Below are 72089 nucleotides of genomic sequence, written 5' to 3' on the forward strand. Positions count from 1 at the left end.
TTCAACATTTAATAAAGAAATTTCATTAATATTACAAAGCAAGAATACATATGATATCGCATTATCGAAAATAAATCTGAAATTATTTAATAAATAGTTGAAATATGCAAAGAAATAATCATAACCACTAATAGAATGACAATGCATTCGGCATTAGCGTGATGGCTTCAATAACGTATAAATTAACATTTCGAAAGTACATGTTCAAAATCGAAGTTTCTAAAAACTTTTGACTATTTACATATGTATCAAGTTTTCTAAGATTTCATGCAGAATGTAAAAGACTATTTCAAATTTCAAGTACGTTACGATCTTTTCGTTGGAGTTCCGGCAAGTCGGGAATTTTCTACGCAACAAACAGCATCCGGAAAAAACATATGTCACTATGTAATATATTATTCTGCGCCTCTCCAAGTGAAATATTATTGACTTTAAAATGTTGTCGCAAAGGCAGTCATGTTAAGAAGTGGCTCCAATCAGTTTCTTGCAAAAGATACGTTGATTGTAAAGAAATCGCGAGGAAAATGAACGGCTATTGTGACACTCGCAAATTTCAACGCTTCCCCGTGAGCGCGCTACGAAAGAGAAACGAGGAACCAAGAAAGTCTCCCCAGCAACAGAATTCGATAAGTTAAACGATGACCGATAGGGGCGCCAACGTCGTAAACGCGGCTAACAACTTTCGGCCAATAGCAGCGCTTGGCAACGAACGGCGGGATGAAACGGGCCAGTCGATTGGTCAGGCAATCGCCAAGGGAGCCACGGTGGGACAACGGATAAACAGATTTCAAAGTTTCGAAGTGCTCGCAGCGGAAGAACACACAGAGAGAGAGAGTTAATGCCCGCGTACGCACGTTTCCTACGAATCCTCGCTTCGGGTCCTTGGATCGCGAATATCAAGAATTTTAGATCAAGCGATTCCGTTTGTCGACAAATATTAAACGTTTTACACGAAATGTCACGCGTTAATAACAGTGACAAGTGAAAGGCGAGAAAATACCGAGCGTTGTTTTTCTTCCCTCCGCCGAACAGTGGCTTTTGTTTACGAAGAGGAGGGGTGACTTCCACGATCGGCGAGGATTCTCGAACAGATGCTGCCCGCGAGGCAGTTTCCCGCGCGACGCACGTGAGCGTGGCGAGTGGGGCGATACGAGAGGCATGGACGAAACTCGTGACTTAAACTCTGAAGACAGATGTGATGCGTAGAAAGTGGTTGAAACGTCAACGCGGGAAAACGTGCACGAACAGTTACGATTTTGTTTTCGTTGGTGAATTGGAAGAGAGGAAACTAATTATGCTGCTTATCAGGACGCGTTTGATCGAGTGTAAGAAGAGGTAGTTCGATTGGTATTTGTCAACAGATTATCCTTCGGTAGAATCATGGAGATAGACGAGATGGAGAGCATAAATATTGGCGAAACGCCTCACAGTACAATAAACGCAAGCAATCGTAGTTCTCACGACAGTGTGGATAGTGGTTACTTCGCCCTTACTCCTCATTCTGGCGCGTACACGCCGGTAATCTCGGGATGCAGGTCCAGGCTGTCTTGCATATCGTCGAAAAGGCATCACCGTGTCAGGTTGGATCCTCTTCAGTCGGAACGAGCCCACCGGCATCGATCGAAATTAAATCATATGTTAAATGCATCCGAATCCGATTACTTCGTATCGGAGAGTTCGGAACTCGAAAGTTTGCTCGAAGACAAGTCGAGTTTCGGCGGCAATCATAAGAGTCTGTCCCTCGAGCATTCGAGCGGCGAATTAATTAATCAGAGCACGGAATGCCGAGAATGTAATGCCGGTTATCGGGGTAGAACACGTCGAAGTTTGAGGACGACGGTCCCCATTACGCCAGCTTCGACGAAGTTGCAACTTCTTTCGCCACCACCATCGCCGGCGGTGCCTTCTTCTTCGTTTGTCGCCTCCGAACCTATCGAAGAGGATGTAGAAATGAAGCTAGTCATCGTGCCACAGAGCACACCCGAGGTAACCAATTCACTTAAACGCAAACCGCCGTTCCAACCGCCTCCACGTATCGTTATTTCACCAGCCTATAGAAAAGCTAGTCCTGCAATCAGTTCAGCAGATAACCGGAAATTAAGCCAGCTCTCTATCACGGATCTTGCTGCCATTGCAGAGATCAAGCCAAAGAGGCTGGACTTCAGTCAAAATGCCTTTCCTTTAGCGTGCCATCGTACCAGAGCTAATCCAGACTACACGGGCAAAGAAACCGTGGACATGTTAGCCCTATTCGGCGACAAGAGCAACAACTGGTGTATAGTTTCCAAAATCCTATCCTACCTCGGACCTCAGGATCTGTGTTCTGTCAGTATGGTGTCCAAAACGTGGAGGAGGATCTGCTTGAACGACTTCAGGGCCAATACTAGAAGACTGACCCACGTAATACTCAGACAGAATGCTAAAGAAAACTTGAAACTAATCAAAAAGTCAAAGATAGAAGGAGATATCCAGTCCAGTCCTAAGAGTAGATATGCCAGAAAGGGCTACTTATTGCAAGTTCAGAACCTTCTCCAAGAACCAAGAAAGCAACGGCCACCGAGCAGCCCGCCTGTTTCCCCCAGTAAAGTAAAATTCCACTCCTTCGTTAAGGTAAGCGACACCAGAAATTTCTATCTTTTAAATTGTATAGAGCATGAACTTTTGTATCACTATTTTAATGTATTTTATTATATCTTATATTGGATGCAAAGATTGAGAGAAAGCAGAAGTCGTCTTGATCCTATTGATTTGTATGGTTAATAATATTAATGTACAGAAATGAGATTGGATTAGTTAGGCATAAAATTCATTGACCTTATTGTCTCTTTGGCGAACGTGAGAAAATGTTCGACGAGTTAATCTGACCGGCGCGAAGGTACGCGTTCAAACGGTACACAAAGTTTCTCGCAGGGGATCGAATTTGATACCAGTGAAGAAAGTAATTTATGTTACACACCACTGGGAATCATGTTCCCCGCTGTTATCGTGCCGCGGCAGACACTCGACCGGTGCAGCCAAATTCCCATGTTCAGTACCAAAGTCATACAGTTACATTTTTATTATCGAAGAATTGTATTTCCTGTTTCCCTTTTGCAATTATAATTTTGTAACATCTCTCTATATTAAAACGTGGTCGTTGCTTCGTAATCTTGAACGTACCGCTCTCGACGATCCAGACGCAACTAACTACATTGTGGTTTGCGGTTTGAAAACGTAGTAGTTAATATTCCTCGCGGTAGTAAGAGAATAGAGCGAAACAAAAATATTTGTACCCTGAACGTGGTTTCTCTTTAATTGACTAATAGTGATCTACGCTTCGGTGATCGTTTCAGAAACGAGGAGATCGTGTAGGTGTGCAAAAAAGATATTCGATATGAAATATAGCAATGCTTCTCAACCATTTTAAATCATAATAACTTGATATTATATCTTCTTTAAAATTTTATATCTGTGTCAGTAAGTTCCTGAAAATTTGTTCTGTTATTCATTACATTTTGAATATGTAAAAAAATAACAGAAAAACTGTTTTTAATTTTTAAGATTCAGGGGTGATGACGATAGTCGTGACCCACAGGTTGAGAGACTCTAGATCCTAGTATGGCATATCCAAACCTATAATTAGGTTGCTGATTTTTTTCTCTCATCAAGTATCGTTGCCTATAGTTTTTATGGGCAGAAACGCGGAGAATAATTAGGCAGCGGTAATCGTCTACGACCCGATATCTCACGAATTCTTTCAACAGTTACGCGTTTGTATATGTTTCGCCCCCCCTTTACCTCTCTGAGGCATAATTTGCACAGGACCGAACTCTCCTCGACGCACGGAAAATAATTGTTTCGTTCTTAATATCGCCTCTTTGACGTTGATTTATCGTGATTTCTTCTTTGAAACGCCGCTAGTCGTCGACCACGCGAAGTAATTCAGATTGAAAAATTGCCCTGGCAATGTTTGCGCTGCTTTAATTGCAACAAATTCTGTGTTCCGTAGTAATTCCTTCTCCGTTGTATAATTACTTTGCACGGTGTGCTTTCGAATATAGAATGCTATTTAATTTGCCTGTCGTCGCAATTAAGATAAATATTAAGAGAAAACAATGTTACAAAAGAGGTTTTCCATTTTGTACGGTAAGTGATTCGATTATTGATCAGAATTGGACGACCGTTATTTTACACAATAATAGAAATATATTATTTTTCGCATACATAAATACAGGGTGTTCGGTCACTCCGAAAAATTTTAATGGGAGATTCTAGAGAGCAAAATAAGACGAAAATCAAGAATATCAATTTCTTCACTGAGGCTTCGTTAAAAAGTTATTAAAAAATTAAATTAACAAATTTCAAATCGTTTTGGAAAAATTATTTTCAGTTGCGGGGGTCAATTACAATCATTTTTGGTGAATATACATACCCTCGAAATCCTACCCACTTTTGAGAAAAAAATTCGGGTATGTGTCTAAATTTTTCGGCGAAAAAAAAATTTTCAAATCGTTCCAAAAAAATTATTGTCGGTTGCAAAGGCGGATTACAATCATTTTTGGTGGTTACAGATACCCCTGAAATCCTACGCATTTTCGAGAAAAAAATTCAGGAATGAGGACAAATTTTTTGGCGAAAAAGAAAAATTTCAAATCGTTTTGAAAAAATTATTTTCGGTTGCGGAGATCAATTACAATCATTTTTGGTGAATATACATACCTCCGAAATCCTACCCATTTTTGAGAAAAAATTTCCGGTATGCGCTGAAATTTTTCGGCGAAAAAAAAATTTTCAAATCGTTCCAAAAAAATTATTGTCGGTTGCAAGGGCGGATTACAATCATTTTTGGTGGTTACAGATACCCCTGAAATCCTACGCATTTTCGAGAAAAAAATTCAGGAATGAGGACAAATTTTTTGGCGAAAAAGAAAAATTTCAAATCGTTTTGGAAAAATTATTTTCGGTTGCGGGGGTCAATTACAATAATTTTTGGTGAACAGACGTACATGGGAAATGCTGCGCATTTTCGAGAAAAAAATTCAGTAAGGGCGGAACTTTAAACGTTAATAATTTCTTAACGAAGCCTCCATCAACAAATTGATATTCTTGATTTTCGTCTTATTTTGGCTTCTCTGTATGAGAAGACATACTATTTCATACATCGTTTTATAATAATAGTAATGTTTTATGCAAATACATAACATCGATGTTTGAATGCTCGATAGTGTTTGAAGTTACACTTGGTAAATAATAATGATGACCAAATTGTAGCTTATAAGCCACACGTGACTCTTCTAAACCGTTATCCTAGCTCCTGAATACCATAGTAATTAATATGGAACACAATTGCCGAATACGATCTGAATCTGAAACAGTCAGTGACCCACAAATAATAAAATAACAAAATTTGTATACATATATATACCAAAAAGAAAGAAATTAATTTGTAATGTACTTATTTTCTCAAAAAGATATTTTTTCAATTAGTTATTTTTTACATACTGATTTAAACGTACATTCTTAATTTAACATAACAGTAATGTATAATATCTTTGTAACTGTACACATAAAATATCGTTCCAATAGAGGATGTGGATCACAGGAATATTCGCGATAAGTGAATTATGTCTATCGTGATAAGATTTGGCCACCACTGGTGTATACCTTCTGTTGATCGACACAGTTAGGTGTATTTCTTTCTCTTGTAAGAATATCCTCCTATAGCGGTTACAGTTAATTCCGTTCACAATAATATTGGCGTCAGAACGGAAAAGTGTCGCGCACAAGTGGTGGTCAAACTTCTTCGCGATAGGATTTACAATTCTGATGGTATAACAAAATACCAGAGTCAAAGATATTTCGATTAAAACCAAGTTTAATTTAAAATCAAAAATAGGTGTAGGCTAGCTCTTTGAGTCAGAGGCCCTCTTCAGCCCACGCTTTATGTTTTTTAAAATTAGATAAGCATTTATATCTAATCTAATTCTCAGAGTGTATGAAAGGAAATAAGGAAAAATTAAAAAGTTCGAACGCTTTCTTACCAAAATAATGAACAGTTCTTCGACCATCCCTGATCGATATCTTCCTCTATTGAAAAAAATAGAATTTTTTGAAAAAACTGGAGCCACGATTGAAATTGAAAAACGTTACTAAGTTCCAAAATTTGAGGGATTCGTGTTCGAATAAGAGTTGCACCCCTTTCGTCGCTCGAGGAATGCTGCACGCGACGGTAAATCAAGGATCGAAGCAAAAAGGGTAGATTCCTGAAGCAATGTCGCCTACTGTAGTTAGAAGCGGACTCGAGTTGGCTACTTTTATCGCGGAATCGCTGTATTTGGAATGATGGCTACGAGACACTCGCTTTCATTCATCCGTGGAAGGTAACGAGGCGAAACAACGGTTACACGCGGGGGTATGCCGACTACCTGCCATTTGCACCTTGAGCTTTCACCGGTATGCATTTCTACTCGCGCTGAATTGCGATAGCGATAGATTACAGAGTAGACGTTTGCTTTGTTATCGCCGTGTGCGCAACAAAGCTTTTCTCGAGGTATGGTACTTCAAGGTCTCTCTTTGTTTGCGCCGCGATAACACCCCGGGTACAGTCGTCGATATCTTAGCGAAATGAACGCTGCTTTAATTCAGGCATGCATAAAATGTGCCATGCAAAATGAAGTTGGAAACTAATTTCGAAAATTTAAATTATTTAACGCATTACATGTGCTGGTCACCTGTGATGGGTTCTTACAATTTCCTACAATTTTAAAATTATAACATTCCCTGATATTTGTCAAATTTTAGATCACTCTCGTCGGAGCTAATAATTCTGTGATCCACTGTGTGTTATTTAGTTTTATTATAATATACGTTATGGATATGAATTATTTACACTTTTCGAAAATAATTATTTTTATACAGCTTATTTTATTTTATATTAAAAAAAAAAAAAATGTTTTTGTATTTATAGAGGTTTATAAATTATAGCTTTCTTCGACCCCTCTTAGCTTGAGGATAAAAACTAGCTAAGACAAACCTAAGATAGAACTATGATCGGTTTAAAAATTTGTTCGAGGGACAATTTTATAATTTTACATGGTGAAATTATATTAAACCTAACGTTTCGGCCTCTTTTGTAGGACTTTTTAAAATAATTATAAAATCGTTTATAGGTGGTATTAAAGAATAATCAGAGCTACCATGCAAAATACAAAAATTTAAATTTAACAAAATATTATTTAAAATATGCCAATAAGGCAGGTTTAAAATACACTTTTATTAGTCGTATATTTTATTCTGTTTTTGCGTACAGGCATTTTGAATGAAAACATATACAAAAATAAGAGCTATAAAGAATTTTTTTGATGGTTATAAATGTCCGTATTCGAAATGGCGTACTGTTGCTATACCTATGGTCAACACTGTACGCATATACCTTTTGGTACCCCGAAGCGTTTTGGACGATTATGTGCGCTCATGCATTGGAAGTGCTATGGACGTCATTACGCGCTCTTCGTATTTATAATACAAAGTAACATTTTACGAACAATTTTATCTGCAACTTTCAAACAGCCGCTCAGAAACTATTCCTGAAGATATTTTTCGAATTACAAAGCTCTGAAATTCCATAAAAACAATTTTCTTTCAATAAATATACACGGTATCCGAGAAAGGTATTCGTCAAAATAGAAAATTAACGCGGTCCTGAAACGATGTAAATTTAATTCAGTTATTAAAAACTTAAATTGAAAAATTTCAAATCGTTCATAGAAAAATTATCTTCGATTGCGGGAGTCAATTACAATCATTTTTGGTGAACAGACATACCCCGGAAATCCTACTCATTTTCGAGAAAAAAATTCGAGTAGTTGCTGAAATTTTTCGGCGAAAAAAAATGTTCAAATCGTTCTAAAAAAATTATTGTCGGTTGCAAGGGCGGATTACAATCATTTTTTGTGGTTACAGATACCATCGAAATCCTACGCATTTTCGAGAAAAAAATTCGGGAATGTGGACAAATTGTTCGGCGAAAAAAACAATTTTCAAATCGTTTTGAAAAAATTATTGTCGGTTGCAAGGGTGGATTACAATCATTTTTGGTCGTTACACATACCCTCGAAATCCTACGCATTTTCGAGACAAAAAATTTTTTACTGAAAATATACTCTGTGGTCGGAAATGTTTCTATAACTTTTTAACGAAGCTTCAATCAACAATTTAGTATTCTTGATTTTCGTCTAATTGTGGCCACTAAAATCTCCTATTAAAATTTTTCCCAGGGTTGGTCGAACACCTTTTATATTGAACTGTTGAAACACTTCCGCTGATTACTTTGGCATTGTCTCTAAAAGATATCTTCGTATTCTATATAATAAGTTTCATTTTTAAACGACAAAAGATCGCGAAATTTTTCATGAAATTCTATACTGGAAACGTTGCCCTGAATTCTGGTAGGCAATTCGGCAGGAATTCGTGGGACGACCTAGTATCGGGGCACACGGTCCTTCGTATGGTCGGAGATAAATGCGTACAGACTCCCTGGAACGACCAGAATGAGACGTTATATTAATCGATGGACGTCTAATCGGTTTTGCATAATTGACAAGAAACTGGCGCTACCGCGGCCCCTTCTAAACGATCGCGATCTCACCGCGAGGACTGGCGTATAAATATATTTTGCGCCCCCGCGATGGGGTAGTAGTGCTTGTTAACATTTTCATGGGAATATACAACGGCCGTCGTTTAACGTTCCCGAAAATAAAGCAAACCGAGTGGGCCCGATACGTCCACGGCGAAGGGACCTCCTTTCCTTCTGCATCTGCGACGCAACGAATCTTCTCCTTTGGAGGGCACAGGCCGCCGCTAGCCCTCGGGCAAAAACCGGCCGCTGAGAACAATGCGAATATATTACAGTATTCCATGCTACAGCCAAGAACCGCGCCGTTCTTTTCTTTGTCTTTTACGATGGGGTTGCGTGGGGATGAGACGCGCCAAAACTACCCGTGGTTAACCGAACTCGGTTCCACGAAAATCGACCCGCAAAAAATTCGATTCCTTCTCGACGAAACGCATTTCTAACTCGAAGCCATGGCCTAAATCGTGCACCGGATTTAACGCTCCACGCACGATGGTATATGGTATATTTTTGTAGGGGGCAAACGTCAGGAGATATAGAAACTTGCAAATATTAAATTCAGTCGAACAAAAATAAAATTGATGCGTTGGATAAAGTAATTTCTAGCTACAAGTTAGTTTCCTTCTTACAGAATTAATAATCCAAGCAGGTAAATATTGAAGCTTGAAAATTAATCAAAATTTTAATTTCGTATTTGATTTTTTTTTATTATTTAGTAATTTAATGTCTGGTAAAAATTTCATCTTGCAAAGTGTAATTTCTGCATCTTAGATCTCAGATAAAATGGTGGCTAACAATGAGGCCCTGCAAGTGGTTCTAATTGTACCTTAACGTGGCTAACAAGTTATACATTGGCGGTAAAATATAGAAAATAATGTATTTATTGCGAAATTAATTCGATCAATTTTCATTATCGAAATGTAGAAGACTTATTATATTTGATCCGATAATTTCTTAAAATATTGAAACGTTTTGTTTATGGTTAGTGTTTGCTTCGTAACAGGAAGTGTGAAACTGCTTGAATCGAAGGTGACACAACAAGAGATCGTTTTATTGCAATATTCGTTTGTGCATTCCTCGGATCGCCCCCGATTGCTTCAACCTCGTACAATCTTGCAGGATACCGTAGAAAGTTTTTATTCGTGGTGAGAAATCAAGACACCAATCCCTGCGAAAAAAAGGCTCGGATACTTTTCACTTTTCTTTTTAAGGTTTCGTTACCCTAGAACTGGAACATCGTGAGAATTTTGTCCGGTGTAAGCTTATACTTTAGAATCTTGTTCTCGTTCCCACGTCCTCTTTTTTTCTTTTTACACGGTCAAAAATTTGCAATTAAATAATCAAAGACCTCGTTGAATTTTTGGTATATTTATATATTTAAACAAATAATAAGTGCAGCAGAAATATAATTACTCCTTTATTCGAAATAAAGTAAAAGGTGCTAACATGAATTTTGAAACCAGCATTCGATAATAGTTACTATTTACTATCTAGTTCAATAACCAGTTGAAATGATTACAAATTTGAATTTGGAAAATTACTTTTTCTAGAATTTGTTTTCCACCGAGTATTCGATTGTGAAATTATTTTCGAGGTCATATACCATCAGAGAATCTAGTCTCTTCCACTCTAGTATGTTTCCTTAAATAAAAAATTTATTTCGATCATTTTGGTACCTTCGATCTAAAATATTTGTTAAAAGTCTTAGTTCGTAAGCGATCCAGCGGTTTGAGATAATGCGTTGGAACTCCTACGAGAACGAAAGACGATTTTAACGAAAAGAGGAACGTTTGAAAGGAAGGGAGGAAGTAGTTTCATAATTAGCAACGGACAGGGAGAGCCGTTGAGTAGCCGTGTAACAGTTGGTGCGGGTAATTTCCTGTCTCCGTAAGGAAGTCTCCTTCCAAAGTTCGTTTTCCGGTGGATGCATCGAAATTTCAGGTGACATGGTCACGTCCTCTTCTACCGGATTTCTCCTTTCCATTTGATCGTTTGATCGGTGCAGAAATTAACTACGTCGAAAAAGTACACGAAGAAGTTGGCTAGACTTAAATGTTTCGAAGCATCATTAAGTCATACTTCAAAGTATAAAGAGCAATACAAACTAACAAAAAAAAAAAAAAACTGTTAAATCGTAGCTTAAATTTGATTTTTATTGATTCGAATGGTTTTAAATTTAATTCTTTTGCATCCAGAAACAAACTGTATTTTCTCTTGAATTCTCTTTAAAATTGATTCGCGACAATAATCGATAAATGCCTCGATTTTTCTATATCCGTACAGTTGCTTTGTTCTATTTAATGGTTTACTCGATAAGTTGTAGATAAACACACTATAGCGATTCTTATGCAATACTCGCGATTAAAATTGTTTTGGAGCTCCGAAATTAATAATATTAGACAGCACGTTTATTAAGACGTTTTTTTATCGTTTCGACTAGTATTTAGAAATTAGTACCGCCTTTCTGAAACTGTTGCTTTGTTCTATTTAATGGTTTATTCGATAAATTGCAGATAAACACACTATAGCGATTCTTATGCAATACTAGCGATTAAAATTGTTTTGGAGCTCCGAAATTAATAATATTAGACAGCACGTTTATTAAGACGTTTTTTGATCGTTTCGACTAGTGTTTAGAGATTGGTACCGCCTTTCTGAAACGCCCTGTACATGTCGTGAAACGGTTTATTTCCTTGGGGTTTTCTTTTGCCGTGTGCAACGGCGGTGCAGCATTATCACGTGCGCGTATTGACCCAGTGGTACGACGAACCACCTGGCCAGGTGTACTCCTCGTTTCTCGGTGTTTCATGAAGCGTAAAGTGGTTCTGGTAACGGTCGAGATCTTCTTATATATAGAGAAACGAGCAAAATAAACGCGGTGAATGAGCTAGCTTTGCACAAGAAATAATTTCACTACGATTACGGGTATATCCGCTACCACGGATGATTCATGAAAATCCTCGAGGTGCTCGTTTTCACTCCATACGCGTTCAATCTCAATTAGAAACGCTATTGCGCCACCGTTTGTACGATATTTACCGCGCTAATTAATGCGCGCCGATCTCGCGAATCAATTCAATTAACCGTTCGCGATCCGCGTATAAAACGATACGCTCCGTTTAATCGTTCGACTATAACTGTTTCTCTCCCACGGTATAATTCGCTATAATATACTTCTTTGGAATCCTTTTAAAAATAAGAAATTCTACGACCAAAGTACATAGACAATATTCAAATTTTTTCGAACACTCGAATTACAATATCGTTAAGAATTTTAATATTATACAAACCTTGAGGAATCTTTTTCTGCACTCGAGATACACAAATAATTTGAGTAGCATTTATTTTAATTCGTTTGAAAATAAATTCTCTACTCATTCCTATCGATCTAATTGTTTAATACAGGGTGTTGGACCATCCCTGGGGAAAATTCGAATGGGAGATTCTAGAGGCTAAAATGAGACGAAAATCAAGAACACCAATTTTTTATGTAGTAAAAAAAAGAATTTCGAATCGTCTTGGAAAAATTATTTTTAGTTGCAGGGGTCAATTACAAGCATTTTTGGTAAATAGACATACTCTCGAAATCCTATGCATTTTCGAGAAAAAAATTCGAGTAGATGGACAAATTTTTCGACAAAATTAAAAAAATTTCAAATCACGCTGAAAAAAATATTTTTAATTGCAGGGGTAAAGTACAATCATTTTTGGTCAAAACACATACCCTCGAAATCCTACGCATTTTCGAGAAAAAAATTCGTGCAGGTGGACAAATTTTTCGACAAAATTAAAAAATTTCAAATCGCGCTGAAAAAAATATTTTTAATTGCAGGTATAAAGCACAATCATTTTTTATCAAAACACATACCCTCGAAATCCTACGCATTTTCGAGAAAAAAATTCGTGCAGGTGGACAAATTTTTCGACAAAATTAAAAAATTTCAAACCGCTCTGAAAAAAATATTTTTAATTGCAGGGGTAAAGTACAATCATTTTTGGTCAATACACATACCCTCGAAATCCTACGCACTTTCGAGAAAAAAATTCTTTACCGAAAATATACTGTGTGGCCGGAAATGTTTCTATAACTTTTTAACGAAGCCTCAATCAACAAATTGGTATTCCTGATTTTCGTGTTATTTTGACCTCCAAAATTGCTCATTGAATTTTTTTGGTCGAACACTATAAAAAGTTGCTTCTCCGGAAAAAATCGACACTTTGAATGTTTTTTTTTAATATGCACACGACGTTGGTTTCTGAAAATTAAACGATGTTCGTTTTCCAAGCGATCAAGGAATATTTATTTGCCAAGCGATCGTGGCTGTTAAATTGACGAAACTGTTAGGAACGCGGGACGTCCGGTCGTGGAAAATCAAATAAATTTGTATGCAACGGGGAGGGAAAAACTATGGAATCCGGCTACACGCGGGGAATGGGAAACTAATTTGTAAAAGAATTCGCGCGTCTCCTTGGCCGCAAATAACGAAGAAGGCGATACAAAGAAATAATTATGCATTCATGAAATTCAAGAAGGATGCACATTTGTAAGCGAGACGTAAGCACCATCCGACACGCAGCGCCGTTCCTGCAACCCAATGAAACTTCTATCGTTTACAAAAAGGATAAGCAACGTTAAACGGTTAGAAGGATTTCGCGGAATTCACGAGGTGTCCCTTAAGGGCATATCGGAGGAAGTGTACAATGTATATTCCGCGAGTTGATAACGCGAGCCTCTCGAGTAGCGATAGCAAGAAGTTACAAATGTTTGCAGTTACGTGCGCCAACGTATTTTGTACGTTAGAATATTATTACGACGTTCGTTCCGGGAATTATTTCGCTTCTAACGCTTTAACTGCCACTTCATCCATATATGGGTGACAGAACTTTTAATCACGAAACTAAAACAATTAATTCTCAAGTTGAAATGTTAAAAAAAATTAATTTCAATAAGCTTCGTAAATTTTAGCGAAGTTACGAAAGTAAGTACGACAGGTTTTAAGTTATATAGTGTACAATTGTACAAAATCGAAGTTTAGGTCTCGTAAACAATTTTAGGATTTTAGGGACGCAAAATTGGAAAATTAACATTCAAAAGTTTAGTGCATGAAAAATCTAGCTTAACAGTAATAAAAAGAATCCATGTTTGCCTCAACAAAATGAGAAAATTATTAATTTCGTAGAATATTCTGTATCTGACTCAAAAATTGAAAATCTGACTTTTAATGCTCCAAAATAAACAACGAAACGATAAAGGTACGAGTACAATGGTTTCATAAGATCGTCTTCGCTGGAAAACTGTTTTTTGTCGAAAAGAAAAATTAGCAGAATTTAATTCTGTAAAGCAAAGAATTTTTTAAATCGAATAAACGCAAATAAATCGCTATCCAGAGTGTTAGTTTTGTTTTGAAATAGCATTTGAGTTCCCTATCACCCTGAATAATACTCGAAATGAAATAAAACGAAATACATTTTAAATAACAAGAATTTCAAATAACGGAACCATTTAACTATTTTTCTCTTTCGAAGCAAAAATAACGATTTTAAAGTTATTGTGTGTTCGTCCTGGTTCAACCATGCACGAAAGTGAAATAAAGTACACACTCTCGTACCTTTGTATGGAGCGAAAATTAATTATGTATTAACGATACATTATTCGCCGTAACGCCTCAAGGTCACACTGGAACTGACTAACAATTACGCGTAACGGCCCGAAGGGTTAACGAGGAATGAAATTATAATTGCACAGTAGTTGTACCTTCAAGTTCGGCGTACGTAATAATAATAATATCAAGAAACCGTAGAAAATATTCGAGAAGCTTTTTTCGCCCATTAACTACCAAATTATTGTCTTTACAATATTAATTATCAACTTCAGCGAGTTGTGTCGACAAATAAAATTCTCGATCGAAATAAATTATTCTCAAAGATCACTCAAGAATTAACCATAATCTCATTTATTCTGAATTACAAAGTTTAATATATTTTTTTTTTTGGTAAATTTACAATCAATTCCATTGGGGGAATTTTAGTAAATATGTTGACTAAGACAACGACGAATAATATATTGATGAGTACACAGCTTGAGATATTAAATAATAAGGGTGAAAAAGTCGACACAAAACAATTCTTTTTAAACAGAATAAATTTGAACGTTGAACGTATTCGATTGTCGACACGGGGGGAGGGGGTTGAAGAAAAGCAGGGAAGAAAAATGTATCGCGAAATTTTCGTAAGTGGATCGCAGACGGGAGCGCCTTTAACGGAAATTCGTGTTGAAAAAGGGGTAAAAAGGACGGGGGGTGGGTTCGAAACGAGCGTGCAACGATGGCTCCCCACGCGATTTAATGCGTTTACCGAGGTATCGAGGCATTCCTGATCTTTTTGCGCGCGGCTGTTGCTCCGAGAATCGTGGGACCAGAGCTCGCTCGTTACACGCATACCAGCAGCCCTCCCTGCTCCAGCCCTCCCTGCATCAGCAGCCCTTAGGTACCACCGTTCGATCCTCCGCGTCCCGTGTACGTGTGCACCACGCGAAGAAACGAGGAGCAAGTGGAGAGAACAAAGACCGCGATTACAATCCCGATACCGATCGATCTTTCGACCCTACGAGTAGCGACAACAGTGCGTTCAGCCGATGCCTTTGTTTTTATTAATGTTTAATTGGAAGACTCGATATCGAATCCACCGTCACATCTTGGACGCTTCCACGATTTATCGTCCACGCTAATATTTCGAAAATAACAACGATTTATTGAAATCACACAACCTTTCTTCGTCAAGCTCGAAAGTCTTTCACTTACGTTTCACGAGAGAACAAATAAAGAAATGGAAAGTATGCTTAAATATACGTGAGAGAATATCAGAGACGTAGGTAGCCATAAATAGCGATCCTAAATGGAGGGTAGTTCTCCTTTTAAATCATACCATTTGCGTGGGAAACGACGAATTATATTAAAGTTTTAGTGTCTCGAAAATTCATCAGTTATTAATTACATTTATCAGTTAATGTGAGACACATGTCTTAGAAAGAATAATATTATACTTTTTAGTAATAAAATATCAACGAATAGGAAACAGAATATTGTAAAAATGTACGTATAGCGGGCAGAATTGTTTTTACGATTATAGGCGTTAATATTTGGTTGTAAACGTAACTCGGAGCAACGTGCATCCTCACTTTGGAGTTTCATATCACATTTGATGGGTGTATGTAGATTTATATGACCGACTGTAGGTCGTAACGCGCTTAATTTGTGTATGAAACGTACTCGAAACGCTCCTGGAAATACATTCAGGTGGGGATAGTTTATCTGTGCCTATAAACCGAGAAATATAAACGTATACATATTGATTGAAGTATCTCGAGAAACGTGCATAGAGATAACTTCTTATTGGGAACACCGGCTAGATTTCATTCGATTCGGATACGTTAGTACGAAACGGTTAGAGTTATGCAACGACTTTCCGTTTCGTAATCATTTAATAATTCTTTAGTTTTACTAACAAAAGTTAATATTAGGTTTTTAATATTATGATTGTAAAAGGGGAATTCCAAGGATTTATTTGTCAATTTTATTTTTTTGAATTTGGAAATTTTATTTGTGTCTTAAAAAATCAAAAATTGACTAAATGTTACGATTTGTTACAATTAAACAGCTGCTCCAGAATTTGTCGCATTACATTTTCTGTTCTTTTGTGTAAAAAATAAGTAAATGGCGCTTTTGGCTTATGATGAATATAAATCTTCTTTAAATATAAATATAACACCAGCAACAAAATAAATGAAATGGTCGAGAGTAAAATTACTTAAAATATTTAAAAATATATTTTCTATTTCGTTATGGAGACCGGTACAGTTTGAACGATAATTTTTTTAATTCGTGTACTTCTTAAAATAATAAATAAAGTAGATGTATGTTGTTTATAATTTAATGGGAAGTTGGTTGAATGATGCTCGAACGAAAAATGTAGTTTCATCAGTTTCGCGTCCGGAGACTCTTGAGTTGCAATTCGGTGCAACCTGCAATTACAGTGCATCGACCCCGCCTGTGGTTTCGGCGTTCTAAGAACAAATTTCGGGGAGAAAAAGAACACGTCTGGGGCCTCGATAAACCCACTAAATTGCACGAGGGGGCACCTGTGGATGATTGCTTCGGGCTTCTTCGTCATAAAATCACATGGCGGGGAATTGATAAAAATGCTGTTCGTCGCAGGAGTTTAAAAAAGTATTCGAATAAAAGAGAAATTCGTAAATTTATATAAAAATCCTAGTCGAAATATTGAAATACTAGTTTAACGAGAATTAATAATAAAGTTAACGTACATGCACTATAAAACTAGATTCCTATTTAATTTTTTAGTTTCAATCTTATGTTAGCTTTAAACAAAATTTTCAAAAAAATACAAGTCTCAGTTTAATACATATTCTTGTTCAATCATTTAATATATTTTACTTTCAATCTCGTTACTGTCCCCTTAATTAAAAATCAAATTTATTAATTATGCTTTTTTTTACCCTGTGGCCTGAAAATATTTTAGTATGGTATAAATAACTAAAAATTAATGTAATTACACTATACTAGAACGTTTGATGAAGATTCCATCATTCAGAAATTCATTGCTAATTTTACTTCCATAATAAATTGAATGTAAATGATCGATAGATTAATATTGTTTCTATAGGTTTGAGGATCGTGCGAATATTGTTGTTTCTTGCTTTCAAGTTGCTCTCACGATTGAAATGGGCACGATTTACGAACCATTTGAAATCAATTCAGCATATAAGTAGTGAAAACAAGGTACTGACAACGCGAAACGAGATCATTAACGAATGATGGAAAGCGTAGACGGTTCATAAATGTAGTTGCCGCAATCTTGACAACGAGGGGACAGATGTCCCGATGTTTGCAACAGAGCATAATCAAGTCGGAGAAAATGTTACAGGCTGCACCTGCCCGTGATAAATTGTAATTCCATAGACGTCAGGAAGCAATTCACGTTAACCAGTCAAGTTCAGTAACATAAAAGTAATGAGCTTTTCAATCTCAGAGGCAGCGCAATTTGTAAAACGTGTCGTTCTCTAAGTGGAGCAAAACCTTCATTGCTTTTCGAATTTTTATATTTCATATTTTATGAGAAATAACATGATAATAACGATACGTCGTTATTGTATCGAATCAGAGTTGGGGAAATTAACACGTGGCTTCCATGGTGGTTCACTTTTTTTTAGAACATTTACAACGTATGAATCTTTGTATTATTAAACTTTTAATTAACGCTACTATCACTGGGAATGTCCTAAAAGATCAAGCATTTGATTGAATTACTGAATATTTGGATTTTTCATTCAAGAATTTTTAAAAATATTCAGGAGAGCTTTAGACATGGAAAACTTAACTTTCATTTGAGAAACGAAAGTAGAAAATTATTTTGTAGAAGTGGAGATAAGTGTAAGTGTAATATGAAGACGAGATTCGACTGTATGTTATTATTAATTTAATTTTCTATACAAATACCAACAGCAAACGAAAAATAATTGTCTTAGTAATGAGATACAATTTTTAATATAAATTCAAACCAAATATCATATGGAATTTTTGCAAAATTTGAACAAAAATAACGAATTCTGTTTTTACATAAAATAAAAATGGTTAATAAAATAAACGATAATATTATTTATATATATATTATCGATTCCGTAGAATGTGCAGGTGTTCGCCGGGTGTTCGTTTGTGCGAAAGGAACGTTCATCCCTAATTTGCAAGAATATTCAGGTAGGGACTTTCCAAAGGTTTTACACGTAGCCACTGTAGAATTGAATGCGCAGGTGTTTCCCCGTAAATGTCCAGAAACGAATGAAAAGCTTCCTCCGTGGTAAACCGCCTTGTGTCTTGAAATAAATCTCACCCGAACAATATTTATCTTCCTCCATTCAGAAATTCGAATAGAATTCTGGTTAATAAATATCATACAATGTATGCATACAAAGTTTGCCAAATTTTCATTACGCGATACAGTTGTGCAATTAGGGTCGACGCAAGTAGGGACCACCTGCTGTTAATATTCATTTCGTTATATTCAACAAAACGAAAAAAAATATTTCGCTGTATTTTTATTCATGGCACTTCGTGACACGTTCATTTAAATGAGAGATTTTTATTTGCGTCTGAGAAAATTGCCTAATTCCACTACACTGTTTTTTTTAACAAAATGTAAAATCATATCTGGGGCAGTATTTCAAGTACTTTGGTTGGAGAATTAGTTTCAAGATAATTTTTGTTATTGTATTTAATAGTGGAATTAAAGTATATTATTGTCCACGGTTTATTTGACGTATTAACATTATGTCGATGCAATATTCCGTTTATTAATATTAAATTATTTTGTCTGATGAAGAGCACCCCGTCGTTAAATCTCTGGGAGCACCACTGATGGAGTAGTATAATTTTTGTAGAAATTTGAAAGATCTGTCTTGCAAAGAAATAAAATATTCAAACTGGAAGATCGTCGGAGGGCAGAAAATATTGTGAGGTGCCCAGAGGGCTGAAAAGTTGACCTGGATCGGGAAAGAGAGGGGGTGTTCATCGTCCCGTGGCGTCTCGAAGGAACCAAACTGACCGCAAGGGAGGAAATGAAAAAAAATTGAACCCTCGAGTCTCACGGTTCAGGAAGAAAACCATTCCCCTTCATTATAACATTTAGTTATTATCCCTTTGTCTGTTTAAGGTTTGTTAGTGGTCAGAATGAACGAAAGTAACTGCATAAAGTAAACGAATATTATTAAATGGCAATAATAACATCTTCTTTATAAAATTATGAGTGGAATAAGCCTCTTCAAATATTATACGATATTTGGAAATATTTGACAACAAGTTTTCGATTAAATACTGCCATTTTGGCTTCATATTCAACTAATTTAAATACTAATATTGGCCTCTAAAATATATCTGTTTTAAAACAACAAATTCGTTATTCGTAGGGGTATAAATCAATGATAGAAAACAAAAAACAGTTAAAATTAATTTACTTGTCCCTTATTTAAATGAGGGACAAATTGTAGATTGCGAAGATTACACTTAGTTGCAATTACTTTTATAGAAAATTTATTTAATTAAAAGTGTGATTGGTATAAGAATTACTGTCAATTGCGAATTTTCGAACTGTTTACTCTACTGAAAATGATTTTTTCTGAAACTTTTCGAGGATGGGTAGATAGCTACTCGAGAAAGGTTGGGTGAACACTGTGGCGAAGATACGATTTCAAAACGACAGGTTTCCCACTTAAAAGTACCGAACAAATTAATTACACAGACTCATGGAGTAACTTCAATAAGGTTATCGGTAATTCACCGCGATATTTTAGCGTAGAATTCTTCCCTTCGTCGCCGTCCAGCCGCCCTCTGTTCCTACGTTTCCTACAGTGAAAATTCAACGAACGTGTTTAGCAAGGTGTGTGTTCGGTAGACCCTTGAAATGGGGAAAACCTGAAACGCAGGATGCAGCAATGGTGAAGTGGTTAGGAACAGGGAGCTGTTACCATGCTGGAATATTTCAAACGACAGAAAATGCAGTAAATAAACGATTCCAAGATGGGTAACTAAAACAGTGATATTAAAAATGCAATTAAACCAATAACAAATTTTTTATTTTAACACGCTTAACAAATTTTATTTTACTCAATACAGGCCTAGACATTATTATTATTACGATATTAAATTTATCGTTTCTGAACAGAACTCATTTTAATGATAAATAATTTTTGTTACATATCCTCAAATAATTTCTATTTAACTCAAGAGCAGGGGTAAACGCATGCAAAATATAGTTCCTATACTTGTATAATAATATTAATATATCATTTTATGAAGCATCCTGCCACACGCGCGCCATCTGTTTTCCATGTTTGCGTACGTTGTAAATGCGTCGAATTTGCAGTTTATTTATCATAATTTTTGTACGATTTGCATAAGCCTTCTCGATCGTTTCTGATGCATTCAATGGACTGCGTGGTTGCGTTTCGTTCGTGTCGAATTTCATTGCCGTACGCGGCCGTTATTCGCTTGCCCTAATACAAACGAATTTCTTCCATTGTGCTTCGTTTGGTCGCGTTGCAACGGCTGCTATTCAGGATGTGCATCGTTTTGTTCTCATTAGAATTTCTCACCGCGATTTCATACATTTTATTACACTTACTTCTCGTTTCTCAACCCTCCTCCGTTACACGTTTCCTCTTTCGAGCGTTACGCGTCTCTTTCTCGCTTCGTTTTCCAATTGCTCTTTCGAAACGGTCCTCTTAGAAGTCGATTTGGTCGCCGGTGGATCAAAATCGTTAAATCTAATTATGCAAGTTTCCTCGAGAGCGGCTCGTTTCGAATCCGTTTATCGTTAAAATATAAACGCGTAATAATTAACACGTACGACATTTTTATGTACCACACTTCCACGAATCAGTAAATATTGGGTATCAATTATGCAACCGAGACGGTCCCCGAGTCTGGGAGTATGTGTTTCGAACGGGAGACGCAGCCGTGGCCCAAGGGTCGACTACTTCCGGCGGAGATACGAATTGAGTCCCCGTTCTAATCTCCAAGGATTTTATCTCGCGTGGTAACGGACGGAGATCGCGTATATTACTGCTGAAACCCTTTAACCCTTCCGAGAACAGATAGCAACGACTGCACCGTCGATGAAAATCTGTAAAGTAACGCGCATAAACGCGTTGCACGATTCTGCCAACACGGTGACTCGCCAGACATTTTCTAAAATCGGTAAAAATGAAATGATAGTCTGAAACTTGGAAATATTCGATAATTTAATGGAATACCCCATTATTCATAAAACAATAGATCAAAGTGACCGCGTGTTAAAAATCAAAACTTCACAACTCTGAAATGAACACAGCGTTTTAAATTGACCCAGATGACCAGATTAATTTAATTATCATAGGTCAGCCAAATAGCGAATATTTCTTGAATTTGCATTTGAAATTTTTTTTTTTTTAAGTAACTTGGTAATAAAATATTTAGGCGTCATATTTGACCTCTTAAAACAGGTCAAACCGCGTCTAGAATATTTCTCCATATTCTCCATAGAATTGAGGAAGTTACTCAGGTGTTCTTGTTTTGTTAGATCATCCTTAAAAAGGTGATTTCAAATTCCTATTATACGGTGTCTGTTCCTTGCATTAATCTATCATCGTCAAACGACAATTTATCTTCACGGATTCGCCATTTTCCACTTTATTTTTCCTTTCGTTCCGTGCAGTTTTATTCGTTGTAAAATGGAATCGTCGAGTAGAGATTTTAATGCTCGAAACGTAGAGCTTCCGTTGATTATGCTTGACGTGGCAAGCAGAGAATTCAAGAGACTCTGCGAGTGGTTAACAAGAAATGAAGTATTAGGAGGGGTCTCTCATCAAGATAAATCTACGTTGTAACGTCTGCCTAGAATTTGAACTAAGTGGCTTGCAGCAATGTTGTAGGAGACACTCTGCCTGGAATCTAAATGAAATTTGTGCAACGAGGTGCTTTCTTTTCCGTGTAGACAAAAAAAAGTCACATTCGGGCTTAAAATTACTTTTCTCAAATCGGTGTAAACGTAAAAATAACTTCTGCTTGCGATTTAAATCGAATTAAATATTTAAAAATTTATTTCTGTTAAACGTTTTTTTACATCTATTTTGAAGTCATTATTTTTTCAATTTAATGTATTCAGATCAAATTTTACAGCAGTACAATTTCAGAGTAATTTTACTAAATTTTAATTAAAGTTATTTACAATTTCACAACTATCAAGTAGGACCAATACGATTGAAAGTGTATCGGAGAGGCTTGTGTCGGAGGGTTGATGTATGGTCGTGCCCGAAACGGGTCCAACTTCTTCCATAGATTTTCTGTCCGCGATCCCCGGCCATTGATTATTTCTGACAGCGTGCAAGAGAATCCAAGAGAATAAAAGAACGGGCAATAATGGTGTAGAAGAAAAGTTTAGGGTTGCTGTGTGTAGTTAGGGAGAGAATGGAGGGGCGAGAAAAAGATACGGACGCAGGAATGCGCACCATCTGCCCCTATCCCCATGAGTTTGCTTTTAAAACCCCGACGATGGCGTCTAACGAAAGATAGCGACTCTTATACGCCACTGCGGAACGAGAGAAAGAGAGGGAAGAGGGCAGCTGGTGCTTAAATAAATTTTACGCGAATAATTATGTAACAACAATTTTTATCTTGCATCTGCTTGAATTTGTACGCGGCGTCGGGGGCCAGTTTGATGAATCATGCACTTTATGGGCTCGCTCGTTTCTCGAGCATTTCTTTATGCACGGATAAAATACTATTTCATTTAGTAAATATTATATTTAAATATATACATATATATATATATGTGTTAAATATTTTATTTAAAAGTTACAGATGTTAAAATTTCCAATATCGATAGAATATTTTCAAAAAGAGAATACGAACTACGTAGATAGCGAAAGAATAATTCTGTGTTTATTTATACAGGGTGTTTGACCACCCCTGGGGAAAATTTTAGTGAGGGATGATAGAGGTCAAAATAAAAATTTCAAATCGTTCACAGAAAAATTATTTTCGGTTGCAGGGGTCAATTACAATCATTTTTGGTCAATACACATATCCTCGAAATCCTACCCACTTTCGAGAAAAAAATTCGAGTAGATGGACAAATTTTTCAACAAAATTAAAAAATTGAAAATAGCTCTGAAAAAAATATTTTTAATTGCAGGGGTCAATTACAATCATTTTTGGTGAATAGACATACCCTCGAAATCCTACGCACTTTCGAGAAAAAAATTCGAGTAGGTGGACAAATTTTTCGACAAAATTAAAAAATTTCAAATCGTTCTAGAAAAATTATTTTCAGTTGAGGGGGTCAATTATAATCATTTTTGGTGAATAGACACACCCTCGAAATCCTACGCACTTTCGAGAAAAAAATTCAGGAATGTGGACTAATTTTTCGACAAAATTAAAAAATTTCAAATCGCTGTAAAAAAAATATTTTTAATTGCAGGGATAAAGTACAATCATTTTTGGTGAATAGACATACCTTCGAAATCCTACGTACTTTCGAGAAAAAAATTCTTTACCGAAAATATACCGTGTGGCCGGAAATGTTTCTATAACTCTTTAACGAAGCCTCAATCAACAAATTAGTATTCTTGATTTTCGTCTTATTTTGGCCTCTAGAGTCTCCCACTAAAATTTTTTCCAGGGATGGCCAAATACCCTGTGTATGAAGACCAACTTTGAGTTCGAAAATAATTCCTTAGTTTGATATTCGATGTTATTCGCAATGCTCGATATAAATGGGTCCAGATGCAGAGGAAAGTGGTGGTAAGAGAAACACAATTGGAGGAAAGAGAAACGGTAGAGGCGAGCGTACGAGAGAAGGGAACAAGTAGAGGGAGAAACCTCCCCTGCTTAGAATGATAAACCTCGCTAGAGGAGCGGCAGCTGTGCCCAGAAAACGTTTTTGTCCACGTTTTCTTTCTCCTTTTCTTTTTCTTTTTTCATTTGCATAGCCACCGCCCCCGTTCTTTTTTCATATATCACGGTCTTATCTAAAAACCGGCTCATCCGTTTTTAATCTATTCGAAGTCGAATACTCTTTACAGTGATCCTTCGCAGACGTCGATTATTTCCTCCGAATTTCGAGAATTTTATTGGGAACAATTATTTCAATAATTTACGATTCTTTTCGTGGAACAAAATTTCCGATATGCTTCAGCACTTTTATCACTGTATAAAAATAAATAATTTCACTGTCTAGATAAAGTTAATATCCATAAGAATTACATTTCTTATTTATCAGAAAATATCAAGTCACACCGATGGTCTATGTACATAAAAATACTACAAAAATGGTAACAATTATAGTTCGAACAGGGGTAGTTTATATGAAAGTTTGAACCCCTAATTTCCTCTTTAGTACCAACGTTATCGACGAAATATGCAAGTATATAGCGTCAAATTAATGATAAATGACTTAAAAATAATTAGCATAAAATAATTAGCGTATAAATGACAAATGTATAAAATAAATCAAGCTTCTCGAGTCTATGATTATTACGTTTGTTTCGAAACGGATCTCGTTTAACGAGCTAGACGGTGGCGTGTAGTCTCCGTGGCTTTGTTTGCCATAACACGCGCTCACACACGCATATTTGCATACTAAATAACGCGAGAGCAGACCGGACGACGAATCATAATTTAAAACGAAATTCTAATGCGATCGTTGGGTAAGTTTATCCAGAAAAATCGGAATACCGCGCCAGACACCCAAACATTATAATCGTTCGTCTCGTTTTCTAGCGTACGGTTACGGTTTCCATATTAAATTCTGATAACACGCTGTTATGTGTTTGCCCGGCGCACACGAACTTTTGAAACGGAGTCGACGGATTATCTGGCGGCTTTTATCTCTGATAATTTGTAAAAAAGAGTTCATTCACATTCCATTCATACGCGCTGCATCTTCGGAACGACCAAACATATTCGAAACCGATGTTACGTGTACCTTTGGCAAATAGTGAAATACGAGCGCCCATGGTACACCTACGAACACTAGATTGATAAAGATGACAATAGAGAGAGCGATAGCGTCGATAATGATAGTGATTATGCGTGTCGTGCGCGGGACAAAAGGATCCCGTTGAAAGGTATAACGAGGGCCATTTAAACCAGGAGACTCTTTATTGTAACAAATGTTAATGAAAATAGGACATAATATAAGCTATTCCATATTTTAACTTAGTTTAAAACAGTCGATGTAGAAAAATTTTGTGGTCGTGAGATATTTAAAAAAAAAATATTCTGTTCCACGATGATTCTGATTCTCGCTTGTGATATTGGAGAGAAACGTAAGAAATTGTCGTTAGAAACTGAATTGATAATCGACGATTAACGGCCACCGGTTTCTGCGATTTCACTCGTGTCAATGCGGGGAGCTGTTTCGTTGCTAAATCGTGTGAAATACCACGTTTCTCTTCCGAGAAGACGAAAGATCCCACGAAAATTTCTATTCGATTTAGCAGGTAGAAAAGACTGGTGCTAAATGGAGGCGCACACGCGAAGATCTACATCCGAATAACCGACTACACGTACGAATTGTTCGGTTGGCCGGTCGTTACTTCTCTCTGTTCAAAATATTTTGCCAGCCCCCGACGTTGCTTGCATCCGTAGCAGCCTCAGAAACCTGAATCAACCTTTCTTTTTTATGAAAAACAAAATAACTTGGGCTTTTGAAACTAAAGCTTCTTAAATTAGGTATTTTTTAAGCTAGATATGTACTTGAGAACATTGTCAAGCACGCGAAAACGTGAGACAGAACTGCGCTAAATTGGGGGTAGACAGTTCGGGGAATGGTCTTTCCTAATTTGCACAGCTTCGGCCACATCAAACGGGTCTATAAATTATGCGATTATTAATTGCGGCAAAGGGTACAGATTCTTCGAACTTTGTCCCAATTTAATCAAAGGATAGCGACATCGGGGAACGTATTCAAATTCGTCTATACCTGCGGCATCAGAAAGTCTGAAATATTAGGTGAGATGTTACAATTTATTTCCTTTTCCAGACGAAAGTATCCTTTTAAAATAATAAATTCATAGCGTGTTATTGTTTGCAATGGAGGAACCCTTTTTTTTTTTGCATTTATTTGTTTAAAGTCGCATCAACCGCTAAGGGTTATTAGCGACTCGGAGAATACATTGTTAGAGCTTGTTGTACAATTTAGTCATTTTGAGGTACTGTAGTAGATTTTGGATCGATGTGTTGTCCTTCAGATTGTCCTTTAGGGTTGGTTTTATGTTGTGCCGTTGCCTGATTGGAATATATTTTCTGCAGTGGATGATGATGTGTAGGAACCCTGATGTTTATAAAATTGCAAATAAAACTACTTTGATTAGAAATGCTGTAAAGTAACAAGTATCGAACATTAAAATTTAAATTTTCGAGGACATCTCTAGTCACGAAAAACAAACGTAGTGGCCAATGTGTTAAGTTAAAAAATGTCCGAAGGAAAGGAGTTAATAGAATTCGAAAAAGATCGCATAAATGTGAAACGGGAAGCCGGTTATAGTAATTGATAAATTGCGAGAGAAGTCAACCGTTAGATAATGTATTCATCGAATTCCACAAAATCTAGCAACGAGATGAAAGGACAGAGTCGAATTTAATAAATCCCAAACATTTAGGAGAATTTTAATTAAAAGTCCAATAACAAAACGATTAGAAATGAGAAAAGTAGTACATTTAGAAAATGTCTGTTTTACTTTTTTCTTTAATTTTAATTTGCAAAAAGAAAAATTCAATTTAGATTTATAGATTTATTTTTCGACGTGTATAATGGACAACTTTTAAGCTGCCAATTACTTTTATCACCGCCAGGATGAATAGCGAGGAATATGAAAGAGTCTTAGAAACACATTTGCTTCCATACATTAAAGAACAACATTTTTCCGGCAAGCTCTAATGCTCCTATCCGTCGTATTGCGAATACTTAAGCGTGGTTTAGAGACCACTATATTCCAAGTTTAATATGGCCGGTAGATTCCCCGGATATGTGTGAATCCCATTGAAGATGTACAAAGAATTCTCGTTAAACGAATATATCGAGACAATTAAAAATATTCTGGAGAAATTAATATCAAATCACTCTAAAAAAAATATTTTCAGTTGAGGGGGTCAATTACAAGCATTTTTGGTCAACAGAAATACCCGCGAAATCCTACTCAGTTTCGAGAAAAAAATTCCTTACCGAGAATATAATTTCTGGCTCGAAATGTCTGCCCGAATTTTCATGTGAATCTTTAAAACGTCATAACTTCTGAACGGATTGAAAGATTTTAATGTTTCAAAAGGCAAACGACGCGTATTTTGGTGGAGAATATGTAGAAATTCTAACAATATTGAAAAAGTTGTTCCTTGACCCCGTAAAGTGAGAAAAACCCCATAAAAATGGTCCAATTTTCAAACAGCCATAACTCCTACAATAGTGAATATATTTCAATGAAACTTTTTTCCGAAGTAGAACTCGTGGGTACCTACAAAAAAGTATTAAACAAAATTTCCGTACATCGCCAAACAAAATTACTAAAAATCGACAGGGGGTAGGTGTATAAATTTTTCGACGACAAAAAAAAATTTCTAAATATTCTGGAAAAATTATTTTCGGATGCGGGGGTCAGTTACAATCATTTTTGGTGACTAGACATACCTTCAAAATTCTACGCACTTGTGAGAAAAAAATTCGTGTAGGTGGACAAATTTTATGAATAATTTTGTTAATAACATTTTAACGAGGCCTCAATCAACAAATTGGTATTCTTAATTTTCGTCTTATTTTAGCCTCTAGAATCGCTCATTATAATTTTTCCCAGGGGTGGTCCGATACCCTGTACAATAAATAACATATACTCAGTGGAATATGAAGTGTAAAAGAAACGATAAAGGATTTTTGGACGCCTTTAGATTTGAAAAATATTCATACCACGAACTTACAACACCATGAAAATTCCATTTACTTTACCATCGAAATATTTCTGAAAATTAATTATTACCGCCACGTTTCCCTTTTTGTCCCTCGATTTTCATTCGCCTCGCATATTTCACAATATATCGGCAACATATAAGAAACACAATACACCGCGTACCTCACTTTTGCAATTCCGTTAGCTTGCATTTACGGGTTTTTTCGTCGTTTTGCAACGGTAGAATAATCATCGTGTATCCCCGCGTGTCTTTCATGGCTATATTCAGTTAACATCCTTTCGCGTTGTTTTGTTTTCCCTCGGTCCATTGTCATCTTTATTCTTTCGGCTAGGTTTTTCCAGTTTCCTCCGAAGTCCTTTGTACTTTTATTCTTCTGTTCCCTCCTATCGTCGTCCCCTTTCCCTGTGCCCTCCTCTTCGGCGGAGATTCTGTCAGCCGCTCTTTCTGCGTCCGTTTATGCTCCTCTCTTCTTTCCTCCCCCGTTCCTCGTGCTCTTTCTCTCGATTCAGAGTGTTTAGTCCTTTGCCTCCTCTCTCTTGTTGCTGGGAGATGCCGTCTGTCCTCTCCAGCCTCGTGTGGCCGGGCCTCCGGCCGTACGCGGGAGGGAAAGAGAAAACGGTCGTTGTTGCTATGCAGCGGTCGACAAGGAGGCCCTCGGCGAGAGGGAACGAGAGGATCAACGAAACTGAAAGAGCAGGAGGGCGACCCCTATGATTATTATTCGCAGGCCGAATAACCAGTGCGCCGCGGCCCTCTGGAGAAGAGGCCGCGTGCTTCGCCGTTCTCGTTGCTGCTCGGCCACTTTTTTACTCCCTCTCGTTTCATTCCCAAGGCTCTCCCGTCGCTCTCTTTCCTCCTCGATATCACTCTGTTATCGGTTGCCTCTGTATACTTTTAGGGGCACGCGAAATTCCCAGCGACGATTTTATTCAGCCCGTCCAGCAACCACGCTATAAACTTTTACCTTATTTACCGTATTTCCTTTCAATATTCTCATTTTCTCTATGTGTCCTATTCAAAAATATTTTATCGACAATTTCAGACCTGGGTAAATGGAACATTTCACTGGAGTTTTTTGTTAAACGATCATTGCCTTTTGATGAACTTTTTTAAAATAAATTTCGAGATGTAACAAAGGGAATGAAATAATTATTCACGCTGGGTAAAGGTTAACACGTATCCAGAATTCAAACGTATCGAAACGGTCGCGCCAGTTAGTATATCTGAGAGCAAGCCTTCGATCCTGGCGATAGAGAGATAAAGATAGGAGGAACAGGCACGAGCTTTCAGAGTTGGCACACCACCAACCAGGCTAGACACCATCCAGGGGCCCCCGATGACGTAACATTATTTACTTTCGAGCCTTCCGTTAGCAACAGGTCGTTTTCCGCAGTTCTAAGATGAGATGATTATAAAATGGAGGTAAGAGAGAGACCGACCGATATATCCGTTGATCGATGTACCTTCGATACTTGGAATACTTTTCTAACTAACGAGAATCGATAAAACGCAATGAGTCTTCTAAATACTATGAAAATTAATGCTTGCAGTAATAATTCTTGGTAGAGATTTGCTTCCAAAAAGCTGTTCCTTCGTCAACTGCGTTTAAAAAGTAATTCGTGTGCATTAAAATTGTAATTTTCGATTTTCTTAAAAGTTGCATGTGGCGGTGCATGCTTTTGTGCCGACGGAATGTGTTTTCACAAGTGAAAGTCTCTTATGCAAACGTACATCGTGAAGAAATTTCAATATCGGTACTCGCGAAACGAATTTTCGATTTTTCATAACGACAGTATGTTAATTCGCTTTTCAGAAAGATCCAAGGCGTGTTTCCTTCGTTTCGAAATAGGTTCTTGTCTCTTCGAGTCGATTAAAAAATATTTTATCATTAAATAAAATCAAATTTCTATTATTTTAAGGATTTTACAGTATCCTTGGAATGTCTCCTCAAATCGATTAAAAAATCATTAAATGAAATCAAATTTCTATTATTTTAGGGGTTTTAAAGTATCCTCGGGATGAAAATACTTGTTCAAATGTCGTGTGATTGGAACAAGTAACAAATATGGCGACTGTAGCGTTTATAAGTTCCGACGCTCCGATTCGAAAAGTTCGTATAAATGCAGTTGAATTTCGAGTAGCTTATTTCGAAAAGGGAATATCGTTTCTGTAGAGCCGATTAACGTCGCGACAGGCTCCCCTGTGTCTTTAAAGTATCCTTGGGATGAAAATACTTGTTCAAATGTCGTGTGATTGGAACAAGTAACAAATATGGCGACTGTAGCGTTTATAAGTTCCGACGCTCCGATTCGAAAAGTTCGTATAAATGCAGTTGAATTTCGAGTAGCTTATTCCGAAAAGGGAATATCGTTTCTGTGGAGCCGATTAACGTCGCGGCAGGCGCCCCTGTGTCTATAAACTGATTTCTCACGGCCCTCGGACGCGGCTATTCGCGTCTCTCCGGATTCCTAACGCCTCCTCTACGCCTTCGGTCTTGCACGACCTAGACAACACGCGGTAACCGACTCCATGTAGGATAAAATGTGCTTTGAACGTCCTTGACTTCTCCGGTTCGCTAAGCCGATGTGCTGCAGCGGGGATGCACCGTTGGAACCGTTGTTGCCTCCTTTTCCGTTACAATTTTTGATTAATTCAGTCCCACGAGGTATTTAAATCTTTTTGCCCGGGTACTCACGCGGAAAGGTAGCTCCTACCATTTACTCAGAATTCCTTCGTCATATTCCCCTCGGCCACAAATGGCGAAATAACGAGGAAAACACTCGACGAAGAAACCAAACGTTTCAATACAAATTAAATGCTCGTGATTTTCTTAATAGGATATAGAATAGATTCAGAGAATAGGGGGATAAGATATAAATTTATACAAATATAAATATGAATAAAAAAAAATAAAAATTGACGTATATGTTTTGTAATTATAACAAAGAAAGTAACAGAGTGTGATGCTAATTTTAATTTTTAAATTTGTATAAAATTCTATATTTTTTACAATTAAATCAATTGTTTGTACATTTTAAAACAGTCACCCTAAAAAGTGTTTAATCTTTTTTTACTGTTTTTATTTAATCGCCTAGCTAATGTTTTCATGCTATTTGATTCGGATTTGAAGAATTTTTTTGTTTTTCGGTATTTTCAGCGTTCCGTCGCGTTTTGTACGCTCGTAGCTCGCCACGACGAAAAAATTAACCGTAATGTCTTACATGCGTTTAACGCGATTACTGAACGTGAATGAACTGCGATACACTGGGTCGCCTATTACAGTAGTTAAGTTATTCGCTTCACGAATCGAGGCCCCATAAAAGTGTTACGGCGCATTTTACTGCTGGACAATTATAAGACGACGGGACACCGTTCGAAGATAATAGTCGTATACGAGTTCATGCTTGTATTACACGTATTGTTTCCTCTTGTCTTTGCAAATCAAGTCTGCCTACTAATGAGAGGCGAAACCAAACGAGCGTCTGCGTAAATATAATTACAGAACCGTTTACGTAGTATCAAATTCCATAAATTGTTTCCAATTCGAAGCAACTAAAATTTCGTTCCTATCGATAAAATTCACTTAGATTTTTTTTTTTTTTCAATTTTATATTCCTGATGATCGTAATATACAGAGCCTTTGGCCATCCTTGGGGAAAAATTGTAATGGGAGATTCTGGAGGCCAAAATAAGACGAAAATCAAGAATACTAATTTGTTGATTGAAGCTTCGTTCAAAAATTATTAATCTTTAAAGTTTCACCCATACTGAATTTTTTTCTAGAAAGTGGGTAGGATTTCGGGGGTAGGCCTATTCACCAAAAATTATTGTAATTGACCCTAGCAATCAAAAATAATTTTTTTACAACGATTTGAAATTTTTTAATTTTGTCGAAAAATTTCGCACCTTCTCGAATTTTTTTCGAGAAACTGGGTAGGATATTCGGGGTATGTCTATTCACCAAAAATTATTGTAATTGACCCCCGCAACCGAAAATAATTTTTCCAAAACGATTTGAAATTTTTTTTTCGTTGAAAAATTTGTCCAGATTCCTGAATTTTTTTCTCGAAAATTCGTAGGATTTCGATGGTATGTGTAATGACCAACAATGATTGTAATTGAGCCCCGCAACCAAAAATAATTTTTTTAGAATGATTCGAAATTTTTTAATAACTTTTAACTTTTTAACGAAGCCTCAATCAACAAATCGATATTCTTGATTTTCGTCTTATTTTGGCCTCTAGAATTTCCCATTAAAATTTTTCCCAGGGGTGACTGAACATCCTGTATAAATATATTCGCAACTGGAATGGTGAAACCTGTGTTTTTCCAAAAATAATAAAGACGTTTGTTTATTTTCGAACAAGGAGTTCGATAATTGTGGAATGTGATGGTAATTTTAATAAATATACTCTGGCAATTTTAATGAGACGTTCGTATGAGAAATGCGAGGGTATAGCAACGAGATGAGAAACGGAGAGGCTCTTCGTGGTTTTATCGATCAATGAACGTCCTTGCACAGCACGAAGACACTCAAGGTCGAAGCTCGACTCGATGCGTGTTAGAAATTCCCAAACGTACAGTCGTTTGGAATGTACATTCGTGTTTCGCCTTTTGGTATACCTGGCATATTACGTATTTTGGGAATATCAATATCCCTGCTGTTTGTCTTGCAAACTTCGAGTTTCGTCATTAACATATCTGGTAGCGGTCTTAAAAACGAGTGTAATTTGTGTACCGAGATTGCCTCGAATCACTAATTGATAATATTTTATTAGATTCGAGCCAAAAAATGATGTAACTATATTTCATACCTTCAAAAATAAAGGACATCTTCGACAAAATCAAAATTTTAAAAAACTTAGAATTCTACTCTATCATTCACTTGAAGTTTTAATAATTAGCACATAATTATTTTCCAATTATAAAATGATTCAGGTAAATCAATTTTATGAAATCAAAATATCAAAAACTTGATCTCAATATTAATATTCCTTTCTCTAATTCGTGTTTCTAAGATAAAATTTTTCGACAAAATTAAAAAATTTCAAATCGTTCTAGAAAAATTATTTTCAGTTGAGGGGGTCAATTATAATCATTTTTGGTGAATAGACACACCCTCGAAATCCTACGCACTTTCGAGAAAAAAATTCAGGAATGTGGACTAATTTTTCGACAAAATTAAAAAATTTCAAATCGCTCTGAAAAAAATATTTTTAGTTGCAGGGGTCAATTACAATCATTTTTGGTGAATACATATACCCCCGAAATCCTACACACTTTCGAGACAAAAATTCTTTACCGAAAATATACCGTGTGGCCGGAAATGTTTCTATAACTCTTTAACGAAGCCTCAATCAACAAATTAGTAAATATCAAAAACTTGATCTCAATATTAATATTCCTTTCTCTAATTCGTGTTTCTAAGATAAAATTTACTGCTTCTTGGCGCATGTCATTCTTTAAATCATAGTTTCGAAAATGATATTGAGGTCCTGAAAACCAGAAAATAAATTTTTTGAAAACAGTACAGTCGAATTTATATAAAATAGAAACAAACAGTTTCTTGGTGTATGTCATTGTTTAGATACGTCGTAGTTTTGAAAATGATGTTGAGGTCCTGAAAACCAGAAAATAAATTTTTTTAAAACAGTACAGTCGAATTTATATAAAATAGAAACACACGTGCTTTTCGACCAAATATATACAAGAGTTTGGTGCCAGATTTCTACAACTATTATTCAAATTAGTAAAATAATTATAGTGTTGTTTGGATTGATGCAACTGTGAGTGAAACGTTTAAGGTTTCTCGTGCGCTAGAGTGCGAAAATGGTAATTGTTGATGGTATCGGTCTCCCGCTGTGAAGTCGAGTAATTTCATTAAGAAAACCAGAACTCCAGTTAATAGGCGTAATTGAAAGTTATCAAAGAGGCGATAGCGATACTTGTAGTGCATAACTACCGTGTAATGTTAGTGCTGGCGCTAGTGGCAGATAAAACCGGCCGAGCTTAATCGCGTCCAGTGCTCGATAACTTTTACCTGACCGGCTCCTCTTGCATCCGGTTTGTTCGTTCATTCATCGCTTGTTCTTTCAATGAAACGTCTAGCTCTGGGCGTACGTAGGTAAGTCGGTCAACGGATTCCTCCCTCCCTCCATTGATTACATTAGATTATCAAAGTAATTGCATACTGTTACGCGCAAGATTTATTACTCGTTCAAGGAAGATATAACGCGGCACGTGCGCGGAATATAAACGTTCCCCATCGGAATACCCGTAAACTATTCAACCATAAAATAATTACACTTTACACAAATTTCTTAACACTAAATCCCCTAAAACATAACTTTCAGATTTAATTTTTAAAATCACAGGAATCCTAAATATTATTTTAAGCATAAAATAATTGTAGCTTACACAAATTTCTTAACACTAAATTCCCTAAAACTTAACTTTCAAATTTCATTTCTAAAATCACAGGAATCTCAAATATTATTTTAGGCATAAAATAATTGCACCTTACAGAAATTTCTTAACACTAAATTCCCCAAAACTTAACTTTCAAATTTCATTTCTAAAATCACAGGAATCCCAAATATTATTTTAGGCATTAAATAATTGCACCTTACAGAAATTTCTTAACACTAAATTCCCCAAAACTTAACTTTCAAATTTCATTTCTAAAATCACAGGAATCGTAAATATTATTTTAGGCATAAAATAATTGCACCTTACAGAAATTTCTTAACACTAAATTCCCTAAAACTTAACCTTCAAATTTCATTTTTAAAATCACAGGAATCCCAAATATTATTTTAGGCATAAAATAATTGCACCTTACAGAAATTTCTTAACACTAAATTCCCCAAAACTTAACTTTCAAATTTCATTTCTAAAATCATAGGAATCCCAAATATTATTTTAGGCATAAAATAATTGCACCTTACAGAAATTTCTTAACACTAAATTCCCCAAAACTTAACTTTCAAATTTCATTTCTAAAATCACAGGAATCCCAAATATTATTTTAGGCATAAAATAATTGCACCTTACAGAAATTTCTTAACACTAAATTCCCCAAAACTTAACTTTCAAATTTCATTTCTAAAATCACAGGAATCCCAAATATTATTTTAGGCATAAAATAATTGCACCTTACAGAAATTTCTTAACACTAAATTCCCCAAAACTTAACTTTCAAATTTCATTTCTAAAATCATAGGAATCCCAAATATTATTTTAGGCATAAAATAATTGCACCTTACAGAAATTTCTTAACACTAAATTCCCTAAAACTTAACTTTCAAATTTCATTTCTAAAATCACAGGAATCTCAAATATTATTTTAGGCATAAAATAATTGCACCTTACAGAAATTTCTTAACACTAAATTCCCCAAAACTTAACTTTCAAATTTCATTTCTAAAATCACAGGAATCCCAAATATTATTTTAGGCATTAAATAATTGCACCTTACAGAAATTTCTTAACACTAAATTCCCCAAAACTTAACTTTCAAATTTCATTTCTAAAATCACAGGAATCGTAAATATTATTTTAGGCATAAAATAATTGCACCTTACAGAAATTTCTTAACACTAAATTCCCTAAAACTTAACCTTCAAATTTCATTTTTAAAATCACAGGAATCCCAAATATTATTTTAGGCATAAAATAATTGCACCTTACAGAAATTTCTTAACACTAAATTCCCCAAAACTTAACTTTCAAATTTCATTTCTAAAATCATAGGAATCCCAAATATTATTTTAGGCATAAAATAATTGCACCTTACAGAAATTTCTTAACACTAAATTCCCCAAAACTTAACTTTCAAATTTCATTTCTAAAATCACAGGAATCCCAAATATTATTTTAGGCATAAAATAATTGCACCTTACAGAAATTTCTTAACACTAAATTCCCCAAAACTTAACTTTCAAATTTCATTTCTAAAATCACAGGAATCCCAAATATTATTTTAGGCATAAAATAATTGCACCTTACAGAAATTTCTTAACACTAAATTCCCTAAAACTTAGCCTTCAAATTTCATTTTTAAAATCACAGGAATCGTAAATATTATTTTTCCTAATTTATGCGTCGATCATATTTTTGGCAAGCAAAATATAATATATTCTTAATTTGAACATTTACAGAGCATACAAATTCAAATATTGATTTATTTAGTACCTTTTTAAAGTGTGGTAATGTTCAAAACAAATAAGCTCATGCAATAGTAGACCACACAATTTGCAAACATATTTAGTATACTCATTTACTCTGCATACATTCTGACTGGATCTACTTATTATCACTGATGGAATCTTCTTAGTCGCTATGACAATAATTTTTATTATTTCTAGATATTTTTATGGGGACTGTTTATACTGATTCCGATATTGCTTATTTTTAAATACTAAAAATTCTATTTTCTAAAGGCTCGAAATACGCTTAACAAACTCCAAGTGATTTCAGATTAGTGGTAATTGAAAACAAAAAAAATAAAATAGGAGATTTCAAATAAATTAAAATATCAAATGTAGTCTCAATTAACATAATAACCGCTGACGAACGAAACGTTTTACACAAATTAGGAATTAAACTCGTGGTATCGAAGTCGATTGGAGTCGTAACAAGCCATTTATTATTCGCGTCAAACGTTTGTAGTGACCCTGAGGACTATCAAGACAAGGTAATCTACATTAATACCTTGACTGTCATGTTTAAGAATCTATTCAGCATTCGTTAAAATTTCCTGTGAAAAGCAGAAATATTCAATAATTTAACAGTATACTTATCACTTTTTATTGTTTCTAACATTATTCAAAAGTATCAGAATTTATTCGTTATAAATGTTAAGAAGAAAATGCAAACCATTACAATTGTGAGTAATACTCCAAAATAGGAAGTATACAGGGAAAAGTTTTAATGGAAGATTCTAGAGACCAAAATAAGACAAAAATCAAGAATATCAATCTGTTGATCGAGGCTCCATTAAAAAGTTAAAAGCTAATAAAAAATTAAATTGAAAACTTTCAAATCGTTCTGAAGAAATTATTGTCGGTTGCAGGGGTCAATTACAATCATTTTTAATGAATACACATACCCCCGAATTCCTACTCATTTTCGAGAAAAAAATTCGAGTAGGTGGACAAATTTTTCGACAAAATTGAAAAATTTCAAATCGCTCTGAAAAAAAATAGTTTTAATTGCAGGGGTCTATTACAATCATTTTTGGTCAATACGCATACCCCCGAAATCCTACGTACTTCCGAGAAAAAAATTCTTTACCGAAAATATACCGTGTGGCTGGAAATGTTTCTCTAACTTTTTAACGAAGCCTCAATCAACAAACCAGTATCCTTGATTTTCGTCTTATTTTGGCTTCTAGAATCTCCCATTAAAATTTTCTCCATGGTTGGCCGACCACCCCGTATACGTTGAATCGAATATTTCTATTTTGGAAGCCACGTTAATATATTGTCAAAGAGACGGAGAACTCGCTGGAAGAGGCAGACGAAAGCCAGTTTGTCTCAGGGCGCGTTAATCAATGTTCCCGCAGATGACTATAGCACCAACTGGTTACTTGAGTCGCGCGCGAACTTCAAGGAAAGGCTGGGCATTCCGTGTGTCATGAGAGATGCGAGCGTTTTGCGCTCGTCGAAGGAAAGACGCAATTAGTGGTTCCTCGGAGAGCGGGCCCGGATCCTCCACTTCGTTGTAGGTAATGAAAGCGAAGGTGGCCCGATCTGCTAACAGGTACGAGGTCAGAGGTCACGGCTAACGACGATCCGATAATGAGGTAGAGATAAGGTTAAGGTGGGTGTTCCTACGGTGTCAGGTTCGGAAGGCCATATCTTGCGCCAAGGTCTAAAGATTACCCCCTGAAACGGGGGGCGAAAGGGCACATTGTTCGGGAATATATGCTGGGCCCAAGTATGAGCTCCGAGCTAGGCGAACTTGACGTTGTGTCTCCCATTCTGCAAATAATTGACTGTGAAAAAGAACATTCCACTTTGCTTTTGAAGACTAGTCTACCTGTTGTATACAAAAAATCAATTGGAATAACATCAATTTTCTGCATGGTAATTATAACATACTACCTTGGAAGCCAGTTATCACTTGTGAGTTTCGTTTAGCAACGTACACAACTTTTCAATATAATATTTTACCTATAATGGAGGATTATCTTTCTTTGAAAATACTAATGGAAAGCTCGTTGTGCAGATGTAGCTTAGGAGCTTGGTATGTTACAAAATCAGTTACGATTGGGGAATTGTAAGAAGTGTATGTGTGTTTGCAACCATCATTGTTGGCGTCGATGGTGTTTAGGCTAAGATCGAGTACGTATGGAGTGAAGTGTTTAGGTTTAGGCTGGAATGCGTTCGAGGGTCTACGCCTCGAACGTGCGTTTGTTTAGAATATTATGAAGATAGGAATGGAGAAGGTTCGACTTTGACTGCAGAAAGTCACTTATGGTTTTTTGGAGGACCATCCTTGACAATCCTTAAAAAATATGCCAGATTCTACTGTCTACATAATAATTGTTTCCCTTACGCGTGGAAGGGTTGACGGACATGTCGTATTTGGAACAGGAAGCTGGTAACGCGTGGAAATAAAATGGTGCCTGGACGGTTGAAGCAATTCGAGGAACGTTTCAACCTGTTGGTTATCTTTTGTCCCTCCTCGGAGTTTCCACGTTAATTTAGATAAGCCATATTGCAGGGGTAAGAAGGAACGTGTGGCAGACGTTGTAAATTCTTCGTGCACGCGGCCCTTTTGCTTGCCGAGATTTTCTGTAAGTGCCGTTCAGGGTCCGTGGATTAGCAATTTACCGTCGTAAAACGTAGCTTGTGTTCGGGACGGATTTACTGGTCATCTCGAAGATACGTTTCCTTGCACTAATGCCATCTTCTATTCGTATTTCTCGGTTGGGTCAGGCAACCGTCGACCCCGACGTGCAACGAGAATCAAAGTTAGGGACCCATTGTCGGAACGCTTTGCCTCCTCTTTTCACGCGTCTCGACAATTTCTGCAACTTCATATTTCGAAGTTCAACGGTGCACCATCGATAAATAAGAATAAGATTAATCTATTTGATTCAATCTCTCGAAAAACTATTCCCTCGTGTACGTTGAACGATCCAGCTGCTTTCCATACGAAAGGAACGGGCATCGGTAATACGAAGGCCAACGCGAAGTGGCACGGTCGTGTCTTCAAATGTTACTAATTACTATTGAATATTAAATTACCGGAAGTGAAAGATTACCAACGGACGTGTGAACATTAGACCCGAGTACACGCCGTTCGCAAACGTTTCTGGGAAAAGATGTTACACCTCAAACATCCACCACACTGTCGCATGCCTCTTATTTTTGTGTTTAGGCTCGTGCGTGTCTAATTGTACAACCGTGAAAGCGTTTAAGACAGTCGCGTTTGAAGGATACCGACCCAACGTGCGACTCGACTCGAAAGGAAAGGGTGGAGTTTAGTGCAAATAAGTGTGGCGAATTTTAAAATTAATATTCCTTGAAGCCTCAGGGAAATTCGTTGCAAACACAACTGGACACTTAGTTTGCTTTTCTTTCATAGCTAGCGACTTGTCATTTCCGGTTAACCCTTCGCTGGGCTCGTTATTATACTTTGTTCATAAAAAACATTAATTTGCACAGTTCTGATGATTTCAAATATTATTGATGCAATTATTTTTTTAAAACACCATGCAAAAGTAATGGATCCAAAAAATCACAAGACATCGTTGCATAATAATTATATATTGTTCCTTTTTCTTTTTATTGTTGAATACTAAATTCTTACCATGAATTTTCGAACTAAAAAGAAATACTTTCTCATCCTTCACTGATCACTGGAATAGCAAGTCAGGAATATTTTCTGAAATATTTGTACTTAGATTTAATTTCAGAATATTTTACGATTAGGGCATATTTTAAGATACAAAAATGGATATAACTTTTGAACTACTAAGTTTGGGGCATGAGTACTTTAATAGTTTTTTGTAGGGATTGAAAAACTGCGTCGAATGGTGCAATAAAATTATACAGTTCCATTTAGAAAAAAACTGCATTGTGATAAGGAGTTAAATATAAAGCAAAATTTTAAGAAACTTTACAGCAAGTGTTATTTAAAGATTGATAGATATTGTTTAGCGCAGTTGGTGGGAAATATGCGATTGGGAGCGTCGACGAGATTCTAGTCGCGTGTTTAGAAACTTTGTGTGACCCAAGTGTGTTGTCGCGGTGAGCGCATTGGGGCGCGTCGCGCGAAATTGGATGCAATTTGGTCGTCTGCACCATTTTCGCGGGCAAGTTCGTTGACCATAGCAAAACACATTCCGTTAGGCACACGGCCGATGTTCGGTGGTCCGAGTTGCCGAAAAGGCACCGAAAAGAACTGTCGGTTTGTGCCACCGACTTCTCCCCGTCGCGTTGTTAACGAGCAACGAGAAAGCGACGGACGTGCTCGCCCAGGAACCGTAGAAAACAGAAACAGCCAGGATCAAACAGAGAGGACGACAATGATATTAGCGAAAGTCGAAGCGAAACAGACGAACGGCCGAAAGAGAGAGGCTGAAACAGGTCCTGTTGCCGGGTCCCTGTTGCTACGCGGTTACGGTGCATCGTGCTGAATTCGCAACGAGACTTTTTGGTGATTGCGTTGAATAATGTATGTATAATAGACGCGTGGCTCTGGTTGGCAATGATTTTTTACACTAGCAGACACCTTTCTACCGTACGGCCTTCGTGGTACACAGGACGAATAATGGCCTCGAACGGGTCACACGTCATCGGACAGATATCCTGCATCCTGAACCTTGGTCACTCGATCGATCGTAACTGCGTAGATTCTCCGATCCTGACGGGGACACCGCCGCCTCCAACGACCTTTCGACGTTTCTGTACCATCGCCGTTCGCCATCTTTTCGAAACCGGGACGATCCTGCGTGTGCAAACATTTTCTTTTGCAAAGAGGGTGTCGATGAAAAATAACAATTTTAATCTCTACTTCGAATTCAAAAATTTTTCAATATTCACTTTTCTTGTTTTAGAAATATACAAGTGCCAATTTTGGAGAAGACATTAGCAATGACGAAGACGATATATACCAATCAATTTAAATTTTATCTTTGCCACGTTATTCTGTTTCCAATATTGATCCCAGAAATGTCGAGATATACTATATTCACTTCTTTTCTTCTTCTTTTTTTTTTAGAAATATAGTGCCATTTTTAAAACTATACAAAATTTCAAGTTACAAGTCCCAATTTTGGAGAAGACAAAAGTATTAACAAAGACAATATATACCAATCAATTTAAATTTTATCTTGACCACGTTATTCTGTTTCCAATATCAATCCCAGAAATGTCGAGACATTTGAGAAATACTAAAAAAAATTGGCTATCAAATCAAACACGGAAGAAATTGTGGTAAAGCTGTCGTTTAAAGTGATTCGTGCAAGGAAAGGTATTTAATAAACGGTCGTGTTACAACAAACGTGAAACAGCAATGACGAGTTGCTAAACATGGGCATGTTTGTAGAAGGTATTTTTATAATTAGCAAGTGATCCTTGGAACGCCTTTTTAAGACAATCTTTGTGAAAATAGACCGCAGAGGTGAACAACTTTTTTACAATCCGCGAAAATTCTGTATACGCTCGTGTGAATTCACTATTTATCACTTCGTCTCCGTTAATTGCATCCTGGTGATAATGACGAGTTTCCTGAGGATCTCTCGACATTTGCTGCACGAATGCGCGTACAAACTCGTTTAACGAGGTTTAGTTCTTTTTTCGGAAATGACGCGAGAATTGATCGCCATAGTCGCATGAAAAAGATGATAATGCATACCAGTTGTTGGTGGCGGGATCCCGGGGATTCCGAGAACGATGACTGGCGCGCATGGCAACACGTCATTTCGTTAATAGTTTGAAACAGCAACTAATAAATTGATTAGGTGCAGTCAAATGGCAAGCTTGGTCCCACTTGATGACTTAATGGTCACTTTTTGGGAAGATATTCGTGAATCACTTGAAAGTGATACTCTCACTCTGCTCTTTTTTAATATTAATAATAAAAGTATTTCTCAGCATGTTGAGTATCATGGTGGTTACTGGTGATATTTGTAAAATAATCAAACATATCTGTACTTCACACTATATAATTTAAACAAATTTCAAGGATGTTTTTAGACATAGAAAATAATCGAAATTAATAGGTAAACAATGAGAGAAAACATTAAGACGGAACAATTTATTAAATAAAATGTGTTGAAAAGGAACATTCGTAATCCCGAATTTTCAAACAAATTCATAGTTTCTAAATAACGTAAATTGTAATTTTTCGGTCGTTCACCCCCAAAATATTTTTTACTCTGAAAAACTGCTGTTTGGTAGGAAGAACGTGCGATACCACGTGGTTCCACCGTTTTCCCGCGCGATTGGCCGCGCACCTTTCATGAAAAGTGCCTCCAAGGTCAGGAGGCTCTTAATGGACGCTTAAAGAAGCGTCTCGTTGGCAGTCTGCCTGGCCTTTGTACAACGAAGGACACCTTAAATCATCGAACGCGACCGCGTACACGAAAATTGAACGAAAACGAGCAACAACGGTTGAAAATAATCGTGAACCTTTCGTTGAATAAAATGTCGAAATCGCGGAGAGGAACGGGTTACGGTCGGTTACGGTTCGCGAATTTCGTCGGTGATACGATTGGTTTTTTGCGTGGCAAAATTTCTCCACGGTCCAGCGGGCAGAAAAAAAGTACGGTGAACATCCATCCGGGAAAAGAAAACTGCAAAATGTTTCACGGTCGGCGGGGAGGAATGAAATTCGTTGAAGTCTCGGCCGTCTCACGTCCACGTGCTGTTGGTTGTTATTGTTGTTGTTGCCGTCCTCGTCTCCGGCCTGGCTCGCGGTTCTTATCCCTTTCTATGTCTGACCTGGTCTCTTTCTTCCTTGTAGACGTTTTTCTGTCCTCTTTCCACGGACGTTTCCTTTTCCGTTCTACCGTCTCCTTCCCGCGTTCTCGTCTGTCCTTCTCCCCGCCCCACGGCTGGCGTCACGAAAGGCGCGTTGGCGTCACGTGGTGGGGATCCCGATTAACGGACTCTAATTGCATAGCAACAGTGAGGCTGAGATAATGATACATCTGACGTGCGTTGCCGGCGGGCATCTGGCCCACTTCGAAGCCAACCGATCCTGGACCCTGCACATACACGCTCAAATCGCGCGTGTAACTGTGCGCAAAGCCCTCTTGGCTCGCACGCAACTCGCGTCTGGAAACTCGAGCCGCAAACTTTTGGCGCGAACCTCTCCCGGCCAGATATTTCCTAAACTCAACCGCCCCGGATGCTCGCGAAACGTTCCCATGACTCGTACAACGCATATTCCAGGTTTACAATACGCTCGTTACGCCAATAACTTATCCCAATAATGTTAAAAATTATGGATATACTTTACGAATGATTTTTATTTAATTCAAGAACTGAAAATAATTGTTTCAATTCTCGTTCCATGTCTTGGGTTTCGTGCATATTTGGAGAAAAACTTTTACCAAATAGCGTGGAGAGTCGATGATCGAAGATTTCCGCCCAAATAGCTTATCGCAATAATATTAAATACCTCGAAAAATTATGGATTTTTATCTAATTTAATGGCTGAAAATAATTGTTTCAATTCACGTTCTATGTTTCGGGTTTCGTGAGCAAGGCTTTTACTAAGTAGCTTGGAGAGTCCATGGTCGAAGATTTCCGCCCAAATAACTTATTGCAATAATATTAAATACCTCGAAAAATTATGGATTTTTTTCTAATTTTATGGCTGAAAATAATTGTTTCAATTCACGTTCTATGTTTTGGGTTTCGTGCATATCTGGAGAAAACTTTTACCAAATGGCTTGTAGAGCCAATGATCGAAGATTGCCGTCCAAATAACTTATCACAATAATATTAAATACCTCGAAAAATTGTGGATTTTTATTTAATTTAATGGTTGAAAATAATTGTTTAAATTCACGTTCTATGTTTTGGATTTCGTGCATATTTGGAGAAAAACTTTTACCAAATGGCTTGTAGAGCCAATGATCGAAGATTTCCGCCAAAATAACTTATCGCAATAATATTAAATACCTCGAAAAATTATGGATTTTTATCTAATTTAATGGCTGAAAATAATTGTTTCAATTCACGTTCTATGTTTTGGGTTTCGTGCATATTTGGAGAAAAACTTTTACCAAATGGCGTGTAGAGCCAATGATCGAAGATTGCCGCCCAAATAACTTATCACAATAATATTAAATACCTCGAAAAATTGTGGATTTTTATTTAATTTAATGGTTGAAAATAATTGTTTAAATTCACGTTCTATGTTTTGGGTTTCGTGCATATTTGGTGAAAGGTTTTTACTAAATGACTCGGAGAGTGGAGGATCGAAGACTTGCCGCCCAAATTTCTCTGTTTTGAATATTCTAACGTGAAAAGATCTTCGAAGGTTAGAAACGATACACAATTCTCTGTGCCCATTCCTTGATCAAAGTGAAACGATATTGATAAATAGACTGCGGATGTTTATGCATTTATGGGAAATTTTAATCCTCACTAAACTACAGAATGCATTTAATATGCAAAAATATACGAAATACTTAAAGTAAGATACGAATTATTATATTTAGGGGTTGAGACAGCCCTCTGCGAAGCTTTCGTTTCATTAATTCGATTAATAAAAATGTGAATTTGCATAAAGATCCGCAGTCTATTGATAAAGCTACCAATACTAAGATCATAATAATAAAGCACTCCTAGTATACAATTTCACATGCAAATTTCTTCGTATTTAATATGACCTCAAAGAAGCATTAGCACATTGACTGTCACGTCACCTACATATGGATGACATTGTTTATCCCCAAGGAGCTAAAAATATTAATTCTCAAGAATAAATCTTATAGAAAATAAATCTAAATACGGCTCTTGAATTTTAACAAGACTGTGACAAATTATGGCTATGCTAGTTTCCAAATTGTCTAAAAACAAAGTTTCGTTTTCGTGGACAATTGGAGGGGTTTGGTCTGGCAATGAACGTGTTAAGTGATAACGATGTGGAGATTCTTAAAAGATTTCTTAAATTTCTTTAACTGTGTTACCCTTATAATAATTATAAGTAAATATTGTCACTGGCAAATAATTCAAATTTAATTACAGCTGTTTTCGTTGCACTATTTCTTCCCTTTTTGCAAGGTGGGGCTATGTCTTCCTGACTTCGGTCGATTCTTCGAAATGTCACTATTCTTCGATTTTCAAAGGAGCTATTTCGGGAGTCCCTTTTGAGCCCTTACTTGTACAAGTTCTACCTGGGTACAAACTCGTCGACGGGGGTGTATACCTGTGTCCACAGTAGTGTACTTTGGGTCTTACGGGTCCCGTAACCCGAGACCTGTCTCATGGTTGAACACAGCTCCGATTGGACCGAAAATATTCGTCTTTTGGCCGACGGAAATCGTGCATTCGGCGGAGAACAAACGTGGATTGCGTTACCCGACTGCGTATCGGCTTCTTTCTTTTTCAATGACCCTCTTAACATTTCGTTAACCCAATCGTCTGCAATGCCATTCACTCTTCCGACCATTTCGTAATGCCATCTAATTTTGGTATTCCCGTAGAATAATACAAATATCAAATTAACAAATCGCTGCATACGAACACTAGATAATACAATTAGAGTAGATAGCTAACAACCACGTGACATTACTAATACCAGTTAAATTATTTATTTAATTTTCCTCATATTTTATATTTTCTCTCATATCTGCAGCCATACATTCTGTTCTTTATCTTCGATCATTTAAAAAGGCAAACACCGATATTTGACTTTGTAGAGTTTGCGAAGAAGTAAAATATTCCCGTCCGTTAATCGTAACACAACGAGATTATTGAAAGTGTTCGTGATATGTGTTTAGAATATTTAATACACACGAGCGTTTGATTGGTTATCGCATAGAAAGAAATAAACGGCAATTGTATATGAGAACTAAAGTGAATGAGACGCTGGACGCGACCTTGAGCGAGTCAATCTCCTCAAGTTTCATCTATCACTTTAGGCGGGAATCGGAATGTATAATTCATTAGGTTCCGATAAACAATTTCTGTCAATCCCCTTTTCATTATAGTAATGGGGTTTTAATCGTGGCACGTCATTTTCAATTTTTGATTTAAGGAATTTCGAACCCGAGTATTCTGCGTTCAACGATTAAAAGAAATTTATTCATGTTATGGAACAGTCGGTGAAACTTGCGTCTCTGACGTTTAAAGGAATTTCAATGACAGCACGTGGCTACGCCGGCACGAGATTTGCTTTCAACGAGGATTACAATTGTTAATGTTTCCTTGAAGCAAATGACTGACATCTTTTTCTTTTTAGAGGGGAAAAATAAAGGAACGTTCTTGGATCTTTTCTTTGATTAAAAATCAAAGGAACCGTCGATGTTGCAAATTTATTCGGACGGTCGAAGGTTCACAGACCTTTCAAGGCTGTTTCGTACCTATTGGCATTCGTAAGATTCATATTTTACAAGGCTCGTTTAACAGTCGTCGCTTAATGACATTGAACGACCTTCGAACGACCTTGGGCGTCCTGGGGTATCTAGGTGAATCGATTAACCGATTGTAGTAGATAAAAGCAATGTCTTGCCAAGGGCGAGGTCAAGGGTACCTGCATTGTATGCCTATTACCGATCATTTTCATGGGTAACGAGACATAACGAGGTGCCGTTTCTGTTGGCAAATCACCGCCAAGTGCAAAAGAAATATTTACCATAGTCTTTACTGATACACGTTTTATTAAATGAGCCAGACGAAGGGATCAATTTAATTCTTTTATATAAAATTTCTCTTTAAAATTTATTTAATGTTTTTGCAAAATTTTTACACATACTAAATTCGTATTAAAACAGAGAATTAACCATTTAGATAGAATCGTGATAAAAAAAAAGTATATTCTAGGTCTCTATATCGACAACTCTATATAGTTTCTTAAACTAAAATTTCTCTTTAAAATTTACTTAATATGTTTTTCAAAATTTTTACACATACTAAGTTCGTGTTAAAACTGAGAATTAATCATCACTATCTTCGTAAATTTATTTTTTTAAATTCTAAAATGGAAGAATAAAATTTCATTAAAGTCCATTTAGGTAGAATCGTGATAAAAAAAAACTAGGTCTCTATATCGACAGCTCTATTTAGTTTCTTAAACTAAAATTTCTCTTTAAAATTTACTTAATATGCTTTTCAAAATTTTTACCCATACTAAGTTTGTATTAAAACTGAGAATTAATCATCACTATCCTTGCAAACCAATTTTTTAAAAATCCTAAAATGGAACAATAAAATTTCGTTAGTCCATTTAGGTAGAATCGTGATAAAAAAAAATATATTCTAGGTCTCTATATCGACAGCTCTATTTAGTTTCATAAACTAAAATTTCTCTTTAAAATTTACTTAATATGTTTTTCAAAATTTTTACACATACTAAGTTCGTGTTAAAACTGAGAATTAATCATCACTATCTTCGTAAATTAATTTTTTTTAAATTCTAAAATGGAAGAATAAAATTTCATTAGTCCATTTAGGTAGAATCGTGATAAAAAAAAATATATTCTAGGTCTCTATATCGACAGCTCTATTTAGTTTCTTAAACTAAAATTTCTCTTTAAAATTTACTTAATATGCTTTTCAAAATTTTTACACATACTAAGTTCGTGTTAAAACTGAGAATTAATCATCACTATCTTCGTAAATTAATTTTTTTAAAATTCTAAAATGGAAGAATAAAATTTCATTAAAGTCCATTTAGGTAGAATCGTGATAAAAAAAAACTAGGTCTCTATATCGACAACTCTATTTAGTTTCTTAAATTACACCGTCATTTAATTCTTTAGCGGTCGGTAGAAATTTGCTTCCCCTTGACTAATGGCCGAGATGCGCAACTGAAATATAGTCGAAGCTGTAGTCTTGGTATTTTTTTCGTTGGAAGTATTCTGTTCGTAACAGGAACATCTGGTAGGCGTGGCCCGTATCCAAAAGGATCATTACTTATTGCAGATTTAATGCTCCTGTAATCCTTTGTGTTCTTGATTAAGAAGGGTATTTTAATTTAACGGGAACGGTTTCTCTCGGGCACACCACCGGTAATTACGAAACTCAATTTTGACAAAAATATTGCCAATTTCTCGAGGCACTGGCAAAACGTTTTCATTATCGAGAGGTCTCGAATATCTTTGGTAACGTATTACAGTGGATATTACAATTGCAGAATTTCCATTTGCAAATTAGGAGAACGTTCCAACCTGATCCAATTTCGGAAAAAAAAAATTAAAGCAGAGATCGAACCACGAAACCTGATATTTAATTTTATACCCACTATTAGGGCCATCTTGTTTTCCTCCGCTAAATCTCAGATTAGAAAGGTAAACGGATTGTAAAGAAAAAAAATTGCAACCATAATAAAAATTTATTTTTGTAATATAATAAATTTTTACTCGTTATTGAATATTAACGCTAGATTTACAGACTGAGTCAATTTGACTTAAATGTTACTTTTTAAAAACATATGTTGGTTTTTAGTTATTAATATAATTTTATAAAATCAATTTTTTATTAAATAATTTGGTCCAAGGATATAGGAATTTTTTTACAAGAAAAATATAAATTTCTTTATTTTGACAATTTTCATATTTATTTATTTATGTTTCATGAATGTTCACAGTTTTTTCAAGTAAAAATAATCGAAACTAAACGAATTATACAAGATGTTCGGCCACTCCTGGGAAAAATTTTAATGGGGGATTCTAGTGGCCAAAATAAGACAAAAATCGAGAATACCAATTTGTTGATGGAGGCGGTTGTTGTTGGAGAATATGTAGAAATTCTAAAAATATTCGAAAAGTTGATCCTTGACCCCATAAAATAAGAAAAATCCCATAAAAATGGTCCAATTTTCAAGCAGCCATAACTCTTACAATAATGAATATATTTCGATGAAACTTTTTTCTGAAGTTGAGCTCATGGGTACCTACAGAAAAGTATGAGACAACTTTTCCGTAACTCATCAAACCAAACTATTAAAAATGAAAGACGAATTTTTAAGAAAAATCAACAAGGGGTAGGTGCCTAAATTTTTCGATGAAAACAAATTTTTTCAAATCGTACTAAAAAAATTATTTTCGGTTGTGGGGGTCAATTATAATAATTTTTGGTCGTTAGACATACCCTCGAAATCCTATACACTTTCGAGAAAAAAATTCGAGAAGGTGTGAAGTTTTTCGACGGAAAAAAAAATTTCAAATCGTTTGGAAAAAATTATTTTCGGTTGTGGGGGTCAATTATAATAATTTTTGGTCATTAGACATACCCTCGAAATCCTATACACTTTCGAGAAAAAAATTCGAGAAGGCGTGAAATTTTTCGTGAGGGGAAAAAATTTCAAATCGTTTTGGAAAAATTATTTTCGGTTGCAGGGGTCAATTACAATCATTTTTGGTGAATATCCATACCTCCAAAATCTTGCGCATTTTCGAGAAAAAAATTCAATACAGGCGGAACTTTAAACGTTAATAACTTTTTAACGGAGCCTCCATCAACAAATTGGTATTCTTGATTTTCGTCTTATTTTGGTCTCTAGAATCCCCCATTAAAGTTTTTCCCAGGGTTGGCCGAACACCCTGTATATGTTTGATATACAGAATTTGACTGTAAAAAATCGAAAATAGTTTCCTTAAAATCTAAAGAAACGTTATGTCCACGGTTCCGGGACCAAGATAAAAATCAGAGTTTCGTCGCCGCGAGAAATTAAACGGCAATGACGGGTGGTACCATAACGTATTGGTACCATAATTCTTGTAGGCTGACCGATCGACCGTCTTTTAGCGAGAAGTTAACGAAAACTTTCTCGGACATCGGTACGAAACTCGAGACAGTGGCACAAAGCGAGAGATAAAAATCGTTGATCCATCCGAACTACGATTTGTCACGAACCGAGGGAAAGAAGGGAAGTCAGAGTTTCGGGGCAACCGTGAACGGGGAAAACGTTCGTGCACGTTGGGCAGAATTAATCGAGCCGTGGTTTAATTTGACAGAATCAAAGTCCGAAATTCGACACCGAGCTAGCGCGTTTAATGGAGATATTGGATTACTGCTACACCTTAATTCGACGCGATAGGCGAAAAGACCGGGACAAATGGTCCGAATTTCTCGAAGCCCCCGGTCACGCCAACAATAGGGCCTCCAAAACCAAAATAATCAAATAAAAATAATAAAAATAAGGGTCAAGCCAAAAATAAAAAATTATTTTCATATTTTTGGTTTTCGATCGGTAAGCGATCGGAAATAATATTATGCTGTCACCCGCGTTTTATTAACTTATTTGTACATCCATGGACCAATTTTTTAACAGAATTATTAGCATAAGAATTGGCATCGTTTATCAAAGCCTGCAACTTGTTTGCGCACCGGGAACATTAATTCTTTTCATACATTTTTCACTCGCCCTCTTCTATTAACACCACGATCTCCCAGATTTTATCTTGACGTCTTTATTAATAATTGATTTTGCAATGGAAGTCGTATACATAAATGTAGAAGTCAAACACATCCTGCAAAAAAATTACATAATATAATATTCAATTTCATTCACTTTGTAATTAATTTGAAGTTTTAACAAATAATACAATGATTACAGCGAGTAGGAAAATTCGTACTAATTTGATTTTCAAACACATTCATTTCCAAGCTGATTTAATTAAATACAATTGAACAGAGATTAAAAAGTTAAATTTACTTCGCTGAAATTGCTAATTAATTGTAATCGCACTTAAACATGTATTTCCTGCAGAATTTATTTGTAGCGCATAGAAGGCTATCAAGAATATACTGCTTCCGGTTTAAAATGATCCGAGCTGCTTCCTGAAGTTATCGCACTTGTATCGCACAAACGTAGTTTTAAATAGGAATAAAAATATTTTTACACTTTCGTTACAGATTGATTATGCTCGTAATTTAATCAACTCTTAAGACTAGCATATAAAACATAAAATATTAAAACGTGTTTTTCTCTAAAAAAAAAATTTTCCTTTTCGTAGATCGGGAAATAAAAAATAAGATTTTTCGTGGGAACAGTGTGAAAAATTTGAAGTTTGAGGGAAATCGTGAAAACTTCTCCCCTCTATCTTGCATTTTATCTATTTTCCACGTTATAACGTTTGGTGGAAATCGTGAAAAGTTTTTCCTGTATCTACCATTTTGTTTGCTTTTTACTTTCTGACGTTCGCCCGTAGCGAACCTTTATCGACTCTACTTCGTCGATCCCTGTATCGCAAACCTAAATACATACGTGCAGTATCGTAAAAAGGCACGTGTCGCTAGAACGAAAAACTAACAGGAACTATACAATGACACTTTTGATCCTCCATTCAACATTGTGGCAGACCGATGCCGAGAAGAACGTTTTATCTTCGTTCCACGAAGTTCTAGGGGCGGTACTCTGTAACATTGTGTGGGTCTGTTCCCATGTGACCTTACTCTGTGACTGCCACAGCCCACAAGACCCCTACATGGTTGAGCGAAAGTTTCCAACCACAATATGTCTTTGTCCAAAAAATTTCCGTCGACATTTCGAACATTGTATTTCTTAGCACAGTCTCTATAAAAACAATGAAATTTTTTAAATTACCAATTTCCAATTTTATTTTCTATTTAAATAATACGTATCAATATTATATTCTTTGCCATTTGAATTTGGTAAATGTTTTATTTTTCAAATTTGGTGTGTGAATTAAAGTCACATCTCGGTTGATGTACTCCCAAAACAATTACAGACTGAAGCTATAAATTTCATGATAGAAATAATCGTGTATTTAATAATATTCTTTATTCCAATACTCTAAATACTCAATTTACATATTACATATCTTTTGTATCATATATCATATATCTTTTGCCATTTGAATTTGGTAAATATTTTATTTTTCAAATTTGGTTTGTGAATCAGTCACATCTTGTTGCTTTAACACTCCCAAAACAATTAAAGACTGAAACTATAAATTTCATGATAGAAATAATTATATACTTAATAACATTCTTTATTCTAACACTCTCAATATTCAATTTACTTATCACGATGAACTTTTGAAGTTTGAATTTGAACTTTTTGAAGTATTTAGTGATAAACTCGGTTGAATAAATAATCGTTTTGTGATTAGAACTGCTGTGCATTTGTGTAATGGAGGATCGTATAACGAAGAGTTCTAGCCTTAAAATAAATTTTTCTTTCATGCTATCTACCGAAGAGAATCTTCATCTTCGTTGCAGGAAGTGTGTAAAGACCGTACCCCGAGATATTTAGGGACCCGTTACGACATCGAGTTTTTTTTTTTTGTAGATGTGTACGTGCGTGTAACACAATGTTGCTTTAGCCGCTTGCTACATTGTAAGGAAAGGGCATTCGTTAGACCCAACCATAATTTTCTACATTTCTGAAGTCTGTTCCCATGGAGGCGATATTTCTTTAAACGACCGTTACGTTACGAAATATCGCTGTTATGTTTTCAACCTTTTTCTTTTCCGTTAGCCCATTAAGTGACGAAGTTTGAATTACTGCCTTTTCGAAATTCGTGCCCATTTACGTTATTTAAGCATTTTTATTTAACAGGAAAAATAATCCTTTCGTGAAATATTTAATTATTAGATACTTCAAATTTCTTCATGGAAACTTTCTTCACGGCAAATATTGTTTTGTATATTTTTTTTTTTTAGTGATGAATTGTAATAAAATAAGATATATAGGTAGTTTCGTTAAAAAAAACTTGGGGTACATATTTTTGTAATTCATAATTATTATAGACAAGGTTAAAGCAATATTACAGGATTTTATTTAACAGGAAAAATAACCCTTTCGTGAAATATTTAATTATTACTTACTTAAAATTTCTTCGCGACAAATATTGTTTCTTACATTTTTACTTTTTTTTTAGTGTTGAATCGAAATAAAATAACCCGGGAAAAATTTTAATGAGAGATTATAGAGACTAAAATAAGACGAAATTCAAGAATATCAATTTGTTGATGGAGGCTTCGTTAAAAAATTATTAACGTTTAAAGTTCCGCCAGTATTGAATTTTTTTCTCGAAAATGCGCAAGATTTCGGGGTTATGTCTATTCACCAAAAATGATTGCAATTGACCCCCGCAACTGAAAATAATTTTTTCCAAAATGATCTGAAATTTTTTTCCCCGTCGAAAAACTTCACATCTTCACGAATTTTTTTCTCGAAAGTGGGTAGGATTTCGTGGGTATGTGTATTCACCAAAAATTATTATAATTGACTCCCGCAACCGGAAATAATTTTTCCAAAACGATTTAAAATTTTTTCCCCCCTTCGAAAAACTTCACATCTTCACGAATTTTTTTCTCGAAAGTGGGTAGGATTTCGGGGGTATGTGTATTCACCAAAAATTATTATAATTGACTCCCGCAACCGGAAATAATTTTTCCAAAACGATTTGAAATTTTTTCCCCCCGTCGAAAAATTTCACACCTTCTCCAATTTTTTTCTCGAAAGTGGATAGGATTTCGAAGATATATGTATTCACCAAAAATGATTGTAATTGACCCCCGAAACCAAAAATAATTTTTCCAGAACGATTTGAACCCCCCCACTGAACTCTAAAATCCCCCCATTAAAATTTTTCCCAGGGTTGGCCGAACACCCTGTATATTTGTATGAAACTTTTTTCTGAACTAGAGCTCATGTTTACCTACAAAAAAGTATCAGACAACTTTTCTACAGCGCGTCAAACAAAATTACTAAAAATGAAAAACGAATTTTTAAGAAAAATCGACAGTAATTTTTATACTTTATAACTTTCTTAATTTATTATCTTACGCGATAAGAGTTGTTCGTTGCAATAAAGGTGTTCAAAATTCGTGGGTGTGATCGAGTCGAAAGAATGGCGTCGGTCCCGTAACGAAGTAAGACGAAGATAACATCAGATATTCGTCCATGTGTGCCTCGACCAGTATGGGCCACCTTTCCCGCCAGAAATTCTGGCGCCAACGTTTCGTTCGGATTCGTTAACTGGAATCCGTTCGGTTGCTAGGGACCGGACATTCGAGCGACACATAGCCGTAAATTAAACGAGGCTCGAAAGCGCGCGATTTTTCAGCGCGCGTCGGCCACGGGGAAAAGGATCGTTCGTTCCGATGATTTTTCGATCCGGCCTCGCATATTCGATCGTTGAAATTTTCTCACGCATTTTCTGCCGCGCTAATTACCAATGCACGACAGATGCTCGATAACTCGCCTCGACAACGTTGTTCGTTGTTCGTGACGCTATGTCGAATTGTGAATACGTACGATAAGTATACGTACGCTTATCTTGTATAGGTTATTCACCCATAAATCGTCCTTTGCGTACTTTATACACTCCTAGCTCTACACAGTGATTTTTTTAACACGCAAGCAACAGAATTCTGAACAATCCTGGAACGTAAGCGTGTTAAGATTAGATGATAAATAACTCTCGTCACAGAAATTTATTCGATCGAGTTATTCATCATATTTTTTACTTATTCGATGTTTTTTGCTTACAAACGTTCTACATTAAAAATGTAAATATTCGTTAAATTTTGTTTTGTCTTTTCTCACTAATGTTGCGAAAAATTGAAAATTTGAAATAGATGATAAATAAGTCTCGTCACAGAAATTTATTCGATCAAGTTATTCATCAGAAATTTATTCTACGATTAAAACAGTAATTTCAAAACTAGTTTACCTTTTACTTATTCCATGTCTTTACGTAGGTATAAATTTCGTTTATCTTTGCTTACGAGCGTTCTACATTAAAACTGTGAATATTCGTTAAATTTTGTTCGCCTTTTCTGACGAATGTTGTGCATTGAAAATATGAAATAGATGATAAATAAGTCTCGCCATAGAAATTTAGTTATTCATCATAAATTTATTCTACGATTTAAACAGTATTTCCAAAATTAGTTTACCTTTTACTTATTTCTATTTCACGTAGGTATAAATTTCGTTCATCTTTGCTTACGAGCGTTCTACATTAAAACTGTGAATATTCGTTAAATTTTGTTCGCCTTTTCTGACGAATGTTGTGCATCGAAAATTTGAAATTCCGTCGGTTGCATCGCGACACTTGTGGAAATGTATGCAGGCAGGTGAATCCTCGTGTAATCCTCGGTGTTAGTGTACAGCTCAACGCTCCTTTCACCTCGCGTTACTGCAATAAGTCATCCCCACGCGAACAGGTGCATCTTGTCGTGGCTAATCCGATTAATTATCGCGCCGCGGAAAAGGGGCCGGAAAACCGACAGTTTTCGGTTTGCTCGCTAATTGCCTCACATTTTTGGCGATTAAGCAAATAGAAAGCCAACCACCTACACTATCTAGAGGTAGATACACACGAACCCGAGATAAAGGAAATGCGGAGACGGGTTAATGGGCACTCTTCACACTTGCTGGAGCTAACAGTCTTTTTTGCTTTCGTAGTAAAAGCGTTAATGGATGATTAACGATACCGGGCAGACATAAAAGTGCACAGTTGCGCAACGTTGCACCATTTAGTTATATTCTATACTTTTATTGGGATTTATATTGCAATTAAATTCGTTTGCATTTTATAATATGCATATTTCTTTATAATTTCTGCAGTTTTTATGTAAATATTTAACTTTGAGGACCTCGACAAAATTTATAAATCTGAAGAGAATTTTGATACAGAAACTCGGTGCAATTGTAGAGTGTAATTTTTCTTTTTTTATAGGATTTTGTAATTTTGTATAGGATGTGTTTGTTATGTAGAATTCTGTAATAATAGTGTTACAGTAAAGCTAGTGTGAAAATACGATCGCAGCGCCATCTTACTCTTGAGCAGTCGGTAAAAAACGAACCTACTCTTCCAGCTGCTGATTTTATATATTCTCGTACCAGTCGAGAAAAAGTTCGTCTTTGCACGAACGAGTTATACGAGTAGACCTTGCACACTATGGACTTTCGTGGTCCAATCTGACTGCCATATCGACATGAAATTTATTTACGCAGTAGAGCTCGTGGATACCTACAAAAAAGTATTAAACAACTTTTCTGTACAGCGTCAAACCATATTATTATAAATGAAAAACAAATTTTTAAGAAAAATCGACAAGGGGGTGTGCCTAAATTTCTCCGGCGAAAAAAAAATTCGAATCGTTCTAAAAAAATTATTTCTAGGTTCTGGGGTCAAATGCAACCATTTTTGGTCAATACAGATACCCTCGAAATCCTACGCACTTTCGAGAAAAAAATTCAGTAAGGTGGACCAATTTTTCGGTGAAATTTAAAAATTTCGAATCGTTCTGAAAAAATTATTTCTGGGTTCTGGGGGCAAATACAACCATTTTTGGTCAATACAGATACCCTCGAAATCCTACGCACTTTCGAGAAAAAAATTCAGGAAGATGGACAAATTTTTCGGCGAAATTTAAAAATTTCAAATCATTGTGAAAAAATTATTTTTATTTGCAGGGGTCGATTACAATCATTTTTGGTGAATACACACATTTCCGAAATCCCACGCAATTTCGAGAAAAAAAATTCATTACCAAAGGTATAATGTGTGGCTAGAAATGTTTAGTTGATTCAGTGCTCCAATACAGAATTCCAGAGTGATCGAGAGTCCATTATGACTGAAACAAATAGGTGTAATAGTTAATAAATAACGGATGTGATAATATAACCGAGAGATTAATTGTTTCTGTTTCAATTCTTCTGTTCCAGGCTAGTCGTACACTCGCACCCTGGGAACATTTGTTGTCCTGTCCGAACTGTTCTTTCCCATGTCACGTGGACGGCGAGAAGAACGTGGGAACGTGTTCGAGACAAGGTTGCTTGATGGAATTTTGCACCTCGTGTTCCTCGAGGCCGCACACCGGTCCTTGCAAAACACCCCTGTTAGCCACGCCGACCAAGAGGAACAAACGCCTAATCGTTGGCTCGAGACAGAGCAAACGGAACCTCAGGAGATTATAAAAGCATTTTCATCGGGAAACGTCCATCGTCGAACAGATTTTTACCAGAAGAAGGTTTTCCTTCGACCGTAGCCACGTATCTTAAGGAACGTTAACGTACAGTCCTTCCAGCTGGGTGGACAGAAGTTCCGGTTCGTAACTGAGACGAGCCATCCTCCAAAGAATCGTAAAATGAAAGTACCAGATGGATCGCTAAGTACCAACGTCAGACATCGATTTCTCCATAACTATAACACGAGTCAGTAGTTAAACACAAAGTATTTAACATCGTTCGACTTGCCAAACTTCTCTTCTTCTCTTTCATACTGAAAGCAAAACGGTTATCTCTGTAACCGAACACATTTCACTTAGCTCCGTCGGTAACTTCAATTCTACAATTCGTCGGTAAGGCAGACGTTCAAAGGAACGCCCTGTCACGAGTAATTGGCAATTCGAATCTGTTTTATCGACTCAATTCGGTGAGGACTGCGATGCAAATGGGGTCTTCTTAGAGTATAGCAAAAAATTCGAGTTTCGGCCGCTCCCTCGTCGAAGCTGGTTTATTCGACGTCGCGTTAGCGCCGAGTTTATGGCGTTTCGGGAAACCGTTTGTCCGCCAGTTTGCTTAATTTCTCGTTCGTAAATTTGCACGATGCAAAACAAACGATTCTTCCAATAGTTGTAAATTTGTTATATTGCAATCGTCAGGGCTTTTAAGCGCACCTTAAATTTCGTAATCGAGCCGGTGCAACCGAGTTTCGACGTTCTCCCCGGAGCCCGAACGGCGGGAGACAAGAGGGAGATGGCCGAAGATCGCCGATTAACAGCACGGACAAGAAACGAAGAGAGAAAGAGAGAATATGAGAAACCATAAAGGCCGACTCGTAAAACCTTTAAGGAGTATGGGCCCGACACTTCGCGTCGACCACTTTTTACTTGCTCGAAGCCATCGTGCATCGCGGACTAATGAAGCTAGCACGGGAAAGACGGTTACTATACCGGGTGTGTCCAGCACTGAAAATGATTCGACAGCCCCCTTTAACGCGTCTCTACCCTTTTTCCTGAAAGAAAGATTTTAAGCAAAAACTACCCTGCTGCATGCGTGGGTCAATTGAACATTGATCTAAAAAAATTTGACGTGGATAAAAAATTCTGTTTAATTCTTGCACGACAGAAACTGAATTTTTTTTAATTTTAGTAATTTTTAAAAAAATTTTCTCGAAACTCAAAAGTCAAGAACATTGTGGAGAGACTGTGATGAATACGATACTCGAAACGATTGCAGAGAATTTAATTTAATTTGTTTTTAATTTTTCTTATGCTGTTTTGAAGATTTCAAGATCACCCTGAGTCTTTTAACCTATTAGCCCGCGAATTGGTTCCGCGACTGCCATGAACGTCGTGGCATTGGATTCTGCACGTCGTTCCAGCACACGCGTTAAAAATTAATTTCAGTAATCCTTTATAATCCCGTGACTTTGAAGGATCGTACCCATTATCTACATCTTTGTAACCTGATTTAAGTATGAATTTGGGGTCTCGAAGTAACGGTACGAGCTATAAACAATTTGCAACGTCCATTTTACTGTTTTTTTTGTTTATAATATAGTGAATATTATGCAAATTTATTTAAAAACAGAGGGAAATATTAAAGGTGCAAAATGAAGCTGAAAATTGATAAGAAAATAAAAATAGTAAAAGAAATAGATTTTATCAAATTAATAATGGAAAGTTTGGAAGGAGTTAAATAACAAGCGTTCCAGATGATATTTGAACAAGTTCACCGATGTTAAATAATAATAATTCTGGAATAGTTAAATAGTTGAAAATGTTGGCGTGAAATGTGATCTCGTAATATGGTATTTAATTATGTACTCGACTTCGGTATTCCGAGATATCACGGTCACCGTGTAGACACTTGGTAAGTAAATAATAGAAGCATGACCATCATTGTAGCAATAGACAGAAGGTGTCTTACGACGATAGCCTCCTGTATACTACATTCGAATGAATTGTCTAGACGTTGAGATATGAAAGGTCGGGTATGTCTATCGGTTGAATTTGTTTAAATGTCGTTCGACGAACGCATTGTTTAACCTTTTATAACCCCAAGCGACACCGAGGTCGTGCACCCATGTATTTTCAAAATCTGATTACCTGTGGCGTTAAAACATCAGTGTAACTATTTTTTTACGAGATAGTTTAATGGGGTTTTAAAAATTACTTTCTGATATCAAACTTGAACAGTATCACATTTTATAAATTTTAGCAGAAGCATCGATATGGACAGCAATTTTTTTTTGTTATAAGACAATTTAATACTAATTACAAATTTTCATAGCTAGTTGAGAACAATTCAAAAGAGTTTTTCAATTTATCAATTCACATTCCATCATCGAATTTTAACAATATTCTATTTTATAAATTTTTTCAGCAGCTAAAGACAGTTTGGATTATTAAGGATTACTATGGTTGAATTTTTTCACTATTATTCACAATTTCTACTATCAAATTTTGAACAGTATCACATTTTATAAATTTTATCAGAAGCATCGATATGGACAGCAATTTTTTTTATATAAGATAGTTTAATACTAGTTACAAGTTTTCATAGCTAATTGAAAACAATTCAAAGAGTTTTTCAATTTATCAATTCACATTCCACCATCGAATTTTAACAATATTCTATTTTATAAATTTTTTCAGCAGCTAAGGACAGTTTGGATTATAAAGGATTAACATGATTGAATTTTTCTCACTATTATTCCAGAATTTTTATCATGTAACGAAACATAATTCACGCTTAAAAGAGACTGCTGAAAGTTGCGTTGAAATTTTGAAATCCAAAACAAAAAAAAAGTGATCTACCTTATACGAAGGATGTCATATAATTAGTAGTGCTACAAAAAATGATTTTGCATATAAAAGTAAATAGAAAACGTGAACAATTTTTTCCCCCATGGAGCTTCGTTCTCTATAAAATCGATTCTGAAGATTCGTTGTACCATTCCACTCATAATCGATGGATCTTAATTTTACTGATCTCTCTGGTCTCCTCTATCACGTTCACACCAAACATAATATTAAATTAATTGCATAAAAATAATATTTCTGGTCATAAAACTATTTCCAAATGCTACAAATTTAGTTTACAAATTATTGCATCAAAATTTTAATTTCGTGCTTCAAACAGAGACAAGTACAATTTTTCTCGACGAATAAAAACTTGTTAAATTTAATCTTTACGTTATTCAAGTAAGTTTTTATTCGTTCAACTCGAAAACTCCATTTTGTAACAATAATTTAAATTTTCTATTCAACAACGCATAAAAGTAGTTTACATTTTATTTACATAAAAACATTTAAGATCAATTTTCTCAGAAACGAGGACTCGAGTACACTAATTTCCTCCCACGTTCTCGATCCATTTTTAATATAGCCTTTTTCTATATAGTCGTACTATTTATTGGGGGACACCCTGTATAGAAACGAAACCGCTGCAACCCTTCTTACCAAGCTGACCTCCTTTATCGCGCAAAGATCGTCTCGTGCAACGATAACTGTCCAACAAAATGCTCTTCACGGCGACGCGATTCATCGAGCATTTACTTTTTCTCGACGAAACATGCCAGTTAGTCGGTTCCCTCGTTCCTCTACCTCGGTGGCCGTTTCGTTCGCTGAATTAATTTTCGTCCTCTCGTTTTTAATTCCGTGCCAACAATGGCGACCAAAACCTTTCGATTTCTTTGCGAATCCAAACTTTAAAATCGCTTTTAACTCTCTGGTAATCGTGCAGTCGTTTCACCATTTTCAAATTCCCGCGTTATTATTTTAAAAGATGGCCGCGCGAACAACTGCCGAAGAAACGGGGAGACCCAGTTCGCGCGATTTAATCGCCGTCTTACCTCATTGTTCGCAGAATCGCAGACACACGATGCGTTCTCTTTTTCTCTCTGTTTCTGTCCACGGGAGAATGACGCTATATCCTCCGTCGAAAGGGAACAAAGAAAATGTTTTGCCTCGCGCCAACGTATTGCTCCTAGTCTCATAAAATACGAGATCGAAAAAGAGGATTGCCATGGCTCGTAAGGGGGGCAGGTCTAAAAGTATTATCGAAGTATGTATAGTCGTACGGAATAATAAGGTGAAAAAGAAGCGTGTAATGCGAGGGCAGAAAACTTTTCAGAGACGGTAAATAGCCGGGTGGCGATGACAAAAACTTTCTAGCGAGAAGAAAACTATTCCGAACAGCTTTTTCAGCGAGTTGCAAGCTCGTAACCGATTCTTGAAAATTCATTTCACATCATAGCCGAACGATTCAACCCCGGTGGTACCAGAAAAAGTCAATCTAGAGCCCTTTTAACTACAGTCCCCTGGGGGTAATTATAAAAAATAAGCAAACCAGCGGAAAAACAACTTTCAATCATTTTCTTGTGCTGGCAAATAGGGGTTGAAGTGATGATTACGAATAAAACGTTTCTGTGTTGGTTCTAAAATGATTCTAAAGCGTTCTTGTGTCAATTTTGTATCGTTTTTGCATTTTGCCCTAAATTAAAAATATATCAATTTCTTCAAAATGTTGCCTTGGGTATTTTCAATTCATATTAGTGCTTTGTTACTGTGTTTTATGTATTAGTAAATAAATCATATATATCTTTACACTTGTACAGTAAGTACAAATGGATAAAGCGATGGAATTTATCCAAATTATTTGATAATTGATATAGAACATAGAATCGTTTCAGAACTGATAGATTAGAAATCGATGTAATGTTCTGTAGAACCGTGATTACTATATCACTTATATCACTTCGGTTTTTAAGGGAGTATTTCCATTTGGGTACGTCGATTTTATATTGAAAAGAATTTCACGATATTCTTTCGAACAGATATCGAAGTTTGGAGAACTGATGTGTTAAAGTTAAAATTGCCTTTCCCTTACAATATCGACAAATTAAATAGTTTTTAAAACATTCTCATGACTGTAGTTAAGGGTTGACACAAGCATCGACTACTGTCAACCCTAATCCTACCAGTATATGGTTTTAAATTTGCAGGGTCTGTAACTTAATTTATATAACAACAAAGAAACTTCTTTCCCCTATAATATCGACAAATTAAACATTTTTTAAACACTGTCCAACAGTAACACCAATTTCAAAGCCTCATCTTTGTGCACAAAATTCTCATGACGGTAGTTAAGGGTTGACACAAGCATCGACTACTGTTAACCCTAATCCTACCAGTATATGGTATTAAATTTGCAGGGTCTGTAACTTAATTTGTTGATAATAAACTCGACAGAAAAAATCACTTAGAAATTAGTGAAAAAAGAATTTACAGTTACAAATAGATCAGGAACAGATCATTATTTACCTAAAATGGTTGTAAATTATTACTTAAATTTCGTTTCAACGTCTGGTGAAGAATCAAGTTAAAATATAATTGCAGAAAATATGTTCCAACCAAAACAAATCTGTTTCATAATTCAATAATACATAAACTTATCTATAAATTTCTTTGCAGATACTATAGCTTCTTACCTTCTGGTGAAAAATCAAGTTAAAATATAATTGCAGAAAATATGTTCCAACCAAAACAAATCTGTTTCATAATTCAATAATACATAAACTTATCTATAAATTTCTTTGCAGATACTATAGCTTCTTACCTTCTGACCTAAAGTCGTATCCTGGTAGGATTGGAGTTAAAAAACCCCCCAAAAAAGTATTAACTGCAGTATTAATCCGCGACCCCTGAATATACTTTCCCGTTTCGTCAGGTTCTCGTCGCGATATCGATTTTGCATAATTCCGATCGTGGACTATGGACGTTCGTTCCCTGAAAGATGTTTTTCCCAACATTGCTCTCGGGTTCTCGAGATTCTTAGCCGGTACAAAATAAAACAAGAAAAAAAAACAAAAAAAAAAGGGAAGAATACACTTCTGTGCCATTGTGTAATTTACGCCATAAGAATTGCCATAACGTATTTCGTTTTAGTGCTCTAGGCGAAGGAAAAGGAAGAGAGCGGCATCGCTGCAGCGCGACAAGATGGCGATGCTTCTCTTTCTTTTCTTTGGTCGCTCTCCTCGTGAGCCATACTTTATTTTTTACATTGTTTTTAGCATCTAGTACGCCACGTCGATTGTACCGCGCACTCGTTTTTTACAGTTTCGGCGAAACGCGAGTTTCTTTTAGTTTCATTTTTTTATTATTATTATTATTATTTCACGTTCAAACGTTATTTTTGTACCGGTGTATGCTGGATCGCAAAAGACTGCATGTAAATAACCAGTGCATAGTAATATATTTGTATTTGCTTGGACTTTCCCGATCAATATTCCCTCTTCGCTCGGTTCTCTTCACTTTTCGGTTTTTTCTTTTCGATCGACGGTTCTTTTTTAAGCAAATATTATTCCTCGTTTTACGCGCGACGTGTTAATCGTTTAGCTCGTTTAATTTTTATTTTTCGATTCTGGTATTTTTAACAAAAATTCAGGAACAAGCTTGAGCGCTTAAAAATAAGGAAAATTAAATAAAATATGTACTTTTCGAGAACCAGCGACGATTAAAACCGAGCAAAATATGTATCATCGGTAAAGGGTCGGATATATTGATCGCGAAATGTCCATTTTGTAAAGGAAGAAGTTTAAAGCTTATTGATGCGTCTCTCTAAGCGAAAATCTAAATATTTTCTATGAAATGTCGTGACAAGTTCTGTGTTCCGTTACTTCTACATGTTTCCACCGTTTTACCGTTTTGTTTAAATAGTGTCTATTTATTGCAACGCATTGTTTAAAATCTGTGCCGTGAAATTGGGAATTGTCGTTTAAACTCTATTTTGCAGTCTACGTGAAAACTCGAGAACTGGTTAAATATATACTTATACTTCAATATGATTATTTATATTCTAATATAAATATATATTTCCAACTGTGCGAAAGTATGATGCTCTGATAAAATTATTAAATATTTCAAGCATCGTCCATCCTAAACGAAGCAATAATTATCAGAAGTTCGTACGCTCGTGTTGTGTCTCGATTTTTCCGCATGCTCCTCGAAAAATCATTATAAATATTTTAATTAAAAATAATCAACAATTGAGTAATACTTTCCACGAAAAAATTCAACAAATTATCGTTTAAAATTTAATAAAGAATAAGTCAGAGAAATGTTTCGCTCGAAGTCGCTTGGAACCAATATGGCGGCGGTCGAGCGAAGTTCCCAACATTTCGCGGCGCAGATTTTCGAACGATGGCTACGTTTTAACGAACAGAAATACTGCGAGCCTATTTATTGTACGTTCTTAGCATAATCAGCATGACAATTACCACAAAATTCGATCACCGTATCAACGAGAAAAATAATTTTAAGCGAATGGGTGCAAACGAGCACGCCGCGACATTTCTGTGATATGGGACAATATCATTCCAGTGTACGTAGTGTTTTAAATAATCGTTAGACGATCATTACGCTCAAAGACTTAATCAAAAGAACGATTACGTTGTAGATATATCGTTAAGTGTATTTTTTATTTAGATCAAACGATAAAAATTCGATTTTAATTGTTACTATAGTATTACGTATCGTCGCCCCGCAAAATGGCGGCAAAATTAACTCGTAAAAGATGTCCAACGAGGGTCGCGTGGATTGTTTCATGGAAGTCGGGGGAAAAAGATATTTTTGCTGGCATGCGAATAAGTCGTGGGCTCGATGGCGGCCCCGCTGGACGATATTTTTTTATTTAGTATTGCGCGACGGTGCCTCGCGCGTAAAATTAAATTAAGGTTAGCTGTTAAGCGATTAACCATCGTCTATCACTTATACCAGAAGAGTAATGTGCCTTATATAAAATAGTATATAGATTTTAGATATCTTGACTTTTTGAAGGATCGATACGGGACGATTAATTTCTTTTTGAAATTCAAAGTTTATACAACTAAATTATATTAAAGATAAAAAATTTGTTTTCTGATCCGTCGTGGTGCGAAATTATAAACAGATAAAAGTCCCGTTTCGATCGTTCTACCGAAAGTAACAAAACATTTGCTTTTTTTTATTTACCAACGTATATTATAACGCACACAAGGATGATACGTAGTGTGTTTCTCTCGTCTGTTCAGAAACGGGTGTATTTTTAGGTCAGTCCTGTCGAATGTTCAATCGTTACCAGGATCCAAACTACTTAAAGTGCCAGCTTTGTAATACGTTCGTTCTTTATTGCCGATAAGATAAAGAAAGACATTATTAATTTTTCGTCTAATACGTCGGGTTCGAGGTAGCGCGGATAGTTAGACGAGGAACGAATAATAAATTATATTCATTAAAAGAATAACGTTTTAGTATGTCTTCTTTATGTATTATAGTAACGATAGATTGGAAAAGTTATAACAACGGTAAAGCGAAAAAAAAAATAATTTAAAATGCCAGTTCGCTGGAACAATTTTATTGATATTGGCGACTTCGAAGCTCTGTTCTTCTATTTTCAAAATTCAACGAAACGTTTTTTATACGCAGCACAAAAAAAAAAGAAAATATTTATTGGCGAAGAAATCCGATTTTTTGGCAGGCTTCGAGATTCGTTTTAAACATTTGCGAGTAATTATTTCGTCACTTTTAACTTGTTATATATTTTCAGCCGCGGATTTGAATACTCAGGAGATACTAAGGCAGGAACCACATGCGTTTTTAGATTAAGCTATATTTTAACGGAAAGCAAATCCTTAACATTGAGAAGGTTGATACCAAATAAAAGAGTAGTTAATGCAATAAATTAAGAAGTTTTGTATTGTTTTAGCGAATACGAATACGAATATTTTAGTACCTAGCTAGTAAGTGTTCTCTCTCTTTTTTTTTTATCCCTTATTTTAGAATTACGATTTTTTTTTTTATTTTAAACATGTACTAATTCGAGAATGCTCAATGTTCTCCTTCCCCCGTGCTCTCTCTTTCTTCTGTATTATTTTAGTTTTATTAGTTTCGAATGCATCGAGTAAGTTAAATTATGTTTGGTATTATCGTTCGAATGGAAAATAATTATTAGCATATCTGTGTCGTTCTAACGAAATTTTGTAAGCCCCCTCGGGGCAGGTTCCTGTATTTTGTCAATTGAAATATACTTAACTAATTATTTACCGTCGTTTCCTTCCTTTTATTTAAAGTACAAACTAGGGCACAAGGGTGACCTTTTAATTGTATTTATTTACAATACAAGCAAATTGTTATTCCTATAATACTAGAAACTTCCACAATAGTCTGAGAATCACAGCGAGAAAAATGGCCATGATTGCCGCTATCCTGTATTTCGATGGTTTCATTTCCATGGGAATCCCGGATACGGTTCCTTTTGGTAAACACGGTTTCAACGAAGGAGAGACACCCTTGCTGACCGGTACACCCTTCATGGAATACTTGGTCGTTTCTACGATTTCCACTTTAACCATTTTCCCCAAGTATTCCTTCCTAAGGGGCACCAACACCTGCTCGTAGGATTTGTTGTGTCCAACGTAATGCTTCTTATCGTGAGATACCTCCGTGACTAGCACGTCCTGGACGAGCCCCACTTTACCATCGTACGGCGAGTAGGATTGAAAGAACTCCGACAATCTTTTCGTTCGTTTCTTCACCTGTTGCGCGGGCACGCTTTGCATTCGGGCAGCAGGCGTACCGGGTCTGGGGAAGAACTGATTGATGAACAAACTCGGGAACTTGTACCTCTGGCAGAGCTTCATCGTTTCCTCGAAGTCGTCCTCCGTCTCTGTGGGAAAGCCACAGATGATATCGGTGGCCACGGTTAGCCCCGGGACACGTTCGCGCAGATAGTTCACGACGTGCTCGAAGTTGGCGCGCGTGTACTCCCGTTTCATGTCTGCCAACACCTGGTCGCTGCCCGACTGCACGGGGATGTGCAGGAAACTGTAGACCTTCGGGTGTCTCAGGATTTTGCTCATCTCCTCCAGGTGTTCCATGATGTACGGCGGGTTGGTCATTCCTACGCGGACCATACATCCGTCAGGAACCACTTGGACGAGTTTCCATAGCAATTCCGGCAAACTGGTGCCAATATCTCTGCCGTAAGTGCCCGTGTCTTCTGACGTTAACCACAATTCGCAGACACCCTCTTCGAACGCCTGTGTCGCCCTCTCGATGATCTGTTCCGGCGTGTAACTTCCCAGCTCGCCTCTCGCGTGTTTCGTCTTGCAGTAAGTGCACTGATTCAGACAGCCCGTGTTTATAGCGATGATCTCGATCAACGGGTTCCTACGCACCTTGGGCAGACTCAGAGAGACGCCACCGACTTTCTTACCGGCTTCCTTTTTCTGTTGCAGGAACCGCACCGTGTTTCCTTTCAACGTCTCCTCGACCACCTCCACGACACGATCGATTTGCTGCACGCCGATCATGCTCAATCCTTGCAAGAAAGACGATTTTGGCGCGCCCTGCGGTACGCATCTGGAAAAATATTGGGTTCATTAATAAAATAAAGACTATTTCAGATACATTTACATCAATAAATTTTCTGTATTAATTAGCTGTAACAATTGGATTGGATATTGATTCAATCTACAAGATTCAAGGTTCATTGATAAAGTAGAGGGTTAGAGACTATTTCAGATACATTTAGATCAATAAATTTTCTGTATTAATTAGCTGTAACAATTGGATTGGATATTGATTCAATCTGCAAGATTGATAAATATAAGAAAGAAGTAACTATGTATGTAATATTCATAGGCACATCTTATGGTAGAATATTAAATTAGATGCTTTCAGCTAATGTTTATCTCACAGGAAATAGGAATTATATACAAATTTTTATACCCAGCAACCACAACATGCTTTCCCTGTTTCTTTCCAGCCTCGATTTCGTTTCTAAAATGGTCCTCCGCAGGACTCTTCACTGTACAGGAGTTCAACACCCACAAGTCTGCCTCGTTCCTATTTTCCGTTAACTTGTATCCGTATGCAGCAAGCTGGCCTGCCATGTATTCGCTATCAGAATTATTATGCGTGCATCCCCAGGTTTTTAAATAGATTGTCTGAGTCCCTGGCACGATGCTGTCGAAAATTGGAGGTTCTGGGAACTCTGGTGTAAATTGTTTACGCTTCGAACGAATGGTAATATTTTTTCGTGTGCTATATCGTTCTTTCGGCGTAATGTCTTGGGAAGATATTAAATCTTCTATATCGTCGATAATGTCCACGCACGGTGCTGGCATTCTAAAAACTAAACAGCATAACCTATTTTCAGGTTAATTTCACGCTGAAGTCTGTTAATTGTTACTTACTTTTCAAACTACTTTCGTCAATTTCTTTTCGCGTCCTCACGATTTAATAAAACCATTAATAAAATATGGTAGAACACGTAAAAAGTGAGGTTAGAAAGAATTGTATAGGTTATGTTTTAGAATGCTTGTCAACACATGTGTGTCCTCCAAGTTTTAACAGCAACGTTTTCTATTGGTTACGAAAATTAAGTGCAACATGTTCTGATTGGTTCAATTTATTCTACAACTAGCTAAGGCATTTAAAAATTCTGTACAAGTTTTTCATAAAGTATTTAAAGCATTAAATAACAATAAATTGTAATGATAGAATTTGATTGCATAGCGTATGATATAGGTATTTCATCGTACGAGAGTTGGTATCACACAAACTAAAATTCCCATTCGTAAAATACTAGTAATTTTGGGGTGACCTCTTCGTTTAAAAATGGTAATTTCGAGGACTATATTTAATCAAACACTAAAATTGTATTCCCACTTACATATAAAATCAATTAGAGTAAATAGGAAGTTAATAATGAATGAGAAACAGTCACAAGAGGAGGGGAGGAGGGCTTCAAAAGTTTTACTTTTAACGTGGGGACGAAATATCTCAAAGTACATTTTTAAACTTTCTTTTGATCGAAAATCAATTGACTTTATTGTTGGGAATTATTAACAAATTACACTTGTGAATGGTACTAGTAGTTGGCGGATCGTTCTTCCGCAATTCGGATCAGGGTATCAGAATGTTCTCTGCATTTCTCTTTCTTAGTTATCTGGGCATTGTTTTTCGCAATTACGACTCGTTTACATAACCGACCATTCTCTGCTCTGCTCGAGAGACTCATTGTTTCGCGTTTTCTCGATTTAACGTTATAAACAATTTGAAGAATATTCGACACTTGAATGTTTCACACACACGGGCATTCGAATACCAACGTCGCTGTTTTCAGACCACGCATGTGCATTGCGTGCAGTTGTTTTGGCACCACTGTTGCTGGATGAATTTGAAATAGTTTTCCGTTGTAGTTTGTAATTGTGAGTAGTTTGTGCGGGACGTTGAATTTTGAGTTCATTTACGCGTAATATAATGTCATCGCGTCAACAAAAGTATAAACAGATGCCTATTGGTTTTGGTAACATACAAAAGGGTCGTGCTGTTCGTAACAGGGAACAAAATGAATTGCGGAAATATCGCAGGGCGGAGATTGCAATGGATAATAGAAATGGATTGGATACACGTGCTTCTGTATCGCAGAATACAGGTTTGCAAAGCTACTTCTGTTTAATTATTGTGCACCATATTTTTGACATCCGTACAATGCAAAGGCCCTGAAAATACGTTGAATCTATTTAAATTTATGTAGTGGTTATATTTTATTTTCAGAAACAGAGGTGCCTGGTAATGTACGAAATCGTACATCTAAACTTCTAACGTGGAGAACTGAACGCGATAAACGTAAAATTATGGAGGAAGCAAAAAAGGTACGTCCATTTGTAGTTGGTTCTGTGCATCATAAAATGTATTCTCCGGTGACCACGGATGAAGATGTATCGATTGTAAAGGTACAGAAACAAACTGTACCATTGGTACCTAACCCTCCTTCGAAAAGAATTACTAAAGCCACAGAAAAGAGGTTGTTGTATAAAGCACAAGCAAAGAATGTAACTCCTTCAACAGGTTTAAATACTAACGGCACTAAGGAACAAAAAGTTCAAAAGGGTAAGGAGCAGATAACTGTAAAGAAACAGGAGCAGAAAACTGTAAAGAAACAGGAGTTGAAAACTGTAAAGAAACAGGAGCAGAAAACCATAAAGAAACAGGAGTTGAAAACCATAAAGAAACAGGAGCAGAAAAATGTAAAGAAACAGGACCATTTCCATGCTTCGTCTAATTATAATTTGAAGCATTCAATAGGACCCCACCAGAGGTTAGCGTTTGGTAGAACAGCCATACCATTGCCTATTCCGACGAAGAAAGACACTGCCCCATCTTTGAAAACAACAAGGGCAAGTAGAACTGGCACTACCAAATTTATTGTAGGTGACAATCATGATCAAAAACACAATGCGTTAGCAATGGTCGATGTGGAAAAAGATACGCATGAATCGGATGAAAGTTCTATCGAAACCATAAAATTAAATATTTCATCGGATGAAAATGAAACATTTAATATATCGAATGATAACGACAACAAGAATAATATTATCGCAAATGATGATGAAAATAGTAACAAGGAAGAAGAAGAACATGATAAATCATGTAATAACAGTGTTAAAGAATCTCAAATAATACTTAATAATAGTGCTAAAGTAACACAGTCTTCCTCGAATAATAATACACCTACATCAGCCGACGCCAATTCCCCTAACGAACCAGTGTTCTTTTCACCATATGTAGTTACCAGTCGTGGGAAAAGTAATGCTAGGAAAGAGCAACAGTTGAAACGTGGTTTCAGCCTTAACTCTTCAAGAAACGACAACATTCCCACAAAAGATACCGTTATGAAAAATTTAAATATTTCGATCGAGGAGGAAGAACGCACTGCGCAGTATTTTCAATTTCTTTTAAACAAGGAAATAGATAGATTAAGAGAATTATGCGAGAAATGGGAAAGGGTGAAAACGGAGGCCACAGAAATCACAGAAGATGCACAATACCAAATTATTCAGGCTATTGGACAAACGAATTTGCTAATAACTAAGAAGTTTGAAAGATTTCGCGGTTTAGTTTCCGATTGCGAGACGGGAAAGGGAGAAATGTTAGTCACGTGTAAAGATTTACAAGGATTCTGGGACATGATGTACATGGAAGTAAAGAATTGTGATTTGAGGTTTGAAAAGTTAGAACAACTCTGTTCGCGAAACTGGGAAGAAGAGGAACCGTCTGCCATTATCAAGCCGCTTGTTAAAAAGAAAAAGATTGCGAATAAAAGAGTCGTGCCTACAAAGTCAAGTTCAATCAGGGCGTTTTTGGCAAGAAATAGAAGGAAACAAGAAACAAGCGTTGAAAACAGTATAAAAGCGGCTAAAATTATAAGTAACAAAGAATCAATCAATAAACACAGACTGAGTGGAAGCAGCCCTAATGTAAAATTTAAAACAAGAAGATATAAATCAATGGATTTCAATAGCCACAAACGTGCATCTCTTAAACGCAATGGATCAAGATTTACTCTGTTACGAGAAGTACAATTATCCGAATCCAGAAAACCTCCATCTTCTCTAAATCTAACGAAAGTATCCTGTTTTAACGATACTATAACACCCGGGAAAAGTATACTAAAGCAACCAAAGAATTCAGTTAAAATGGAGTCCAATGCGAAAACAACTCATAAAGTGAACTTCAATGATACAGTAGAATTAAATGAAGTTCAAGTCGATGAAGAAACGCAAAGAAAGATGGATTTAGCTACAGCATTTGCTAGAATAGACAGTCTTGACTTTGATTGCCCCGAAGAAAATGAAGCAATTCATGCAGAAAGGAAATTAGATTTTACTAACAGCAGTTTCCTTGAAATGCAAGATCCTGAAAAGGAAAACGCATTAGTTCCAACTATACAAATACAATCCGCGACACCGTTGCAGGAGTCTGTATCAAATAATAATTTAAACGCGTCGTCACGAA

The 72089-nt window shown here is 36.2% G+C and overlaps 3 protein-coding genes across 7 annotated transcripts in view; 2 read left to right on the forward strand and 1 right to left on the reverse strand.

Moving 5' to 3' along the window:
- Positions 1-1340: 1340 nt before the first annotated feature.
- LOC122403333 lies at positions 1341-57216 on the forward strand. The gene is made up of 2 exons (XM_043406813.1): positions 1341-2610; positions 56965-57216. The coding sequence occupies exons 1-2, from the start codon at positions 1381-1383 to the stop codon at positions 57214-57216; spliced, it is 1482 nt and encodes a 493-aa protein (XP_043262748.1). The 5' UTR covers positions 1341-1380.
- Positions 57217-65477: 8261 nt separating this feature from the next.
- On the reverse strand, positions 65478-68624 carry LOC122403324 (threonylcarbamoyladenosine tRNA methylthiotransferase). 3 transcript variants are annotated; one of them, XM_043406795.1, is made up of 3 exons: positions 68483-68624; positions 68016-68421; positions 65478-67646 (listed from the first exon to the last, which is right to left on the reverse strand). In XM_043406795.1, exons 2-3 carry the CDS (start codon positions 68411-68413, stop codon positions 66422-66424), a joined length of 1623 nt encoding a protein of 540 aa, XP_043262730.1. In that variant the 5' UTR covers positions 68414-68421; positions 68483-68624; the 3' UTR covers positions 65478-66421. The 3 variants fall into 3 exon arrangements, with proteins under 3 accessions (XP_043262730.1, XP_043262729.1, XP_043262731.1); XM_043406794.1 differs by having other exon boundaries at positions 68016-68435; positions 68483-68588; XM_043406796.1 differs by having other exon boundaries at positions 68016-68414; positions 68483-68558.
- Positions 68625-69527: 903 nt separating this feature from the next.
- The window catches only part of LOC122403327, a 4349-nt gene continuing 1787 nt past the window's right edge, over positions 69528-72089 (forward strand). For all 3 annotated transcript variants that reach the window (XM_043406801.1, XM_043406802.1, XM_043406803.1), the window contains exons 1-2: positions 69528-69726; positions 69849-72089. The exon at positions 69849-72089 is cut by the window's right edge. In XM_043406801.1, the coding sequence (XP_043262736.1) occupies positions 69552-69726; positions 69849-72089 (2416 nt within the window). In that variant the 5' untranslated portion in view covers positions 69528-69551. The remainder of the gene's footprint in view (positions 69727-69848) is intronic.

This window comes from Colletes gigas, unplaced genomic scaffold, assembly GCF_013123115.1.
Source record: "Colletes gigas isolate AHSC1104 unplaced genomic scaffold, ASM1312311v1 Colletes_gigas_Sc00049, whole genome shotgun sequence".
NCBI classification, from domain to species: domain Eukaryota; kingdom Metazoa; phylum Arthropoda; class Insecta; order Hymenoptera; family Colletidae; genus Colletes; species Colletes gigas.

Bases quoted from the DNA above. Each gene is read 5' to 3' on its own strand.
- LOC122403333 (XM_043406813.1), top strand. From the start codon at position 1,381: ATGGAGATAGACGAGATGGAGAGCATAAATATTGGCGAAACGCCTCAC. The intron at 2,611-56,964 runs GTAAGCGACACC...CTTCTGTTCCAG, and splicing joins AATTCCACTCCTTCGTTAAG to GCTAGTCGTACACTCGCACC.
- LOC122403324 (XM_043406795.1), bottom strand. From the start codon at position 68,413: ATGCCAGCACCGTGCGTGGACATTATCGACGATATAGAAGATTTAATA. The intron at 67,647-68,015 runs GTATAAAAATTT...ATATTTTTCCAG, and splicing joins AAGCATGTTGTGGTTGCTGG to ATGCGTACCGCAGGGCGCGC.